This window comes from Apteryx rowi, unplaced genomic scaffold (assembly GCF_003343035.1).
Source record: "Apteryx rowi isolate R43461 unplaced genomic scaffold, aptRow1 scaffold_1130, whole genome shotgun sequence".
NCBI lineage: Eukaryota > Metazoa > Chordata > Aves > Apterygiformes > Apterygidae > Apteryx > Apteryx rowi.
In genome coordinates this window covers 68042-140130 of record NW_020447343.1, presented here as the reverse complement: position 1 = coordinate 140130, position 72089 = coordinate 68042, and the positions used below count along the sequence as shown (strand labels likewise).

Sequence of the window (72089 nt, the reverse complement as noted above, 5' to 3'; positions counted from 1 at the left end):
CTTTAACACTAGTTTCCTAATTTCAGACTTTTTTTTTGTGATGAGTACCACTCAGTTGTAATAGTCCTGTAAACAGCACTCCGCTAACTAAGCTGTCCTACACAAATTAATATTGGAGTGGGCATATGAGAAAATTATTTGGTGGGAGGGTTGGTTCCAAACACTTTGTTAAAGGAGATTGCTACAGCCCATTTGCAGCAAGCGGATGAGAAGGGTGGCATACATACAGTCATGTAATAGTTATATAGCTAAACAGTTATGGGTATTATATAGTGTGTATATATGTATACGTGTATTATTGATAAGGGATTATAGTTTAAGGGGATGTTAAATAGTAAATCATCTTTATTCAGAGATTATTTTGTATGCTGTGACTATCTGTTATTTGGGGAGCTATAGTATTTGATACATTCTATACTGAGATGATTAAGGATGTGTTTTTAAAAGCTTTTTTTTTTTTTTTTTTTAAACCTGAAGTCATGTGAAATTCTAGCACTCATTGCTAAAATGTCAGCACTTTTTTCTCCGTTTTACTTTTCAGTCTGAGCAGCCTGAGTGATCCAATCAGGCTACAGCAACAGAAGCACACGATTAAATGAGTAATTGCAGCATTAGTAACGACTAGCCAAAAGCTATGACAAACTACTCGCAAGAACTCCACAGGGCACAGTTTACTTGTCAAATAGTTTAGCATTTATTTAAAGTTAAGAAATAGGTTCTGATTAACTGGGAATGATTTGCAAAAAAGCAAGTGAATTAGGCAATTTATTTAGTGATGAACCATGTGATTGCTCCACAGCTGAAAGGCTGCAACGGGATTGTTGCTTCTTCTCTTATACAGGGTATACCTCATACCTTCTCCTTTGCTTCGTAAACAGCTAAGGCAAGATGATATTTAAGCCTGCTTCTATGGAATAGAGGGATGACCTTTTACATTAACTAACAATGTAGTGCCTTAAATCATAATAAGGATTTTGCCTTGGATTAGTAACTATGTTTCACAAAAGGTAAAGTCTATAAAGACAAAATGCGATGTACCTTGACCTTCTGACTTCTCTGATACCTACACATCACAGGCAGCCTAGGATTTTACTTTGTGTTAGTTAAGTTAGCACAAAAATACCTTTTCACTTATTTTATGAATGTATAAAAGTGGATGAAAGATTATTTTTTGGCTTGCTTCATCAGCTGTCTTTTGTGTTTGGTGTCAATCTGACTGTATTCACTTGAATAAGTATGTATCCTAACCTAGTCTTTTATCATTACATTAGCCATTTAATATATTCACTGAAGAATGAAATTCTGAAACTATGAGAAGATAAATATCATTAAATATTTTTGATCAGAATTTTAAATATAATTTCACATGTAATAAGTAAAGTATAGATACAGGAAAAAATAGTTAACAGTCAAATTAAGATAATTCTAAGAATACCTACAGGATTCAGGTCGCCACTCCAAGCCCCTAAACATTTCCACCTTACAACTGAGTCAGTTTTAGAGATCTTTGCTATAGTTAATTTGACTATGTAGGAGTATAGCTTTTTTTTTTCCCCCCACTCATTAAATGAGTTCTAAGTATGTGCTAATATTAATTCTAATCAGGAGTGCTTAATAGATATGAATACATATTTATAAGGTCAGCAATAGGCCAAAGAGGAATGCAAATTGTAGTTTTTACATCACATATGTATGACATATTATGGTTACTTAGCTGTGAAGTAAGGACATGCATTTTAAAAAGAAATATTTTACTTTATTCTGCTAACACTTTAAATCAATAGTTAAACACATGGAACTTGCAGTCACTTTTCCAGTCTCTCATTTCAGCCAAAGATAATGTAGAAGTATCCTCCCCATTCTTATGAAGGTTAGTAAGAAATCTCATGTTGGCGTAGCCATCTTCAAAGAGTTAGAAAGAAGATAGTAAATGCTGATTCTCCAAATTCAGTAGACATTTGCACTGTGGGGAGAGGGAAGGAGGAAGAGCGCAAGTAGAGGGCAAGTGCTTAGCTATGCTGAGGTAAAACTGGGCTTTACTTTTGTCTTCAGTATCATTTGTTTGTTTTACTGTAATAGAAATTTGAGCAAAATCTGGTCCCTGATTCTTTAAGGGCACCGGCTTTGTAATGTCTGTATTGCTGATAACCTGTTCTGTCCTTTTATGGACAAGCACATAATCAGTGATTTCCAACCAGTAATTATACTGTCTGGTACAATTTGAGCTGACTTCAATTACCTTCTGTTTACACTTTTAAAATGTGGTAATTGTTGCATGTGGCTAACCCTACTACCAACCTGTCCCACCTGCTGCTTCTGCCTACATATTACGAAGCTTATGAGTGAGCTCTCTTCCAAGCAACAACTAGAGTTAAACAGCCCTTCACAGCCCCAGTGAAACAGCATAATGCAATAAAATAATTTTACACATTTATTTCATCCTTGATATAAGAATTTTATGGCACTTCGTAAGATTTAATTAAATCCCACTAAGAGCATCTACAGTGAAATTATTTGCTTACAGTTGCACAGGAAGGGGGTGGCAGAATTTGTAACAGGACTCACATCTGGCTGCAGGTCAGAAGCTCCTTTTGAAAGGTCACCAAAGCCATAGTCTCATGACAAGTTCTGCTTACTGAAGCCCAAGCGGGCTTTTGTGATAAAAAGCCCTAATGCAAACAAAGCAATAAAACCTCACTCAAACCAAAGAAAATCAAAACCTGTTTTTCATTATAATTACACAATGCAACAAAATCACTCATCCCATCCATGACCTGTTATTTTCATTTCTGAAGTCTTCTCAGCAGGCTTCCCAAGGGAACAAAAATGCACCTTAAAAAATGAGGCAGTTGAAATACTCTCATGGTTGTCATTCTTTACAAAGGTCTTTTGTTTTYCACTCTCCTTGCCCTGAGTTAGAGAACTTCCTTTGGCTTGTTCCTGCTGACTTGAATTCATTTCACACTTTTCCTTCCTATGCTGCCTTCTCCTTGTAGATTGTACTGAATCAGCCCTTTTCCTCCTCTGATCACCAGCCTTCCTCCCTTATTGACTGCACTCTCACACATTTTCATACCATTCCAGCATATGCGTTGAGCAAGTCTGTGGCAGATGAATGGCACGGACTCGGGAGGGTTTGTGTCCTGAGACATTTATTGTTTATTTCTGAGCATATTTAAAAAGTTAGCTGCTTCAGTGGTTTCACAGACACACTTTGCTAAGCCAATCATCATRCAGATTATGTCACAGGKAGCCAATCATTGCACCGATCACGCAYGCAGYSGTCAYGCCTTGTACYYTGCTACTTGTTTAGAAAGGCTGTCTTGCCCTTAACCTTGGTTCCCACTGGCTTCTGCTAGTTTATCTGTACTTTCTCAGGATGTATCATTCCCACCTGCACTGGTGTCCTTGGGTATGTTTGTCTGAGGCTCCTGTTGCTTGCTACTTGCAACTTTCCACCAGTTTAACCCTGTCATGACCCTCCACACAAGTCTATCAGTGCCATTTTCCCAACAATGTGTTCACTTCGTGTCTGTCACATTTTGGTAATTCTCACAATATTTCAGACTTTTTCATTATTATTATATCTGTTATGGTGATCTGTGTTCAGTGATCTTTAATGTTACTGGAATTTAACGGAATTGTTTTGGGGTGCCACGAACTGCACCCATAAAAGACGGGGAACTTAATCGATAAAAGTTGCATGTATTCTGACTGCTCCACTGACTGGCCGTTCCCCCATCTCTCTCCCTCTCCTTGGGCCTCCCTATTCCCCGAGACACAACAACATTGAAATTAGGACAATTAATAACCCTATAATGGCCTCTAAGGGTTCAAGTGAAAGGAAGAGTTGCACATCTCTCACTTGAAATCAAAAGCTAGAAATGATGAAGCTTAGTGAGGAAGGCAAGTCGAAAGCCGAGACAGGCCAAAAGCTAGGCCTCTTGCGCCCAACAGCTAGCCAAGCTGTGAATGCAAAGGAAAAGGTCTTGAAGGAAATTAAAAGTGCTACTCCAGGGAACACATGAATGGTAAGGGAGCAAAACAGCCTTATTGCTGATATGGAGAAAGTTTTAGTGGTCCAAATAGAAGATCCAACCAGTCACAAAATTCCCTTAAGCCAAAGCCTCATCCAGAGCAAGGTCCTAACTCTCTTCAATTCTATGAGGACTGAGAGAGGCGAGGGAGCTGCAGAAGTAAAGTTTGAAGCTAGCAGAGGTTGGTTCATGAGGTTTAAGGAAAGAAGCYGTCTCCATAACAAAAAAGTGCAAGGTGAAGCAGCAAGTGCTGATGTAAAAGCTGCAGCAAGTTATCCAGAAGATCTAGCTAAGATCATTGATGAAGGTGGCTACACTAAACGACAGATTTTTCAATGTAGATGAAACAGCCTTGTATTGGAAGAAGATGCCATCTAGGACTTTCATAGCTAGAGAGAAGTCCATGCCTGGCTTCAAAGCACAGGCTGACTCTTGTTAGGGGCTAATGCAGCTGGTGACTTTAAGTCAATGCTCATTTACCATGCTGAAAATCCTAGGGCCTTTAAGAGTTATGTTCAATCTACTCTGCCTGTGCTCTATAAATGGAACAACAAAGCCTGGATGACAGCACATCTGTTTACAGCACGGTTTACTGAATATTTTAAGCCCACTGTTGAGCTCTACAGCTCAGGGAAAAAAAGATTCCTTTCAAAATATTACTGCTCATTGGCAATGCACCTGGCCACCCAAGAGCTCTGATGGAGATGTACAACGAGATTCATGTTGTTTTCATGCCTGCTAACACAACATCCATTCTGCAGCCCATGGATCAAGGACTAATTTCAACTTTCAAGTCTTATTATTTAAGAAATACATTTTGTAAGGCTAGAGCTGCCATAGATAGTGATTCCTCTGATGGATCTGGGCAAAGCAAATTGAAAACCTCCTGGAAAGGATTCACCATCCTAGATGCCATTAAGAACATCCGTGATTCATGGGAGGAGGTCAAAATATCAATACTAACAGGAGTTTGGAAGAAGTTGATTCCAACCCGCAGGGATGACTTGGAGGGGTTCAAGACTTCAGTGGAGAAGGGAACTGCAGATGTGATAGAAGTAGCAAGAGAAGTAGAATTAGAAGTGGAGCCTGAAGATGTGACTGAATTGCTGCAACCTCATAACAAAACTTGAACGGGTGAGAAGTTACTTCTTATGGATGAGCAAAGAAAGTGGTTTCTTGAGATGGAATCTACTCCTGGTGAAGATGCTGTGAACATTGTTGAAATGACAACAAACAATTCTGGATATTACATAAACTTAGTTGATAAAGCAACGGCAAGGTTTGAGGACTGACTCCAGTTTTGAAAGAAGTTCTATTGTGGGTAAAATGCTATCAAACAGCATCGCATGCTACAGAGAAATTCTTCATGAAAGGAAGAGTCAATTGATGTGGCAAACTTCATTGCTGTCTTATTCTAAGAAGTTGCCACAGCCAGCCCAACCTTCAGCAACCACCATCCTGATCAGTCAGCAGCCATCAACATGGAGGCAAGACCCTCCATCAGCAAAAAGACTATGACTTGCTGAAGGCTCAGATGATGGTTAGCATTTTTTAGCAATAAAGTATTTTTTAATTAAGGTACGTTCATTGGTTTTTTTAAGACATAATGCTATTGCACATTAATAGACTACAGTATAGTGTAAACAGAACTTTTATATGAATTTTTTGGTTTTCCAGTGCATGTGACTAGCTTTGAGATATTTGCTTTATTGGGGGGGTCCGGATCCAAACCAGCAATATCTCCAAGATATTCCTGTATGTCTACAGAGGGGGAAACACCCTTGCTGCTTGCTGCTAAAACCACCTCAGAAACACAGGTAGAAACACAAGCACTCTCACAAAGATCCAACAGCTAGGGCTCTCCTGCAGCACATCTAAATAGCCCCAACTGACGTTCCTGAGCAGGGATGGAAACAATGTATTTCCACTTCCAGGAACATTCACTATATTCCAGATACCAAACATGGGCACTGTAAGTGCACTCACTTCTCTCATACATATGTTGCAAAAGAAGCACTTTTAAGCAGATCAACCATTTAAGCTGATTGCTTAGCAGATTACTAGGCAGAGCTCTTGAGAACAGAAAGAAAATGTCAACTCTAGTAAACTGGTAAGAGTTAGAAAAAAGATTACCGCATTACTTACTTAACACAAAAACATGCAGGAGCCCCAGGGGCTTTTAAGAATGCAATGGGATGCTCTGGTATCCTTGTGGAAGTCTAAACCTTTGGGGAGTGCAGAGGTTTGACACAGCTGAGTCCATTCCACACACACTTATACAATACCAGTGCTTCCCATTTCTAGATCACTCCCCAGCTCTTTCTCTAGATATATTGCAGGTCCAACATTCACCATAGTACCCTCTCCCCCACTACACTCTGACTCTCCTACAGCCAGGAGTTTTTCTCCCTTGATTATAAATCTCAGTTAACGCACCCAAAAAAGAATACCACTTTGCAAAGGTGCAGGCTATTCAACAACAGCTACTGTAGTGCTTAAACTGAGCAGTCTTCAATTGCATTAAGTTTTTTAACCTGTGGAGAGAGAATGAAATGCAACAGAAGAGGAAATCATTCTCCTACCTTGTGTTCTGATCTCCCTTGAGCCAGAACTCCCCTGCATTTTTATCTGCCTCTGCAACTTCAATTTCATTATTTTTACAGGGGCAACACTCAAAAGAATTAGATCATTCATCAAGACTCAATTTTTATATCACCTCTACAATCAAAACTCCAATTATTCTGCATCTAACATAGTAAACTTGAGAACAGAGCTCCTATCAGATGGCAATCACCCTATGACCTCACCAACTTCAATGGCCATAAATGCRCCAATATACCTTAATGGCCCTGATCAGCCTCACCTGGGGCTTCCACCCACACCCTCTGCCCAGGGGTCCAGATGCTCCATTTGCCTGGGCCACAGCACAGGTATGCCTGCCTTCAGTTCATCTTCTGGACATCTTCTCAGACCTATGCTATGGGTAGCTTGTCTTTGGCAACATCTCCTGGATGGGCCTTGGACCTACATTATAGCCTCATCTTCAGTCCTGCCTCCTGGATGGTCTTTGAGCCTACATCATAGTCTTGTCTCCAGACCTGTCTTCACAGTGTGTCCTGCTGCTCCTGACTGGACTCTCTGGGTAGATCCTGGACCTGCTTTGTTATCTTGCCTTGCCTGGAACTCTCCAAGGAATCTGTCATCAGCACCCTGCTCTGCCCACTCTGTTTAGATACTGCACCCTGTTTGGTGAGGACACTGCTGTGGTCACCCTCATCTCCTGGCTCACCTTCTCTTGTGGAGCAGCCTTGCTCTGTCAGAACAGTTGATCTAGGCAGTGCCTGGCCATCTTCTTTTAAGCTCTGCCAGACTAAAAAAATTTATTACCCCCAGGTGCTGGTGACAGGCCCTCTGTTATATATTATCTTCCTTACCTCAAAAATCATTTGGCTCAGGTGCTCATGTGAGCACACTCTACCACCTGATGACCCAAATTATCTTAAGAAATTTCACCCTTTTGTGCATGTGTGTGCCTGTGTGCTAGGGGTTACTGAATCTGGTAGCCTGAACAAGTGAAGGCTACTGCAGCTGTATGTCCCCAGGTCCAGCCAATAGCTAGGCTGAGCATGTATTCCCAGTCAGCACACATGCACAGAACCAGCCACACAGATCAACACAGACAGAAAACATGGCACTCATGCAAAGAGCACCAACAGCCTCAACCTCTCTGATTGATTAGGGTATGTGACAAGACAGGAAAGGGAGAGTTGGATACCAGCATAGAGAGAGACTCAAGGTTCATGAGGGGTTAAACAGGGTAAATTCAATGAAGGACTTGCACTCCAAACTGTGCAGGGAGCCCTGGGAACCGTGCAGGGGGGTCACCGATGGGAGGCTGCTGGATGCACAGGTTGGATGCCCAGGCAGGATTCAACTCATTGTGTCCTAAGGACCCCTTAAATCTACTAGAACTATTTCCTTATCTCAGCTGTGCTAACCTTGAGTAGCTGCTGTCTGGGAAGCAGCTAGACATTGTGGACAAAACAGAATATGCATCATGTCCAGCCTTGACAGGAATCAGTGCATAGAGAGCGCACTCTGGGGCTGCTATCATGTACTCTGCCAGTCACTGACTCCTTCCACGGGTGTTGTCACTACAGTGTGAAAGCATGTGGATCTCTCTGATGGCTGGTCTTGGACACTCAGGCCTATCCCATAGCTGGCTCCTGGATCCAGCCAGTCTTTCCAGTTGGTGGCATTTGGGCATGCAAACCTCTGAGGCCTGCAGCCCCACTCCAGTTGTTGGTACTCAGACCGCCACACCACACATACTCACTATGAATATCTCTAGTAACTAGCCTTAAAACACACAGCCTATCCAGTAGCTGGACCCTTGATCTCTTGGTCTCTCAGGTGCCTCACACATGGAGATGCACACATGCAAATGGGTCTCTCTGGCAGCTGGGCCAGACCTATAGCCTTACCAATAGCCAACCCCCAGCCCTCACAGTCTCTCCTGCAGCTGGCTTGGCCCTCCTGGTCCCTCCAGTAGCCAGCTCTCAGACAGCTCTGGTCTCTGCAGTATCCAGCCCACACTTTTGGCTGCTCCAGTGCTTGGCTCCCAAGCCTCTTATCCTATCAGCCAGCTAAGCCAGCTCCATGTTTGTTAGCAATTACACATTGACATATGCACACACACACACAGTATGCACACACTCTGGTCTCTTCAGCTGCTGGCACTCCAGAGGCATGGTCCTCTAYGACCCATGGCCCCTTCCCCAGTTGCTGCCACTTAGACATCTCACACCCTCCTGTCTCTCCAATTGCTGGCACCACAGACACAGAGGCCCCTAGGGCCCATGGTCCCCACTCCACTTGCTGCCACTTAAACCTCCACACACACACATATGCACACAGAAAGAGAGCCCCCTCACCCAGGAAAGTAGGTAAAAATGAAGTTTAATAAGACAACAGGAGAGACTGCAGAGACCAGGCTCGGGGCGTGGCCAGAAAAGTGTACTGACCAGCAATCTGTTTACACATGACTGGACCTTTTTATCCCCATATCCTTCTGTTTTCCCATGCTTGTTCCTCCCCAAACCACCGTGATCCTTCCCTATCCACACCTTTGGTTCCTCCCCTAAATATGCTGTAATAAGTCTTGTACAAAACAAAGATGCTCTTACCCAGCATTATCCCATAATGAGTCCCCTACCACTGTAACCCCCCTCAGTCTGGAAAGCGATCCAGAGAGCTGCTCCCATTGACTCACATAGGTGGGTTTCCCATGTGGACAATGGGCTGAGCGCTCTCCCCTGACGCCTGGGAGTAGCTGGATCAAGGTGCTCTGTTTCTGTGCTTACGTTATTGGGGTTCCTCTGTGCTCCTTTGTACTCATGGAGATGAGCCTTTAATCATGTAACCTAACATTTCATAGTAAAACTTTTCAAAATCCAGGCCTCTTCCTTCATATCCAATTAAGAGAGCTATTAACAACAGAAACATACAGAAGARCCAAGTAGCAAGCAGTTTTGCTGGTGTAACCCACAGATTGGCAGATGCAACAATAATGAACAAGGGAGGGCAGAAACAACTTATAGAGAAGGTTGTCAAGGCCAGCCTAGTCCAGCTGTACCTGAGATGGCATGTGCCATATGCTTGGTTTTGACAAACAGGTTGCGAAGTGACCAGATCGACAATTTTACCAGCAGAGCTGAGGCTCAGTGGCAGCAGTTGGGAGCTATAACCTCTGTAGCCAGCAGAGGTTGTATGGTCATAGCCTACACTCACAGAGCTCACAACTGATTTTCTCTCATGTAAGAAAGTTGTAACAAAATCATAACCTCTAATCAGATGTATTCAGCTGTCCAGTGAATGTGAGGCGGGGTATGTTCACACATATGCCAGTCATTTTATTATTCGTATCAGAACAAAGAGGAAGTATCATGCTCTTTTTATATTTTCCTCACAGGATATTTATTGTTAATCAGTAATTACTTTTCAGCTCTCAAATGAAAACACAAGAGAAAGAAATTATCGTCTGATAAAACATGGTCCTCCTGGTTTCAGAAAATGCTCCTGGCTGATTTCATATTCTCCTTTATTCATGTCTTGCTGTAAAAAATTTTTGTGAGGCACTCACCCAACCTAGAATTCAATCATTTAAGGCTGGCATAGATTACTTCTAGAAGCAAAACAGTGAAGGGTTCGGTTTTTTAGAGAATGGGGGTGGCATCTGAATGGTAACCTAAATGTAAATATTAAAACATTTTATCCTACAAACCTGAACCTCCATTACTACACAAAACCTAGCATACAGTAATATTTGCATTTAGTTTGATTCTTCAGAAACATCCCATGAATTATTTGATACTGTATCTCTGGTCTGAGTTCAAAAAAATCATCCCTGGCAAAACCCATTTTCACTTTGGAGTATTTATACTGTACTATACTATATACACACACACACTGTAACCACAATCCACCAGTACTTCAGGTGATGAACATGTCTTTGTCTCTGCTATGACCTCTACCAGTTCTCCTCCTGCCTGCTCCAGCAGTTGCCATCTTGACTTTTCCTGTCCAATACAATGGATGTAGTCTGTAGAAGTCAAAGAGCTCGAAGACTGATGATTAAAAATACACTCCAAACTTTTGAGTTATCAACAGATAAACAATGCTGTGAGCCAGCAAACTTTTGAAGTGACCAAGGCTTTTGACCTCAGACAAATTGCAAAAGCAAGTTTTCTTTGACGTAAGTATCAAAGTATCTTACTTAGATATATTGATAAATAAAGTAAATATCTATCTAAAGCTCAGGGTCTCCTTTCAGTATTTAGCATTTCATTCTGGTGCCTTACCTTATGCAGTGTATGAAGGTTATGCTGCAGACTTCCATTCTGAAAAGCATAGGTGTCTGATCCTTCACAATCAAGAACAGCTTACTGAGAAATTGGCAAAGACCTAGCTTAATAATAGCAAAAGCTTTAGAGGCAACACTGATTTTGAGACTTACTGCTTTCTGGCCCTGGCTCTGTATTGCAGCCTGAGGCGGGCCATTGCCCCCTTGTTATACAAAGCTCACTTGGGGAGAACAATGGTTTGAAGTCTGATCAGTTCTTTGATTAATTCACCTTGCAGTCCCACAAATGACTTGTGGCAACAGAAAGGGCATCCTGCAAGTGTAGAGAAGGGAAAGGGCAGTCATTCCATATGCCAGTATGGTAGCTGAAGTTCTTTAATAATCTACATAAAATTACATTTAATACATTTAACAGCCAAGAGAAACACATCCTTAAAGAGCAGGGAGGAGGCATCACCACATAGAAAAACAGTCCAAACCACAAATATCTAGCTTGGGTGAACAGATCTTCCTAATTGGACTTTATCAAGACTTTGATCTCAGTTATCTGACAAGCTTCCTTAGTGGTTCTGGGAAATTCAGAGTTAATTTTGTTTACAGCTACATTTGGCACGATGAAATATACAGCACGGAACAGCACAGAAATTCCGATCAAAAGCTCCTAGTATTTCAGGCTTTGCAAAGATGAAGAACCAAATTTTCTCCTGATAAGAACAAGATAATTTCAAACATCAAAAGTGGTTTTGTATGATTTTTATTAAGGTAGTATTTACAAAATGTTGTAAATTCATAACATTTGTTCAGCTTGCACATATTAATGGTACAAAAAACCCCAGGTACGTCAGTACTGAATTATAAAATTTTCATTTTAAAATTACTGAAAAGCACACCTTATCCAGTATTTTCTTATCCAAGTAAACATAAATATGAAATTAAAAATGAGTATATTTTCTTTGTGTTTCAATAAAGAAAAGGGATCATAAAACATTCATCTTTTTTTGATGCAGGGTAAAATTCTCATAGTGAGCATTTTAATGCAACTACAAAGTATTGTTATTCTGAAATTAAGGGGCTCTACAATGATTAAAAAAAAGAAAATTTTAAAGTATGGGGAAACCTAAGACACTTCTACAGATTATTAGGGTTGAGATGGGAAACATAACCACCACGGTTCATGAAGTTCTGTCACCACTGAAATAAAATATTCCTCCTTGAGAATGTTGAAGTTAACACAGAAACAGAATCGGTACATATTCTACTAGTCATGAAATGTTTCATGACTGCTGCTGTGATACTGGAAAAATGATCACTTTTTATTTATTATTATTATTATTATTWTTTTTTTTTTTTACAAAACAAGTTTTCTATCACATAATCTGTTGTTTTTCAGTCAAAATTCACACACAACTAGGAAAAAAAAAGTTTTTGGTACATTGCTAACAACATGATATATTAGGCCGGCCTTTTTTGTTTTTTTAATCCAATGTGTATGATATTAAACAGCAATCCTCATACAAAAGAGGACAAAATTGAGGTTTTTGCCATGGACAAAAACTTTATAAAAATGTTATACAGTTAAAATACAAAATATCTATAGTACATGTCAGATTAGTTAGTAGTAGTATTTGAGGTTTCTGGAGACTGAAGAAATTCATAGGGATCATGAACCATGTCTTGTTGCTCTCCAACACTCAGATGAGGGGGGCTTCCTGTAGAAAACGAAAGAAAAAAAAAAAAAGCCCTTTAAAAGTATAGAAAAATACTGGCAAGAGAATATGTATACACACACACACATATTATATATATATATAAATATATATATAAAAACAGCATGATTATTTAGTATGTTCTTTCCAGTCTTTTTGAGCAACACAGACATTTAAACAATACTTAAACAGTTAGGAGATTCGTGAAAAAGAAGCCACAAGATTCCTTAGTAATTTAGATCCTTTTTCAAAAGTAGTCAGTATTTTACTCTGAATTGAAAAAATGATAAAAAAAAATCTAACTGAATATTATCCAAACATTATCTCCTACCTTCTCAGAAATGGTACCAAATTATGAAGTGGTGTGTTACCCTATCATCCTGTCTTATGACTGAATCTCTGTTTTACAGTCGACAAATGGAAGGCTATTGCAGAATCCCATCTGTTACTTGGTGCATATAACTATGCTGAAGTAAAATAAACATGATCTCCTCCTTAGCAGCATAAAATACAAAGGCATATTGTAGTTTGCCAAATATCAATTTACTTCACAATTACATCAATCACACTTAATCTGAAGTAACTAGAATTAGTGTTTTTATTTCCACAGATGAAAAGTAAGTCTTCTTAGTTGCCTTTATCAGTCATATTTAAAAATTAAAAAGAGAGCCTGCAGTCTGCACACTGTTTAATCAGAGTAGTTTCATGTAAAAATTTATATAAGTTAAAAGGTAAGTTTCCAGGTAATTTCAGTTACAGCAGAAATATTGCAATTTCTGTGACACAACTCTACCAAGATGATGCTGGTCTCTTTCAGAGGTATTGGAGAGGGAACTCAGATTGGATGATGGCCGGGATCCCACTCTCTCAGCTTGAGCCTCATGGAGGTCTTGCAGCAGCTTAGTTGTTTCATCCAAATGTAAATGGTTATCTTCATGATCAAGCTCCTTCTTCACCTTTCCTAAGGGCCATGAGTTATCAACCAAAAACAGTAATTAGCACATGTGAATTGAGTCATGAATTACCAAGTCACAATAAATAAATTCTAGAATAAACTATCACAAGTGTTGCCTATTACACAAAAGAGCTGAATCTTGTACTTTCCTTTTGCATTTCTAAAAGGCATCAGCTTCAGATCTGTTTTCAGTTTCAGGAAATGCAAGTTGAAATGCATTTGGAGAAACAGAGATGCAGGAGAGAGCCATGGGAAAGGTTGAAACTGAATTGATTTTCTTTAAGTTTCCCAGTATTTAAAAACTACATGAGCTTAATTTGTCTTGCTGATCTGTCAAGCTGCAGACAAGAAATAAGTTTAGCTTGCAGTAAGAGAGAGGAAGTTAGTAGAACAGTTATCTAACCTAAAATATAGTTAAAATAGAACACATCATCTAGGGAGGCTGAGACATCCCCATCACAGAAGGTTTTAAGAACAGCATCTTTTCCAACTGTACTCAATTTACAGTAAGCCAAAGAAAGTTGAGAACTTTAAATCAACTGGAAGTATGTGTCATATGTTGTTCTTTCATCTGAAGAGTTAAAAAAATAGGAAAATAGGGGAAAAAATAAACTCTTTCACTTCTTTTTGGATTGTCTTCAGTACAGAGCTTGCCAACTTTGTAAGAATTATGATGAGAAATAGGATATGTCATAATCTCTCTCCAGAACCCAAGTATTCTGAAAATACAATTATTTCTAGAAAGACCACTCACAGGTCTTAAAGGAAAAATATGAGTAGCTTTCAGTGGAGCAAAAAAATTCATAGCAAGAATGATAATTCCTAACATTATCTATGAAACAAATGTATATTCATTATTAATACAGATATATATTCATTTAAGTATTTATTGAACTGCAATAAAATTAGTGTGTGACGGCATAATCACAGTTTACAGTTGCTTTTTGAAGACTACTACATCCATAGGAAAAATCTGTACAAATATTTAAGCTTTCTGTCACCTTGCTTATGTTTTTCAATAGATGGTTTGGCATTTTTCAGATACTGAATTAAAGGCATCTTTAACCATGATCAAAAGTTAATTTTGTGATGACATTTTTGAAGACATTTGATCAGTTCAGCAGCCTGCAAAAATGGGAACATTATTATTTTTATTTATTTAAAGAAGAATGCCTATAAACAATGTATATTTGAAACAACCCAAAACTGCCTCCTTTTCTGAAGATAGTCTTTCCAGTACCTGAAAAAAAAAATTTTTTTTTTGATTGTTGTTTTGGGACATTTGAAGTGGTGCTATAATTGAGCTTGATATACTTACTACTTACTTCCCAATAGTTATTTCAAAAGACAGTATATAAAGCAATAAGAGTTCTGAGCCACAGCTCCACATTGATTCCTAAACTTACTATGAATACATAAAAAAAAAAAAGTTTCAAATTCATGATGTGTAAATACTTTGTTTTCTCAAGTAAGACAGAAGAAGTTAGCTTGGCTAGCACAGGGGTGTTTCAAAGGAAAAATGGACCAAGGTTCCATTTCCCTTGTACCAGCCACAGACTTTTATTTACATTGACTTTAGAATTATTACCACTGAGTACTCGTTCTTAGCAAGTCCAGCTGTTACTCTAAGTGTTACAACTAAACCGTAATTGATGGCTTGAATATTTAATTACTTACCTAATGAACTTAACATGGATATATCAAGAGATACATCTGAATATGGTTTCATAGAGAGAAAGTCCAAGTCAGAAGCATTATTGTCTCCAGCAGATTCGCCAACCTAATTAAAATACAAGAAATAGGAAGACTTAAGACCAACAATAGTGACAAGTTATCACAGTAACTAACAGTTCAAGGTAAATGCATGGATCCACACTCTCAAAAGTGTGCAGCACCAACACTTGAGACTGGAACTTCCCAAGCCAAGCTTGGCCAACCTGCAGCTCACAGGCAGTTCAAACATGGTTCCAGGACATACTGTACCATTAGAATGACAAAAGGTCCAGGAAGGGATCTGCAGGGTAGTCTGCAACTTTCACCTAGATCATCCAGGACTGCTGAAACCAACATTATCAAATCCTCTGGAACTCAGTTACATGCCCAGTTCATCCCTGTCCCACCACAGAAGGCCAGGGGAAGAATTATCAGTGTCCCTCCCATGAACCACTCCCAGAACTCCTTTTCCCTCACCTTCCCAATGTTAACAGTGGATGTATTGAAAGTTTCAGCATATAATTCATAAAGCCAGTAAGACAGATCTCCCTATTCTAGACAGCATCACCTGGAGATGGACTCTAGAAAGTATATCTCTACCCTTTTAGATAATGAAATGCAGGCTGCACTTACAACCACCTCATTCTTCCAAATTCACTGCAATACTTCTATGCAATGGCAAAAAAGTAGGAAATCAAACTACAAGCTATTAACTTTCAAAACACATTCTATCAGAATTCCAGCAGCAGAAATAGGACAACCAGGTATTTTTATTTTATATTTCAAAAAAATAACTTAGTACTTGCATGAATTACCTTGACTGGTCACCTTCTAAAGAAATACAAACCTTCTCACAAAACATGTATGAAATATTTATAAAAGTGTAATTTTACTGGCATCTACAATGTAGTAGTCAGAATTTTTATGTGAATTACCATGGAATCCTGACATGCATATCCTCTGCTATCACAAACAATTTGCGAGATAACACTTGTACACTTAAAGGAAGATTTGCTGATTAGTAGCTGTAGAAGGGAAGAATGTGTATTTCATTTACCCCTATTTTCTAAGACATTTTCTAGACATGTGGAAAAATTGGTAGATACCTTTTTTTTCTTCACTTTTACAGCAGGATAGACCTCAAATATTTATCACCAGCAGATCAACAATCTTTCAGATTCCTAACTGTTCTTTCCACCTCTGAGATTTAGCTTATGCATGCTGAATTAAACCAGAGAATACAGAACAACAGGACAAACAAAACCACTAACTAAAACAGAATTAACGTTAGAGAATACATTTTAAATACTGAAAACTTATTCTAGACACTGAAATTTTAATCTTCTACCTCAGAACATGCATATCCATGCACTGAAACAAAATGAATGTATGCAACACTCCTATTTTCTACACACAAACCATTTTACCATTATCTGTTTGGAAGAATCCGGACAGGTATTCCGCAACTTGTGTTCTTCCTTTATGAGAACTGGCAGAACCTAAGGTACCAAATCATACGTTAGTTATTGGCACTTTACAGCTTGGACTAACATTTATTAAGAATACTCTTAATTTGTGTAATTGACTACTTCACAGTGATCAGATTTTAGGCCACCATGGAACGCTAGTCTGTTTGAAGTTAGCATAGGTCTTTTAAAATAAATAAATAGAAAAAAAAATTAAGACTAGCTCTTCTGTAACGGATCACCATATATGTTCACATAAACAATTAATTTAGAACTAGCCAGGCTAGCAGCTTTTTTAAAAACAACAACAAAAAAAACCTATATAAACTCTATCAATCTTTTCCTGTAAACAACAGGAATTAAATAAATTCCACATTAAATAAAATTGGGAATTTGAATGTTGGAAGCCCAGAGAACATCATGTTCTCTAAAATAAGACACTTTTTCCAGTAATAAAAGACTGAATATCAGCATAACTTACTTTAACTTCATCCAGTGGTTTTACTGGAATGTTTCGCCTCTGGGAAGAAATAATACTACCAATTACTTTTTTCAACTTAAGCAAAAGGTCTCTTTTGTACAGTATCAACTATATTCAAGCTTCTCACATAAACTGAAGCTAAAGACATCTAATGTTTTTCACATATCTGTAATGCAATTACAATGTAAAGCGTACTGTTTTGAAGTATTTTACTATTATCCATTTTAACTAATGTTTGAATTCCCTTACACTATTTCTTCTGCCCATGAACTTTATGTTCAAGTGCAATATCTTAGTCATTAATACAGCAACTTCTGATATCCATTTAAAGTTGCACTTGCAGAGACATTCTTTCTTGTTCAAACGTAACAGCATAAAACACCCGAGCATAAAACACCATGGCACATCACTAGTGAAACACATTCAGCTGCATAAGATCTGTACACATTCACATACGCCACAACTGAACAGTCTAAGTGTAAATAGCCATTGACCATTTGAAAGATGTTCTTATTTGAAACAAGATTCATACAACAAGGCAGCAAAAGTGTTAAGGCGTGTGTTTTATTTTTAAGCTAAGTTATGTATATTGCATACACGTTTTTACATATAGAAGAGTATTTAAAAATATTATTTTAGACTTTTTAAACTAACCCTTTACATTTTTCTTCCTTCTAAGGATCATGTTTCATATACAAATTGTTTCCAGTAGAGACAATGCAAAAATACCCAGAAAAGTCTTGAGGGTCTTCAATATTTTTCATTCTGTTGTCTCCTTTCCCCCATACACTGCCCACTCTGATTTCTAAGACTGCAGAGGTTAGCATAATCTCATTCCCACCACATCAGGAAGTCGGAGCACTTTTCCCTCTCCTCTATTCCCACCTTTTTTTCTTTCTTCTAGAATCACTCATAACATCACCAGTTTAAACAACAGGCAATTATGTGAAACTAACAGTGGTTTTCAGAGCGCAGATAACATGAAACAAGGTTTTGCAATTTTTAATAGTCTATTTTGTCCTGGGAATGTGAACACTGTTACCCGCTAGTATTTTATACATTTCTGGGGAAAACTCTTCTCCAGTCTTAATATGAATCTCTCAGAAAAATTGTTTTTGGAAATGAGTTAAACTTTTTCCTTTAAACACATCACATGAATTTAAGAGCTAGCATCATTGGGTATAGGTACCAATAAAGTGATATTATTCTATTCTCTAATACTATTTCAATGCCCCAAATAATAAATCCTTCCACAAAGAACGTATTTTACATTTTAACAAAGAAAAATCTAACATAAGCATTGCAATCTAACTCAGAAGCAGATACTTAGGTCATTGCTTGATACTGAGTGACAGAGCTGCTCATGCAGCCCTCAATTGGTTGGTCCCACCCCTATGTTGCACCCCCCTGCCTCTTCCTTTCTGCAGTCACATGGTGAACCAGATTGGAGAGTTGATCCAGCTGGGGAAAAAACAAAACATTAAAGAAAAAAAAAAGAAAAGAAAAAAACGAAAAAAATAGAAAGGTTACTTCTCAGTTGATTAATTCCGTTTCTAATTTGGTTCACCACATGGCTGCACGAACAGCTAAGCCTACACAACAGATGAAGGCAAGAAGGGGGAGGGCTGGGGGTAGGGATGACTTAAACTGACACTGGAAAACAAAGCATCTCAAACTATTTTAAAAAACAGAGCAAGGTCCATCCTTGTTTTGATGAACTTGTGACATTTCAGTGCATCAGGGACCCACCTGCTTTAGCTGATAAATAGTTTTGGAATGATCTCCACTAGTGATCTGGTCCAGAAGATCATCTACTATTTTCTTGCTGTAATTTCCAGCATCCTTCACAAATTCTTGTAAGCTAGTAGGAATAAAGATATTAGCAATACAAGAAAAGAAAAGAGCTACTTTCATTTAAAAAAAAAAGAAAAAGAAAAAGAAGAAAAACACACCTTATATTATGGTTTTCTCCTTGTTCTAATTCTAATTCATCTTTAGAAAAAAGAATTAAGACCTTCAAGATTTTTTTCATTTATTTATTTTTATTAAACAAAAAAAATTAAGCTTCATAGTAAGTTATTTTTAAAGTAAATTTTAGAAAAATCAGGATTGGGGGCTCTTAGTTCTAAGTTTATTCCAAATTGCTTTTCATAAGATTGCTCTGAGAGGTTAGTGCTAAAGGAGTAAATCTTTCTTCAATAAAAGCCCTCCCAATAAGGAAGCACTTACCTTAAGGCACATTGTATCCCAGTTTCATCGCCATACGCTGAGTATAGCAGTTCCATTTCATCTGATTTCAGGTCGTGAAATATAGAGTTGTTTTGCATGGAAAGTGCTGTGCTTGCACTTGTAAGAAAGGTTACTAGACAGAATAAAGAGATGACAAATGATTAGCACAAGTGTAAAATCACTGGAAAAGGAAATATTTTTGGAAGCAGGTATGTAAAGTTTCACTGGTCTGTTATTTTATTCTGGTCCCTTCCCACCCTGCCTCCCCCCCCCCCCCAAATTGAATTCAAGAGCAATACTTCAAAGACACTTCCAAAATCCAGAACTGCGTAATTATTTCAAGTGTATAAACAAATGTACTTATGCTGTCAGCAAATAAAGAACTAAGCTAACCAACAGATTTCTGCTTTTTGTGTGTGGCTAATTCACTGTTTGCCATTCAGTTCCCGGAGAGCAGACAGAGACTGAAATCAAAGCTTATTCAGCAACTGAAACACAGAATCCATATTTAGCCAGGAAATTTAAAAACAACACTTCAGCAGGTTAAGGCATTAAGTCCTAAATAACAGTAGGTTAGAAACTACTAAGCAGTTCAAAACTATTAAAACTACAGTAGCAACAAAAAAAAGGCAAGTTTAAATAAAATGGCACTACAGCTTGTGAAAACAATGTCATCTGATACAAGAATCCAAATGACCAAGAGGTTTGTTCTCCACCCTGAAGAAGGTAGTTGCTCTGCAAAACTTATTTTCTGCCACAGCAAATAAGGGCGATTCATTAAAAAGCTTCTACTGAGGATATAACATTACAGCAAAACATTAATCAATGAACTCCTAATCTTGTTACATTTAATAACCCAAACAAGTCAATTTAATTAAAACCACATTCTGCTGTGAATTGAAATAATTAAATATTTTCAAACAACATTGGGATACAGGTATAATCTGAATTTGTTTTATGTATGGAATTTACTCAAGCACTTAATTAATGCATAAGTTAAAACACATTCTTCTCTGGCATTTACCTTTGTTTCTTCGTTCATCTTTAAAGCCCAATGTAGTGAAGCCAGGTAATAATTTGCTTGACAGTGAACTGAGATCCACTGGGTGAGTCTCTTCCTCTGTGATAATTTGAATTAAAATATAATAGTCATTTAAAAAAAATGTATTTCATGTTTAAGATTTATTCATGGTGACTATTGGATGTTGCTCCTTTTACAAAGTCCTAGTTACCATAAAAGCTAAATGTCTTTTAAGCTGTATAGCTGTATAAAGTACAGGTAGAGTAATTCACATTCTCCACTTAAATTTCAAGTACATGTTATAACTAACTTTCCATATCTTAACTACAAAATCTATGGCTTATTTATTTCCTTTCTAACAAATATAGCATCATCTGAATTTTTTCCACTAGCTAATTCAAAAATATTTAACATCTAAGTATTATGAAAGCAATAAAAGCAGTTTCTTATGCCGACTACTGAGCAGTTTGGCTATAGAAACACAACCACAACAAAAAGAAATTTGTTAAGGTAAGTAAATTACCATTATGGCTGCAGCAATATTTCTTTTTTCTAAAGTACTGAAGAACTGCTTAATTAAAATGTCTCATAACATTTGGAATATGCTTTTATATGGAAAAAAATATAATTCTGTACTTAGGACACTTCCCGTGGATCTGTTACAGAATCTAATGGTAATTATACTCAGTTACTAAACTATAGAAAGCAAATACATAACTAGAATCTTACTAGGATAGGAAAAAAGTCTACAACAAAAATTCTAATTATAGTGTTAGCTGCAAATCCAGTATAACTAGTATTAACTAAAGACAAACAAAGCAAAAAGATTCTGGAGCACAGAAACATCAAGAACCAGTATAGTACTTTACTGAACACAGCAAAAGCTTGTTCTGCTCTCGTTACCATCACTGTCTAAATTTTCATAGTGGCACGATTTCAGAATTTTTAAATCACATTCATTTCATTTGTTCAGAAATAGGTAATTGTATGAAGGCATCCAAAATGCTCAATTTCATTGTCAAAACTATTGACTACAAACTTAGATAATAAATGAAAAAGAATTTAGACAACAGCTGAGATACAGGTTTCTATCTCCGAAATGAAATCAACAGAAGTTTGACTAGTCAAAAGGGTCCATGCCTTCATCAATCCCAGTAACAGATAACCTGTGAATGAATTCCAATCTCAAAAGCTGTAGAGGAGGAAGTGCAAAATCAACATGTCATACAGCAGCATAAACACTATGTAATTTCATTTATTGCAAACTTTCCAGGACTTCTGCATTTTGAGCTCAAGATTAAAAAGAGTAGAAAGGATAAGGTAAATAACATGTAGTAGTAAAACAAGCAAAACCGCACAGAATAGATTAAGGAACCACAGGAAAACAATTAAGCAAAACTTGTAAACCAGAAAATTAGCTGATAATTTAAATTAGGAAATGCATATACAAAGTTACCTTTCCCCTTTCTTTTTATAATTGTATATTGCACATTTAGCAAGACAACAGCACTTTCATTCACTTTTTGTCTATCAGATTTTAAGATTCTAGGTAACTTGAAGTAAAAGCTGTCTTCCAACTTCTCTGTAAAGTTGTAGCAAAATATAAGTGCTTATAAATAGATATCATTTTACCTTCATATTGTTAGTTTCAGTAAAACAAAGCATCTGCAGAAGAGAGTGAAAACTTGAAAGGTCAAGAGAAACATTCTGGAGCTACTAAATCTATCTGTCACTACAAACTGTTGGGGAATACAAACTTTTTTTTTCTTCTTAAAAACAAAACAAAACAACCCCACTCATCTATACTACACAGGATCTGTATATACATTTAAGCCTTCAAAATCTGCTAGACCACACACCATTTGAAATGTTTCTTTAAAAGACTGAGACATTTACCTTCTGCTTCTGGATCAGATGGGTTGACTACACTGAATAATAGAGTTCCATCTCCATTCTTTTTCAGATAACCAATCTGTAAACAGAAACAGAAAGATAGAGAAGCACTTTCATAATTCACAACAGTCCAAACTCAAAAGAAAGAGATGCTTGCTTACACAGACAACTTTAAAAAGTATTTTTAGATAAATTCAGGTCCTGCATTCCTATATTCATTTTTTAAACACAGAGAATCTAGGATCTCAAGTATTTAGCATCTCCCAGCAAATGCTTAAAACCAGAAGACTTTTTGAGCAACAGCTTCTCTGTCATATGTACGACTCCACCTCCATCCTCCTAAGTCAGATCTAAAATTTGCACCCAAGATAAAAACAATTCCAATGAACTCCTATGGTGTTCTAGACTTATGCACTTCCTTTAGAAGCAGAACCATAACTCCCATCTGCAATCTATCTCACTGCTTACTTTCAAGTCTAGACTGAACTCCTTGTTTTCAAATCTCACCCACGACTTTCTCTAATTAGAAGTATTTTTGTGAACATACTATCAGATTCTTAAAGAGGAAGAAGTGCTGTGACAGAGTGATCAGACCACATGTATGTACTGGTAAAAAGACAACCGAAGATCTGGAAGACAACAGAACACAAGAGTCTCTAAGGACAGAGCCACAAACTGTTGCCACAAAAAAGCTGATATTAGAAACTGACTACATATGAAGCATGCAAAACATTCTCTCTTCTCAGTACAGATGAGAGGTACACTCTCCCTAAAGAAAGATAAATAAATACAGTCAAATGAATTGACCAGTAAATCTCTCCCCCATTTTTTCTTCCTCTTGAGAGTTTAACACCGTCTCCATATATAAGGCCAAAGTTAATGGTAGCATATAATTAGAATAAAGAGGTGACAAACATTTGAAAGAGGGATAAACAGGAATGATACCTTCAGGGGACACAAAAGTTAACAATAGGTGAACTTTTAAGAATGCACCAGTGTCACCAAGATCCAGCGGGTTCTGTAGGTCTAGGTGTTTAACATATTACACATTAATGTATTAACATGTAGAACATTCTGCTGCTTTCTCACACACTGATGACTTACTCTCCTCAAAACACCAGTATTTGAAAGTACACAGCTGTATATAGGCATCAGTAAAGCTGGCAAGTAGCAGAAGACTGCTGTTCCTGCAAAAGGTTTTTAAAAAGCCACTCTTGCTCTGGAGTTTTCCAAAGAGCCTTGGTTCCTAGCAAGTCTTCTACTTACCCAGGAAGCAGAAATATCTTGAAAGAGCTAAGCCTTCTTCTATCATTCTTTGAGGCTTTATTTTCTAATCCAGCTGAACCCAAGACACTTGGATTTGAAGACACAGCTGCTACCACTAATGTTTCAAGGCAAATGTTTCTTCTGCAACAGCAGTTAAAAACTAGGTGGAAAATTGAGAATGCAGCAACATCCTGAACCTTTTTTGACTGAGGTGGTCACTAGACTGTGACAGAATAGAAATGAAACCAATGTTTAATGGTGGTGATAAGCTTCCACATGATGCAAAGGAAATAGAGTAACATGCATCTCAGCATATGCCTGCTGCAGCATTCATTCCAACCCTAGCATTAACTAACATAGGAAACCATAATCATTACATAGCTAAGAAAAATCCAGCCCATAAACAGGGCATGCTGAGGAAACTGTATCAACAGTATTGCTGAGCTTTTCCTCCTCACTCCTGCAATACCACAAAATCAAAGGTATGGAATGTATGCACCAGAATCACGTTCAAGATCATCTAACCTGTGGTTAGTGCCCTCCAAAACTCTTAATACAGAGTGCTATCTGCTCCTACTTACTGAAGAATCTTTGTATTTTGTACTCACACAAGAATGTGTTATATCTGACACCTACTGCTGGCTGGTACAAAACTAAAAGGGGTTCAGAATGAGGAGGATATGAACTTTTCACTGAAAACAGTAAGTTAAGGAACTCTAAGTGCTGACTTCTTTGGGGGAGGGGGGAGGAATCATAATAACCCTTCAACCTATGCTGAAGTTTGCTTTCCTTCTGAAGTTGCAACAATAAGAGAGTGTGATGCTATTTTAATCACTTTTAATCCTAAAGGTTGCAATTAAGGAAGCCAGAGCAAAGCCTGAGCAACATTTCACTAGTTTTCTGCAGGTGAATTTCTAAATATGTTTAATATAACATTTGTATACCACCCTAAAATGGGCTTCAATGGGAACTAAACGATAGACAGTAGTCACCTTCATATTCCATGCGGAGCACAAATTACCCTTCCTAGATGCAACATTTCTCAGATAATGAACACTTAAGCCTGTTTCATATGATGAAACAAACAGTATTCAATAGTCAGACACAACACAGAATTGTGAACTTGATCAGGCAGTGGACCTTGCTGTTGGGTAGATATCGATTGATCCTATCCCGAACTTCATCTGCCGCATGTTCCACTAGTGCCAGGACATGTTCTTCAGCAGTGCTATCTGTCAGGCTGCATGCATTTCCCTCAGGTTCAAATATGCAGCTAAAGAAAGAAAAGAGTAGTAGTTTTAGAAATCAAAAGACAAAACAAAACAAAGCACTGAATTCTCAGGTTTCTAACTAAATAAAACAATCAGTCCTCTCATTCCTCTCTCAGGAGGACACCTCAGGCACTGGCTATTTTCTTCCATTTGCTTAGCTAAGAATTTCTCTCCGTATAGAGATTCAGATCTGATGCACAAGAAATTTTGCTATTAAAGACAATAAAAAAAATCACAGGGTCATGCTATTATGAGAAAAGTGTCTTAAAAGATTTTTGTTCCATTTAAGAAAATATGCACGCAACTGAAAACTCTGGAACAACTGGCTCTATCACATTCTACACCACACAATGAGCAAGAATTGAGTGAATGTTCAGAAGGGTGCAGCATCCTGCATGAAATTTTCAAAAATGGCTTAGATAAAGGTGTCTATGTGATCAAGTCACTTCTTAAAGCATAACAGAGGTCCACACTGCTTTAATACTTCTTGAAAATGTCAACTGCAGCTCTTCCTCAGTTTTGAAATGTGAATTATGGAGGCAAAAATATCTGCCATTAGGACCAATTGTCCCCTCCAAATTCTTATTGTACATCAAAAAGAATAATAACTCTCCTACTGAAGCCAAAATTCGTGTTTTTAAAACGTCAAGTTAATTAGAAAGACAAAATAATTAAAAGTACTAAAATTACATAAACAGTGAAGAGAACAGGAAAGTAAAAGCTGTTTCAAAATTGATCCCCAAACAACTGGGTATCAGGATAGAATTAAAGGTCAGTAATTCTTTGCTGTCTGATTGTACAGTAAGTTAGATCTTAAAGACAGGAGCAGTAATACATTGCTTGCAGCCTCAATTCTTTGCTCTGTTAACTACCTGTATTTGAAGATGAGTACATAAAAGGTGGCAAAGTACCAAGTTACTTCTGTAAAGGAGATTACTTAAGAATTAATCATAAAGGAAAACCTACTGTTCTGGGCACCATATAAACCACATTAAAGTATCTTTTCAAAAAGAATCTGTATCAAGTCTGAAGTCCCATTAACAAAAAGGTACTTTCAACTAATTCTATATACAATCCATTAAACAAAGAACAAATTACACTTTGATAATTGCCAGTAAAACAGTGGCAGCTATGTTTCTGAATGCTGACATCAGAGTAGATCCAGTCAAAAAAAATTACTCAAAGTTTGAAATTTTTTTTAAAAAAATACATGTTAGCATCTCTTACTTCCACAAAACAACTCCTTCAAAATATTACTTATTCCATCAGCCACAGGATTATCAGAATCCTTGACATGTAAAAAACACATCATGTTCTAATCAGCCACATGATGTGGCTGATTAGAACTCTAAAGTTTATTTATTTTTAAACACAAATGAAGGAGTATAAATTTGAAACAAGAAATCAGGTTTTACTCTGCTTACTGTGGATTTTTAAAGACAGAAGCTTGCAGGATATATTTACATGGCCAAATTATTTAAAACATGACCGGTGATGCCCTGTTGCAGTTTGAATTTTTATAAAGTGTGTCTATTAAAATCCAGTTGATATAATGCTCTACAATTTAAATTCAACATTTAGGATATCTATGTAAAGACAACATTCACTGAATAGGATAGTTTCCTTGTAAATCATAGTTTCTGCTACTATTTTCTTCTATTGCTGCTGTAAAAAAAAAGCAAAAAACAAAAAAACCCCACTCTATAAAATAAATTAAAAAAGGAATCATTTTCACTTTCCAAAATTAAGTTTTAGCTATCACAACATGATTTTGTGACAAGAGGGTGCATATTGCTAGAAGACAGCCATTAAACTAACAATCCGTTACAAAGAAATTTAGTAAGATTTCACTGGGAAGGTATCATCTGCTCTAAAAAGAAACTCCCTTATCTCTGTATCCTGCCAGATAAGACTTCAGTTAGAGAAAAATCATTTACTAATTTGGGCTACTTTCCCTCCAGCAAAGGTCCTGTTCAGATTTTGATACAGCCAAGCAATTCATTAAAAAAATGGAATACACAATGATTTTCCATTAAGTCTGACATTAACCACAACTTCAAAATCAAAAATATGATAATTATGATAAAACATATTTGTGGTTATGTTAAAAATGAAAGAATATTTAAAATCAAAGTAACTACTTATTATTTTATACAGGTATAGAGAAGAAAAAAAAAGTATGTATATGTCAACAGTAAGTTTAAAAGAACATGCAGTCATTCCTTGAATCATTTGTTTCAAGTTGGGAATCACTAGATTGTTAAATTCCTAAAAAAGTCACATCGCCATTTATTCTGTGGTAAGAAAAAAGGCCACAAGGAGGTTGAGTTTTTTTTTCTTCCCTTCAGTTCTTTGCTGCTGTCTGATAATGGAAAAGGTGCAACAAACCAGCAAGCATGTCCATTAAAACCTTTACCTAATAACTTCTTTATTTTGCTTTTTGGATTTCTTGGTAGTCTCTGCTTGTACAGGAACAACTTCAGGGACAGGTTCCTCAACTGCTGTGTCTTCATCACCCAAAAGAGCTGCCTGCTGAGAAAAATCCATGTCCTGCATAAACGACATGCTGCGCTTCAAAGCTAACAGCCGTTCCTAGAATCAGAAAGGACAGAGCGGCAGGGACTTAACCTTTCCCTCATAGCCAAGATGCTATGATAATGGGATGGGATGGGAATGGCCATGGCCTTATTTTGTTCCTAATGCCTCATTTCCAATGGCGATGCAACATGATTTGGTCATGGTAGCACAGCATCAGAATTTCTGCAGCCCGACTATCAAGAGAGAAACAAACAAAAAAACCTGCATACGCAAAGACAGCCGCCTATTTTAGACAAGACTTACCACAATAGAACTGCAATACAAACACACACACACACACATGCATGCAGTAGCTCACAAAAATAACTGTTTCACAGAGTAACAACTTTACATGAGTAAGAAGTGTATATTTGCGTAACCCCTGAAACCTATTATCTTCTCTCCCCCATCCCCTTTAAAAAAAAGACCAGCTCTTTTATTAATGTAATAAATAAAACTTGGTTCTGAAGTGAGATCTTGTTTTCAAAGTTTCAGCCAGAAGCAGTGTTTTACAGTTGGGTTTTATGTATCTGGACCTTAATTGCTTCCACTGAAGCCAGTGGAAGAAGCTCACGAAGACTTCAGTGGTGCAGATCAGTTTGAGAAATAAAGGGGCAGTTATAATGACAAATGCTATCAAGCCCTTAAATATAGCAGCACTAAAGGGCACTGCCATAGTTAATGACTGATGAAACAACGTTTATCGTTGTTATTAATTACATTTCTTTTAAATCTGACCCCCCAAAACCCCCTACTTTTCTGATTTTTGTTTTTAATAGGTCTCTTACTTTGCTCATCATCTTAAAGCCTGTGTGCAGTATCTTCTTGGCTAGCTTGTAGTAAACAGTATCTGGTCTGTTGTACGTCATTGCATTATCACACATCAGTTTAAAATCTGCCTGTAAAATACAAAACAAAAGAACTGGTAAAATTTCAAACTCCTTTGTTAAGTGACTAGTAGATACCATTCCATCAACACAGCTCTGAAAAACATTAACGACAATATTTTAACAGCACTAATAAAGGGTCACAGAGCAAATGCAAGCCAAAAAGTAAAACTGACTTGTAAAGGTTTGAGCCCTTTTTGCTTCTTCATAATGCTCAGTTTTGCTTTGAATTTTTTTCTTTGTATATAAATTGAATTTTTTTTCTTTGTATATAAACATTTTCCTGAATACCAAATGTAATATTTCCTCCTTCTGCAAAAGGACCGAATGGAAGAAGTGGAGAAATCAACTGAAGGTTTTTTTCCCATCTTTTAAATTGAAAGACATTGAAGGAATGCAAAAGACATTAAAAAGATACAAAGCCTCCTACATATAATTTTAGTTGTAGCAATTTGATCACTTCTTCAATCACTTGCACTCAAAAAAGGAAGGAAAAAAGGTAGAAAACATCAAAAAGTAAGAAACAGCCTTCCAAACCTTCCTTGCATGCAACAAAGAGCAAAAAAGCCATGCCTGATTTTGTCCTTTCCTTTAAATGGTCTCCTTTCATATCTACTAATTTCAAATAATTTTTATTGATGCAAGTTGCCAAAATAAAGCTACAAGACACTGCACTGTACACTGAACCAAAAATTTTGTTGCAGATTGCGAAAGTATTTTTTAGAATGCCTTTATTCTAGTCAGTGTAAATGTGTTTGGTTTTTAATTTCCTGTTTTCATACAGGAATGTCAGAGCAGTGCTCTCCTAGTCATCTAGCAGTTTAGCAGTTGCCATCAGGCCCATAATAAGCAAACAGATGGACAGAGTTAACATTTGCTAGGATGTGACTTCCTATGGCATTTAAGTCATCTGCTTTCACTTAAGGAGAACACAACAAAAACTGGGAAAGTGGTGTTGAGAAGCACCAAACTATGAGCAAAGAAGCCCAGGGAAGCTACATATCTACTGATGGCCTTTGAGGCGCTGCAGAGAAGGATAGAGAAATCTCCTACTTGCTCAACTTTGAAGTAGTCCCTTTTTGTTGGCAGCAAAACTGATAGGTTTTTTTGCAGTGATTTCCCCCTTCTGAACACAGCACAAGGTTCTTACGGGATTCACCTTAAAATTACCAGGTCGTGACTAGCCTCAGCTAATTTTAATAGGTATATCAGATGAAAAGATCAACCCTCTGAGCTGGACTTGTTTTAGGGGTCAAACACTTGTAAGTTTCATTTCCATATTACAAGATTACAAAGGCATGAGCACAGTGAGGGACATTTATACCCCTAGAAGAAAGTCCAGCCTCTTTGTCAGTATAAGATGGTCAGACTTTTAGCAACTACTTATTGCTCCTTGAAGTATCAGAAGAAACCAAGTCCTTTGGACAAACACAGTCTGTTAATCTTAAAATACTGCGATTTTCATTTTTCTGGGTTGCTCCCCCCAACTTCTAATCATTATCTCAACCTTGCCTGTGTCTACATATAGCCACTGACCTGACATTTAAGCTTGCTTTTGAAGTTGCCTAATAAGACAATCCAAAAGCCAACAGAATTTAAATAAACCAAAGTTTCTGACAGTAATGCTATGTGAATGCTACATTTACTATTTCCTGTAAAATTTCATACCTTTTTTGAAAAATAAAAGAGATTTAACAAAAGAGACTAATCCTTGTCAAAGCACCTATAGTAAATATAAGCCATTCCTTGCTCACCTTGCTGGACCTTTCAAAGGAAGAAATAAACCACTGAGGAGCAAGCCAACACTCTCTGCCAAGTCTATTGTTACATCAACAAAACCCTAGAAAACAATAATACTGAAGGCAGCTATCAGAACTACATGAATCTCTTTAAAAAAAAAAAAAAAAAAAAAAAAAAAAAAAAAAAAAGCACACACACACACACAAAAATCCCTTCCTTACAGGATCGGGCAATACCAGATTTCTTACTGCACTGTCTGTAAAACCACAAAACACTCAATACAGTATTAAAGCAGGGCCAAGACCCAAAATAGCTAAGGCCAATTGCCAAGTAACGTTTTGCCAAAAGACCATTCCAAACAAAGTTACATGGAAAACAGGATAATCTAAGAAACAGTAACTACACTGTAAAACACAACTAATTTTTTTACTCATACAAAAGTGCTTGAATATTTCCACAGTTTTCTTGCAGATGTGCCAAAATTGCCTTTTAATCAACCTAATCAAGCTTAGATTAAAAAAAAAAAAAAAAAAACTTATGGAGATCCAGGTCCCTTAAAAAAGCTTAAGTGCCTGTGATATTCTCACTCATGTGTTTTATGTCTAGCAGCATGAATTTCATAGTAGAACTTTAGAGCAGATTCTTATTTTCCACAATAATTTGGGTAATTCTACTAGAATAAGAGATTGACAAATATAAAGCTTCTAGAGTGAAAAATAAAGCAAGAAACCCATCCTAACAGGCAAAATGCACAGTGGTGTTGAGTTCTCAACAAATGCACATTAGAAGCCTTTCTTACATGAATTATTTTAAAGTTAAAATTAATCTTAGGTTTACTACAAAAGCGTTCCGAAGTAACAAAATCTCTATCAATTCACCTTGAATTCAGTGACTGATTTGTATTCATTTGCTGTAATTTTTTCCTTCATAGTACCAAAATCCATGGGGTGCTTTATGATCATGGAATATCCAGGAGCAATGGCATCCGTGACTGGAAAAGCAAAAAATCCATGAGGATCTTTCCTAAAAATAAATTAAAAAAATACATTTAGATTTATGTTCAGAACTAAAATCTTCACTGTTTTATAGTATATTAATAGCATAAAATGTATAGTCCTAGTTGGAAAAAAAAACAACCACAAAAAACATTTTCACAAAACAGAAAAATATTTGAAAAATTTCCTAAAACAAGAGAGAATTTTGATTAAGAATATGCAGACTTTTTGAAGACAGATTCAACAAGGTCTTGAAATTATTGTCTTGTATGCCTTCTGTAACTCTATTTACACTCCAAAGGGGTCTTTCAGCTTCTCTGAGTAATAACCTCTTCCAATCTTCTGGTTCATTAGGGTTTTGTCCTCTTGCAAGTTTATTTATTAATATTTATTAATATTATTATTTAAACTATGCAAGTTTAAGATTTTAGAATTAGTTCCAAATTCAGCTTATTGCTACAGAATAAGGAAAATGAAATGTTTCAGTAATTTTTCAAAAAAATAAGCTACAGGGTTAATGTCTTATGGAAGACAATAAAATAAAAATCCAGATTAGTGGATTAGCATGTGAGCAGGTATAAACTTGACTTGGCATCTGACATAGGATACATAAGACAAAAATTCACGAGAACTGTTTCACCTTTTAAGCCAATAAAATTCATAGGTTTTTTTTTTAAGTTCCTAAAGTCATTAATATTTAATAAATATGTAACAGCAAACCTCTTTCCCCCTCCAACCCTCCACAAAAAAAGTTAGAATTGCAAAGCTGGTAATAATTTTCCTCAACTAGTCTTTAAAAACTACAAGATCTGATGTGGTTGCAAAGGTTACCATCCGTATTATAATTAGTCTTTATGTATTATTTTCAAACATAAAAGCAGATTAAGAAGTTCTAAACACATATACACTAGACACTGTCCATACAGCTGTCGATCCAACATGTTCAAATACCTTTGAAGCTGGCGAAGGAAGTGTTCTAGTAATTGTTGGATGGGTGTGCTCTCATTTTCAGCTGTAATTTGAGATGGAAAAAATAGGTAAAGTGCAATGATATAGAAATATCTATCTATAATATCAATACCAAAGGGAAAATTATAACTTGTACTGATCTGAAGGTCAATGAGATATGGATTTTAATGACAACAGAAGCACATCAGGTAAATCTCTTTTGAAACATACAGTAACTACTTCTTCCCCCTTATTACTTACCTAGTTTTAATCACATTAAATTAAAAATTGGTATACATTAAATCAGATGTAATACTAAGCCTATAATTTGTTGTAATCTATTCTAACAGGAAAAGTGAGACTTGGCTGCTCAAATACTGCAGCTGGGAGATCCTCATTCGTGCAATCAGTGCAATTATAATAATTCATTTACCCTAACAATCCAGGCCATTAGTTTCCCTGAGATTCAGATTAATCTTTTCAATCAAAAATAAGAATAACGTATAGATGCAGATTTGCTAGAGAAACAAGTGCAGATTAAGATTTTACTTACTGTACAGATTAATGTATGTAGTGTTTATTGTTTAATTACCTGTTTCACGCATACAGGTACTTCAGAAAGACTGCCTTTGATGTGAAGGTTGAAAAAATGAACAAGAAATAACCTAAAATCTAGAATTAAAACTCAAACTCCTCATCATGACAATGAGGAGATATTCCCTTCTCAGCTAAAACAGGCAAGATAAATACTTTCAAACCTGTTGTTTTTATAAGCAGATGGAAAATAGAAATCTTGTCAATTTGGATATCATTTTTAGTTTAACAAGTTTTCAGTGGTCCGTTATATCCAGAGACATAAAATCTGCAACCAGAACATTTCAGTTACCTCTATTAGGCCACCTTGACGGACACAGTCCTCAATTTAGTATATAGTCATAATTAGAAAATTCCTCAACAAATGACTTGCCCGGTCAATGAACAGAGTTTTGAAGACAATACAGGTAATCTTCCTAAAGACCCAACTTTTTGCTATTAAGTTACATTTCAAGCACAAAGTATTTGAAAATTTTTCTAAGTAAAAGTTTCCATTGAAAAATTTTAAGAGTTAGCTATCAACAACGGTTGCATGTAGCAAAAGCATGGCAAAATCCAAAGGGATAAGTATGCAGAACTTACTATACACAATTGATAGGTATGTTGGCTGATGATGATAGTTAAAGATTTGTAAAACAAAACTGTGCGGACTACAGTCTTTAGAGACACCCTATCACAATTTACTGCCACTTTGTGATGAAAATAGAGATACTCAAATTAAAACTCCATATAGGTTATAAAAATAGACCATGCCAACAGTTGAGCACTCTCCACAGATTTTTTCCCTTGAGCTGAAAAAAACTCTTTGTTTCAGACATTCTGACCATGGTTTTGTACAAGACAGAGGAAATGTTAAGGATGAGGAATTAGGGAACACCACGCACAACGATACTTTTACATTAGTTTTATTCTGACAAGTAACTGGGGCCAGAGACAGACGTCCTTGGTATGTTCAATCAATCTCGTCAGTATTAATTACGATCTAATGCACATGTAAAAAGCAGCCATATAGGCCTGATGAAAATAAAAACAGATTTTAAAAATGCATTTTAAAAACGCATTTTAACTTTTATAATTGGCATAGCTGTTCTAGATTTAAACAAGCAACCATAAGCAAGCATAACATCTAAAGAAGTAATATTTCAAAGCAGCACATGAAAACGTGCACTAAAACCCACAAGCACCAAGAGGAATACCGATTTTCAGACAGAGGTTCCAATATTCAGAACTTTCTCCTTAAATCTCTTAATATCAGAAAATTCTCATAAAAGTCTTGCACTCTAGTACCTTAACAAGAAGATTACTAAGTTTGTTGTAGGTGCTTTTAAGAATATCCAAGACAATTTTAATTTTTCCACATTCCTCACCTGGCTGAGTTCTGCATGCTCGGACAGGACGGTCTGGAGGAGGCTCAACCTCCACTTTTTTTCCAGGATCAAAGTCATCAGTCTCTCCTTCAGTGTCACACTGCTCTTTTTCCCTTTTCCTCTTTTTCTCTTCCTAGCACAACAGGAAGAGGACAAATTTTTAAAAAAATGTGCTTGGAATGTACAATTCTACATACAAAAAAATAAGCGATTATCTGTTTGGAATACTCAAGCTATATCCAAGCCACAATATATAACAACATGGTTTAAACAATAGCGCATGCATTTTCACTGTCTCTATTTTTTTTCCCCATCTTATTACAACTAATTCCATTCATTTTTGGCCTTTTTGTCTTTCATGTGCTACTGTTCTGTGATTAGATGCTCTACCTCTACTGAAAAGAATGTTTTACTGTGTAGACATTTATATGAAACACTGCATAATTATAAGCTATAATGGTGAGCAAACAAAGAATTTACTACCCAGTAAAGAACAATCTGCTGCTCTCATTTGATCAACAGGCTTCTGTTGTCTGGTGCATTAAACAGGAATGAATAAAGTATGTGATGATTCAGGAAGCCCACACAAGAGCCATGAAGAACACTCTGTAACAGCGATGACAATTAATGATATCTTCCTGATATCTTCCTGAACTTCAAACCTAAGACAGCCTTGAGTCATTCCTATAATCTTACAGTAATTATTCATGTTTGTACAGCATAGCACACTTTCATTAACCGTGTTTAGATCATAGTTTTGCTACTAATCTACCCATTAGGTTCTTTTGTGTACACTAATAACGAAGTTCTGAAAAAAGCCACCAATTTAGCATAAAAAAAAAAAATCGCCAGTCTTTGCTAAAAGGCACTTCTTTTGTCTTAACAGCAATTACTTTGCCACATTTCAACACTCAGCTATACTCTAACTGAAACATTTGAAAACGTTTGTGCAAAGAACATTTTCCACTCTCTGTCCTGTTTTCCAAGAGCTTCTAAATGATCCTACAAAATGTATCACTTTCAAGCAAACCAAGCCTGAAAAAGAAATCAATGTGAAATGATAGCCACACACACATACAAAGCAGTGCTGGAAAGCTGTCAGATATTATACTGATGCAAGTAACAAAACTACATAGCAGAAGAGAATTAAAAAGGTAAAGTCAAAGAAACATTAACAAACAAAAGAAGTATTATTAAAATGAAACTTTATAGGCAACCATATTGTCAGAGCCTTCTCTCAGATTTCATTCTAACTTCTAAACTTTCAACACAGATGGCTAAAGTGACCTCATCATTTGCTATTAAAAAAGCCACAAAGCCCAACATCTGACTTATTCTAAACATCAGCCAAYAAAACTACTGTATCACAGTACTTAACAGATTAGACTTCAGAAAACTGTTTTGAGTAAAAATACCAGTTTCAATATCATATAACTTGGCACACTTCAGGAACAGAAATGCATTGGAAATACCCACCTCAAAGGGTGGCAAAACATGTTCCTAATCTGGCTGAAACATAAAATATCATATTTAAGAAACCAGAAGTATTCATAACTACAGACAAGACAAACTGACAGGAGAAACAGCTCTTACAAGAAATAAGCATTATTCAACAAATCATATGAAGCTCACTTTTACATGGGAGAAATACACCAACACACACACGGTTTTCTACATTTTTGAAGTGCTGTCTCCAAACAATGAGTTTCCTGCAATACTTTAATTTAAAAAATGGTTTCTTGTTCTCTGCACCAGAATTTAGATCTGATAAGCAAGCATGAAAATGACTAGTACCTCTGAATTCTAAAAATCACAGCTTACCTTTCTCTTTCTTCTCTCCTCATCATCAAGATGCTTTTCTTTTTCCTTCTCTGATTTTTTTTTCTTTTTTTTTTTCTTTTCTTTATGCCGTTCTCGCTCATGATCTGATCTATCATCATAGTAACTAGAATCATGCCCCGATCCAGAAAGTTCAGTTACTTCACTTCCTCCAACTTTAAGCACCAGCTTTAAAGGTTTTTCCAAGGGTTTGTCTACATAACCTGAATTAAGACAAGGTGAATTATTTCATAAATACACACAGAAGTGACAGAGCACAGTATTTAAACCATTGTTAGTGATGCTTCTTCTAGAAATGCTATTAAAAAGAATCTGCTGCACTTGTAAAATGTATGCAATGTTTTGGGAAAGAAAAATAATAGCAAAGGCTAATACATCCAAAATAAGAAACAGCTGGTCGCACCTTTACAATCATGATTTTCAGAAACCTATAATACATAAGGAACTAACTCCTCAGCATTCCATAAAAAAATCATAGATGCTGCTGCTAGACTAGCATCCTACTATAACACACAAATAGGAGGGTTTGTAAAACTTAAAGTAGCCAAAGCTGACCCCGTAGGAAAAAAAAAAAAAAAAAATCAAGCAAACGTAATTCTTATGCTGAAAACCAATGCTACAGCAACTATTCACTAGAGCTTTTTTCCCTTATCAATGTTTGGAATCAATGCTCAAAGCATTTATTCTTTCACTGCTAAATGGTCAACCTTTATTTTTTTTCCAGGTAAACAAGCCTTTCCACGGTTTACAACCCTCTAACAAACTACATTACTTTACTGCCATGCGAATCCTAAGTATCTCTAAAAAACGTTCCTCACGGTCACGCAGCAAGTCAGAGCTCTGTCAGAATGAGCTAAAAACAATAGTCTCTCCATCCGCGCAGCAGGAATTCTTCAGTTTAACAACCGCTGCGCGAACCGTTAAGACTCCCGCTTTCAAAACCACACCACGCAGCAATACCTCAACCGCCCCCGAGCTTTCTCTCTGCTCAAAGACCCTCCCCCGAGCCGCGTCTGCACGGAGACAGCAACCCTGCCTGTCACACCGCGATCGCCACCTGTCGCGCCGCGTCTGCGGCCCCATCGCCGAGGGGGCGCTGCTCCTCCCCAGCCTTTAACACCACAACCCCCGCCCAGCCCCGCCGGGCGCCGGCCGCTCCCGGGGCGCCCCGCGGCCACAGCCCACAGAGGGACCCCGGGCGCCGCGCCGCCCTGTGTCAGCCCCGGGCTCTTACCGCCGTAGGTGGAGGCGGAGGCCGAGCGCCATTCCGCCTTCTCCGCCTTGTGCTTCTTGTGCTTCTTCCCCATGACGGGGCTCACCCGCAGCCTCCACCGCCTCCCGGCGGCCCCACCCGGAAGCGCTCGGAGCGGAAGGCACCTCCCCCGCTCACGGCGGAAGATCCGGGTCGCAGAGCGGAGCGGAGGCTCCCTGCTGCAGCCCGCGCTTTTACGAAAAGGCCGCAAGGAGGCTGCCTGGCCGCCGCGCGACCCCGCGGGCTCGTGTCCCGCGGCCCCGAGGTGAGCCCAGCCCAGCCCTGCCTTGCCCTCTCCCCCGCCCTGCTGCGGAGACCTTGGACAGGGGGGAGGGGAACCGCCGCAGCCCTCGAGACGGAAGGGAAGGGGGCGCCGGTGGCCGTTGGACGCCGGCGGCAGGGCATGGCAGGGCAGGGCGGGGCACGGCACGGCACGGCACGGCACGGTACAGTGTTTCTTTCGCGGAAAGAGGGGGAGCGGCAAAGTGGAGGCGCTGCCGTCTCGGGCCGTGTGCGGGCGCAGCGGTTGGGAGTTCCTGAGCGGGGCGGGGAAGCGCAGGTGCTGCTCTCGGCCCTGTAACGGTCGCTTTCCTCCTAGGAGCGAGGAGAATGGATGAAGCCGCCGGGGACTTGAAGCAAGCTCTCCCTATCGTGTGCGATAACATTCAAATACATGTGGAAGTTCATCAGAAATCAAACAGGTCTCTTCTGCCCTGTGGTTGCCCACGGGTGAATTTTTAATTTGAGCTGTAAAAAATACTAGTGGCTTTTCCAAAATCCAAAGTTCTGATTTTGAAGAATGGAAAAGGTGGGTGTGGGTGTGTAAAAACAGGAAAGGAAGCCTTTTAATGGAATAATAAAGGTTGGAAGGGACCTCTGAAGGCTGTCTGGTCCCAACCCACTGCTCAAAGTAGGGCCAATAAGACTGGGTTATTCAGGGTCTTGGCCAGTCTTGTCCTCAGATCCCAAAGCCTCTGGGCAATGGATCCAGTGTTTGACCCACCTTACCATGAAGACATTTTCCCCATTGCCTGAACAGAATTTACTTGCTGTAGTTTGTGTCTGTTGCCTGTTGTCCTTGTGCTGCATGTCTCCAAGAGTTTTGCTCTGCCTTCTTTATCCCCTCCCGTTGGATTCCCCTCAGTTGTCCCTTCCTAAGGTTGAATGAGCTCATTTCTCTCAGCTGCTCTCTGTGCATCATGTGATCCAGTCTCATAATCATGTTGGCAGTTGTCTGCTGGACTTGCTCCAGTATGTCAGTGTCTTTCTTGTATGGCAGAGCTGGGCACAGTATTCCAGATGTGGCCTCGCAAAGGCTAACTTTCCCTAATGTGGTGGCTGCACTTTTGCTAGGACAGGCTAATATATCATTGGCCTCCTTTATGGCAGGGGCACACTGCTGACCCATGTTCACCTTGCTATCCACGAGGATTACCAGACTGTTTTTTGCAAAGCTGCATACTGTCCAGTTGGACCCCAGCCTTTACTGTTGTGTGGGTAACAGATGCAAAATTTTACATTTTCTTTTGCTGAACTTCATGAGATTCCTGTCAGCCTTTATCTCCATCCTGCAGAGGTCTCTCTGAATGTCAGCCCTGCTTTCCAGTGTGTTGACAGCACTCCCCTCTTTGCCGTCATCCATAAACTTGCTGCAGGTGCATTTCATCCCATTGTCTAGGTTGTTAATGAAGACATAAAAACAGTGTCAGTCCCAGTACTGACCCCAGAGTGATGCCAATAGTAAGCAGCTGCTAGCTGGACTTTGTACTGCTAATTACAACCCTCTGTGCTGGAGAGTCTGGCCAATTTTCCAGCCCGTTTGTTATCTGTTTCTCCAGTCCTTGTCTTACCAGTTTGGCTATCAGGATGCTATGGTAGAGTGTGTCAAAGGCCTTGCTGAAGTCAAGGTATACAACATCCCCTGCTCTCTTTTTGTCAGGCTTGAAAAGGCAAGATACAGCAATGGGGACACATCACTGACATGGCAAAATTAATTTAAGGCCTTTTAGAAATCTTATATGGTATTCTTTCTCCTGTAGTTTTTGTCTCTTATACTGAAGTTCTTATAGCCTGTTCCCATCCTGAGGTACCAGTTGCCCTCAAGAGTGAAAGAGTAACTGAGCTTCTAGGCTAAGTGTACTAACTTCAGCCTAGTAGTTTAGTTTTTCCAACCCTAGTGAAACACAGCCAGATTGCATAACTGATTTCCATTCTTGAAAGCTTCTGGTGTTGTCATGCCCAGTACCCTGATCTGATAGCAAGCAGATCAAATAGTGTTCTCTGGCCTGTGCACATATTAAAAACAGGTATCAAAGTTGTTGCTTTTCCCAACAATCTTAAGTAATTTATTTATTTAGTTAGTAGAAGCTGTTTTCCATGTAGGGTTAGTGTATTAAATAAAGCTCTCTGTTAGTTCATAGTATAAATGCCAGTGCCACAAATAATGCTGTTTCTTTCTTATTAGCACGGCAAAGAAAGAAGATATCAGGATGAGCATCTTAAAGCTGTTGAACAGACATAACATTGTGTTTGGTGATTACAAGTGGACAGAGTTTGATGATGGTTTCCTCAACAGCAATGTGCACTCTGTGTCAGTTGTGGATACAGAGCTGAAACTGAAAGAAAGACAGGTATTCACAGTCAGTAATGTACAGCCTTGTACGTATGCATGTGGGCCAGTGGTATGTAGACTAGTCGTGATAGTCTAAGCAAGACAAGATTCATAGGAAGATGTAATATCTTTTACTAGACCGACTGGTATAACCAGGAGAATGTGGCCAAACTTCTGGGCCCACAGCTGTTCTTAAGGTCTGAAATATAAGTAGTAGGCTTTGAAGCTGAATGTCAACTGAGTACTGTAATTTTTTCTTTTTATAATTAGTTTTGAAATGAGAAATATGATGTATTAAAAGTCTGTTTTCTGTGTCCTTTTTAGCCCATTGACTTAAGCAAAAGTAGTCTTTCTCTTCATATTTTCCATTTGAATGAGGAAGGACCAAGCTCTGAAAATTTAGAAGAAGAGAATGAGGATATTATTGCAGCTAACCACTGGGTGCTACCTGCAGGTACCTTTCTGATGTTTCTGGAAGGTCCAGAGCATTTATAATAAAAGAAAAACTTGGAAGGGCTAAGAGTTGTAAGAGTGTTTTATAGGATTACCTGTTAAAGATATTATTTGCATATACTATATAGCTTTGTCCTTTTTGGATAGAATCAATATACTGGGATTTTTTTTTAATGCAGCTTTATGTTTTTGACTGAACTACCACAGATGATTCCACAAAATTTCAAGTATTTCTGTAATACAAGATAGTGGGTGAAGATAAGTGCTCTCGTGGAATAAAGCCTGAAAATGCGTAGTCAAAATCATAAACATACAAATTTCTAACCCTACAAGCTGTATTGCAAACTTTTATGGAGACCAACAAGAAGCTCACTTTAAACATTCATTTTCCAGAGCCCACTGTTGGCTTCCAGCCCCAAGAGAGTGCTGCTCTTATATTTTCGAACAGAAGCATGTGACCTGTCAACAGTTGAGTCTATGCAAGAGCTGTAATGAAAACACAACAGAGCAGGCAAAGGAACTGGAAATGACTTGTTAACTTGATCCTTTATGGGTCCTTGATTCTTGCATCTTCTTGCCTTTTCTTTTTTTTTTCTGTGAATATTGCTGTTTGAAGTAATTCTAATTTGCTATCTGAACAGCAGCATTAAAACCTAGATAGTCTGGGGAAAAATCAAATTAAATAAATAAAACAACATTATTAAACAAATAATGCTATTCTGGCTTTTTCTGGAGGACTAAATATAATTACCATAAAACTCTTCATAAAGTTACATAGTGTCAACCTATTGCAATGAAACTCAAAGTAAGCATTTTAAAAATGTATAAAAATATACATTCTTTATAAATATATATATATATAGTTGCTATTGTCAACAATTCAAGTTATATCTTGCTTACAGTAAACTTGCAGAATACTTTGATTGCTTTTCTCTGATCTCTAGAGAAAACAGCAATTTGCCTAGAGAGACACTTCCTCACTGTGAAACTAAGCTTTTTTTTCTGGAAAGGAACAAACAAAAAAGATTTAAACTTCTCAAAGCATCTTCTGAAAATAAGACCATCCTCTGCAATAGAGCCTGGTCTGCCTGGTTGCTATCATGTGCTTGGGGAAGTTGGATTATGCGGTAGAAGCACAGAAGCAAGCTTCGGATCAAGGAGATGGTGATTCTGTGATGTTTCTTGCTCTTTCCACATTGTGGAAATATCCATTATATTTCTTTTGGGGAAGAATTCAGTCTGGTATCTTGATGTTACTCCCATGTGGTTTAGCATTCTTTACCACAGTATTTCTGCTTTCAGCAGATGAAAGCAAGAAAAAGCTTAAAAAGATTGAAATCCAAATCACAGCTTTGCTTAATTTTTAGCATTATTCAGCAACATGCTTTTTTCCCTTCCTCTCTACATGTTGACACTAATTTAAAAGAAAAAATAAAGCTGAACAATTAAAATTGGGCTTAGAAAACCCTCTGAACTTTTCATAATTCTTTATCTTGGGGACATGTAGCTCATTTCCCTGTTCAAGGTGGTGGTGGGGAGTGATTTCAACAGGCAGAATTAAATACTAATATTTTTCCATTCATGTTAAGGGTTATTGAAGGCTGAAGATGATTAACCTCTGTTCACAATTATTTGAGAAATAAATGTTGCGAAGCTGCTGAATTTATGCCTGTTTAAAAAGTAGTGTTTGCTTTTTGAGAAAAATAATCCATGTATTTTCATTGTTCAAAAATATCTGTTCTTCATCCTTTAGCTGAGAATAGTTTGAAAAGTGCTTGGTGCTGTAGTGCTAGATGGCAGGTTACTGGACTGATTTACCCTAAATAGAAGTATAATGTATTGTTTTTCCAGCTGAATTCCATGGCCTTTGGGAAAGTCTTATATATGACATTGAAGTAAAATCACACGTAAGTTGAAAATTAATAACAATTTAAATTGCTCAAGGAGAAGTAAGAGTTGATATATAGCCTGTCTTAAGTTGTTGCATCTCATGGAGAACGTATTTGGAAATAACTAGCTCGAGAAAGAATTCTGATGTCTGTTTATTACGCTTTTGTATTTTGAAAGCAGTAATTTCTAATGATTGTAGTTCCTCATTATTTTGGAAAGTTTTATGTTCCTATTAAAATTCCTGTATATTTTTTGACAGTTGCTTACTTCTGATATATACGTAAGAGAAAAAGCCAAAATTGACATATTAAAATTAAACATCACATTTCAGACATCTGTGAGTATGTACTACTGTGATGTCTGCTTTGCGAGAAATTCCAGTTTTGCTCTTAACAGTTTCACTGATGCCCATGCCAAATTATAATGAATTTTCTTTATTTGCATTGTCTTATCTTTGAGAAACTAGAAGTTTAACAGCTGGAGGTACTGTTTTGTTAGGAACTTGCAACTTCTCAGGAGATTTACTTTTGCTTTACTGCTCTAGACATATTCATCAGCCTGCTTTGAGGAAAAAAATGAATACTCTCTAGATCTGTATAGAAATTTACTTTATGAAAAGATCTCACCTTGTTTTAAGGCTGACTAACTGCATGTTTTTCTAGAAGGGAAGAAGAAAATTGCTGGAAAAATTAACTCCAAAGAGGCTTGGAAAGATGCATGCAACATTATTTGTAATAAGTTCTTTATTTCTCCATTGCGAAGTCCCAAAAGGGCTGTTATGTTTTGATATTGGTGTGGGTTTTTAAAGGTAACCAATTTAGTGGCTTGCAACTGCTAAGAGGAGCGTGTTGCTCCTGGCTGTACTACCAGCGCTTCCCTTCAGTTGACACTCTTGTTACCCTGACCTTGCAGTGAACTGAGGGAACTGAATCACTAAAAATATCCGCCTCACTGTGTGATAGGCTAATTGCCAGCCGATTTTGTCCCAGGAATTGGTTCACCATGACCTCAGCTGATGGTCATATAACAGAAGTGATGGGTGCAGCTAGGTGGAAGGGAGCAGAAGTTGGACTGGGTGTTTCTGGCAGCAACTAGTCAATTGATTGGTTTAGCAATAAAGTCAGTCTGCACTGTTATTCTTCATTCAAATGCACATCGAAGGATTTGACTATACTGCCCTCCCAATTTTTTGATTTCTTAGCAGCTGGTAAGGTGTCCAGAAGCAAACAGTTCTACAGGGTCATTTTCTTGTTTGAAGATTCTGTGCATTCATCAAAGGCTGTGGTGGTAATTTAGAATTTATCAAACTGTAATACTATAATCTGAAACTAAGGAATTGTGGTAAGAGTAAAAACCACAAGTGATTCAATTCACAGTTGCTCTTATGACAGCACTCATTAGGATGTTTATATTGCTTGTTAAAAAAAAAAAAGTTTCTATTCAAAGTATTTGAGCATAAATAACCAGGTGAATTCATTAGCTTGGTTATAATAGGACAGATAAAGTATTTTCACTTAAATCTGTATAAGCATGATTTCTATCACAAAACAAAACATTCAGGTCCCTATACATCTTCATTATACGTAAGGTAGACCATCAATAAACAAGCTAAGTTTTGTCTAGCTTTACAGAACTGTTTTCTAATTCATCTGTGAAATGACAGAACTCTTAAAATTAGACTTACTGATGTATTGAATAACTGAGCCAAACACTCTTGATAGTAAGCATATGTTGATAGAAAGAGCACTGGTGGCTTTTAATCATTAAAACTGAAACTACTTCTGTGAAAGTAATTGTGATGAAGTGTCCATTCTTTAAACCATGGAACTGGCTGGATGTGGCTGGATTCTGCAGACTGAAATGTTTGCTGCTAAGTTTCAAAGTAATATCAGTCAGTGTCAAAGTAATATTGATAAACATGCTGGATAAAGTTTGTTTTTTGCTGTTCCCTAACTGCTACATCCTATGGCATGAGATATTGCAGAATGTTAGGACTGTTTTATTGTCCTATTAATGCAAATAGGTCAAAAACATATTCCCGGTAACATCAACAGAAAACAATATGGTATCAGGTGTTATTATTGGTAAAAATAAGTATAGTTTCAAGCCTCAGGTTCGTTTTGTTGAAGAAAGYCTATTACTTGCTAATTCTGGATAACTAAAATCAAATAACATTATTTTTGGAAGTAAGCATTCAGGGAAAGTACATGCAACTTTTCTTAATTGGAAACATAACAAATCTATGAAGAGCTTAGAGTAGCTGATACAAATGCTTCAGTAAAATAAAATGTGACTGGAAATGCTTAGTTTGGTGGGTTGACAACAACAGACAACAGATGTATAGCCAGGTAACAGTTAAACAGTAAGCAGAGTTTGAGTCTTTGACTCTTGTTCTTGGACAGCTTGTGGTTTAAACCCTCTGACCATTAGTTTTTTGTTTCTTATCCTTTTTAAAACTGGGACAGTGGAAAATGGAAAATAATTTCACTTCCTTAAAGCATTTAATGTATTCATGTAAAAGTTATGGAACTCCACTGGTGCCCAGTACGTGCCATTCTTTTTCCTGAGGGCAGGAACAAAATGAGATTTCCAAGATTTGTAGAAAGAAATTTGGTTTAGGATTAAAACCTGGATAAGCCCTGAGCACAGTTTTCATTGTTAGAGTATTCAGTAGAGATAATTAGGGATTGCTTCCATTTGTTAAATTGTATTTGCTGATATGTCTTTAATCTTTTTTCCTCCTTTTCGATTAGCTACTTGATTATGTGACGACAACATTACTATTTTCTGACAGAAATGTTGACAGCAACCTGATATCATGGAACAGAGTTGTTTTGCTGCATGGTAAAAATCATTTATCTTAAAACAAGTAGATTCATTGGCCATCTATTTATGCTTTCCTTCTGAAAAACTTGTATTGTGCTTCTGTGTAGTGAAATTAAATAGATGTTCCTGTGTTATAGCAGCAGTGCTTGGGAAGTATTCTCTCTATAGTACAAATTCAGATGAAACATAACATCAGAGTCAAGTCATGTTTAATATTAGCATTTACTGTGTTCGCAGGAATTTAAGTTACAAAATTTATAATGCAGTGACAACAGTTAATTGTTTTAATTTCCATTTGTAAGTGATATTATGACTTTTTTTGTACAAAATGCAAAAAATAATGCTGATACTGAGGACATTAAGAACTGTATTTTAGTTACAACTCTACTGCAGTATTAAAAATTTCATTAGTTATGGCTGCTTTATGAAAGCCTTTCTGTAACCTGGCAATAGATACACTACATTTTGTGTTGTATTATCAAGTATAAAAGTAGTATCCTCACTAATCGAGTTATTATGAAGCCATAATTTTCAACCAGTCTTTGCTTACTTTGGAAGTTATGCCATAAACTAGATTGACATTCAGCTGAATCCATTTTCTTGCAGTTTGCAGCTTGCTATTGATTAATTACAATTTTATAGTTGAGACTACTATTCAACAATAAAAGTTCATAGTGGAAATTTTTGTTACGGGTGATGATTTCAGTAAAATTATAATGAGAATACTTAATGCATCCAGTTCGTGGAACAATTTAAAATTAAGATTTTCATCCTTGATTTATTTGTCAGTTCAGAAGATGCAGGATTCTTTTGCCTGGAAAGCTATTTATTTTAAACTATTAACAATATATCTACAGCAGATGTATTTAATTTTAGCAGTAAACTCTCAAAGTTCCAAAAATTAAGATTACTGAAAAAGTTGTTAATACTGGGAAATCTGTAACTGTACGATAATGCAAAATATTACATTTATGCTATAATGGCAGTATTAACTTTGAACAAAAGTACTGTCATCTTGTTGCTGTTACCAGTTTGCTTGGCATCTGCACATCAACTTCTATACATTCATACTCTTTGTTTAACTATTTGTGTACTGGTCTTTTTGGAGAGAATYTGGATGGCCCTTCCATAGGGCCTCAAGCCATATCCAAAAGCTAAGATAGAGGTTTCTGGAAAAGTGTCAGCTGAGCAAACTGGGCATAGTATATTTCTGTTTGCATATTAGAAGAATTTGTTTCAGGAAGATGAAATTTAAACATAGCACTGATTTTGAGAATGCATGAATCCTGCTAGGGTAAACCACTTTGCTCCTGTGGCTGTTGAGTGTTTTGACTTTATGGTGTTTGCATACAGACTGTTACACTAACCAATACTTAATAACTGAAAACGATACAAATTCAAAGCTGAAGATAAAGCACAGCTCTAGGGTTGTTGCGGAGACTTGGTCGAAGTAAGCAATCTTCTCAAAGTAGCCCTGGTGATAAGCTGTGTTCACAATCTATCTGCTGTGTTTTTATTCTATAATTATTGCTGTAATGAAATTCTGTAGTTAAAAAGATGCTACCTGGCATTAACAATCTGACACAGGTGCTATGTAATGTGTGGATTTGATTGTGTGGATTTGATTTGAATCTAGGCCCTCCAGGAACTGGTAAAACTTCTCTCTGTAAAGCATTGGCCCAGAAGCTGACAATTCGACTGTCACACAGGTGAGATATGTATAGATATAGATATTTTTTTCCCCTCTGAGATTTTTACTGTAGTTTGCTATTTTTAAATATCTTTGGGCTCTGAAAAGATGGTAGTGCCAAGTAGTAATCACTAAGTGCTAACATTCATATAGTATTTGTATTTGTAGTATATCTGGCGAACAATAAAATTGATGCAGTATGAAAGAAACTGGATGGGGGTATTTTAAAGTGTGTAGATATTTGTGACTAGGAATGTGAATATATTACCACTTGAATTTGTTTTACTTGTTTGTGTCGCACTGCACATCAGTGAAGACTAAAAGGTGAAGGACTGTACACTATCAAGCCTGCTACTTGTATTTTCATATTTGAGAAAGCCTGTATTTTTAGTAGGTAGTGATTTTTGAACCAGTTTGTTTTGTAGTTGAATTGACCGAATGCTACAGTTGGCAGAGGTCAGTTTGTATATCAGACAAGTAATAGAATTAAGGTGCTATGAAATTTAAGGTTAACAAATTTATATTAAAAACTTGTATAAAACTTAATATAAAATGCTAGATGCAACTAGTATAATGCTTAATTATTGCAGTGATATGACTTCTGCCAAGCTAAGTTTATGATCAGCATGGGCTATATAATGTTTGGCTGAGATATTTTGTCCTGAGGACATCCATACAGAGTTAAGTAATTGTGGTAAATGAGCTTTATGTTTTTATACATATTTTTACTTGCTATATTGAACAAAATCTTACATGAACAGAAGAATGAGGCCATTAACATGGTAACTGATACATAACTATACATAAACAGTAACCAAAGTTATTCTGATGAAGGAATTCTGATAGCAATTTAAAGTGAAACATTCTAGTGAGACAGGTTTCTGTAATTTAAAATTAAACTCAAAATAGCCATGATGTTTATTAAAAGTAATTGATTTAAAGTACTAATTAACAATATCCAGTGTTGAAATGGAGGGAATGAGACTTAAAGAAGTCAATGGTATCACTGACTTTTTTACAATATTACAGGGTTGATACTTCTTTTTCCTTTCATACTTTAGGTATAGGTATGGACAGTTAATTGAGATAAACAGCCATAGCCTTTTCTCCAAATGGTTTTCTGAGGTATGTATTTGTCGCGGTCCGCGGGAGTAGCGGGAAAGAATCAGACGCAGTCACAGAATGCAGATTCAATTCCAACTTTATTCAGCAATTTGCCCATCTTATATATGTTTGTGCGGTCGTGGCATGCAGGCACGCGGCGCCTTGGCCACTTTGATTGGTTATAGTTTGGACCAATAGTAACAGTTAGGTCTGGGCTCTTCCCCTTCTTCACTAGGCCCCTTCATTGTCTCTAGGCAGGCTGCTTCTTATCTTCAAGGTTGGCTACTCCTGCTGTCCGTGTAACTTCTTTATCTCTCTAGCTTGAACCGGCTCTGGGGCCCCCTTTTACTCATCTAAGTAAAAGTTCACAGCAAGCTCACAGCCTAAGGCCTAAGGCTTCAGCAAATTTAGCTACTAATGCTAAGCAAGTTATGCTAAGCAATTAATTCTAAGCAGCTTCAGTTCAATATTCTCTAACAGTCCTCCCTTTGTTTCTATTAAGCATCCCTGCTAATATGTTAAGCATTCATACGGATTATTATTCTGAAGCACTGCAAGAGCCCCAACATGTATTGATGTAACTTATTTAGTAGTCTTTGTGTATTGTTATGAATTAGCAGTATTTCTGATGAGCTAGGTTCATAAAATAGGTGTATGCACCAAAGGTTATTCAGAGTACTTAAGGTGTTTAGGAACACTTAAATAGAAGCTGTATTAGAGACTAACTCTAAAAAACAGATATATACAGCTGTAAATGTGGTAAGGCTTGGAATGTTATGTGATAAGGAAATATGTTAAACATATACATATGGTCTCTTTCCAGAGTGGCAAGCTTGTAACCAAGATGTTCCAGAAGATTCAAGAGTTAATTGACGACAAAGATGCTCTTGTATTTGTACTGATTGATGAGGTATAATTGTAATGGTATTGATATATGTTAAATTTGGCAGAAATTAAATTGGATAAGTAAAGTATGACAATCCCTATTCTTAAAGAACAATGAAAATATGTTTAGACTTTTTTGTAAATTATTTAACTTTGCACAGAAGTGTAGAGGAGGGAGGTTTAATCTCAGCTACTGCAGATTTGAGAGATTTGGGAAGAACACAGTATGTTGTTTTCTTTCTTTTTTTTTTTTTTTTTTTTGAGGCCAAAATCCAGATAAAATGAAATGAAACCTTTCTTGGTGGCAGTTCCCTTGTTGCTGTGTGTTAACAAGTGGAGTATTGTTTTAAACTTCAAAGTAGCCTGGATTTGTATTATAATTATGCTCTTACACATGTTGTAAAGCTCAGAAAAGCATTAGTTTGATTTCAGTTTGTCTATATTGTCTTGACAGACTTGCATACATGAGCAACTTATGTACCTTATTTGCCTTATGATATTGAATCTACACATTCCTGTGGGAATGCTTGTTCTAAATTCGGTTCATTAGTTATCCTATGCTCAACTTTCTTACGAAAATTGAATTAAAATGGAAAATGGCATCCATTCTGCTATCTAAACAAGGACTTTGCTCACCGTACCTTTTGCTTTCATAACACTTCTTTCTCTCAAAAAAAGGCTTTCTCTCTCCCCATAAGTTCCTATTTAACAGAAGATTTTGAAGATTAAGCTTTAAATACCAGACTCTTGAGGATCTGAAGATGTATTGTCTGGAATATTTGTTTGCTGCTAGCTCTCTAAATGAGCATTTCTTTTTTCTTTGAAGGTGGAAAGTCTCACAGCAGCCCGCAGTGCCTTTCAGGCAGGTACAGAGCCTTCAGATGCTATTCGTGTGGTGAATGCTGTACTGACACAAATAGATCAGATTAAAAGGTAAACTCATATTATTGCAGCAGCAAAAGGTACCTGACAACTTCATGATTCCTAATAAAAGTTAATTCTCTCTTGGAATACTAATCCAAAAATATTGCCTAATGAACTATTCTTTTTTTAATGGTTCTAATTTAGAAAAGAAATAGGAGTAGTCTGGTGAAATATTTTGCATGGAACTGAGTGAACAATCAAATCTACAGATACAGCATGGATGGTCATGAGATCTGCTTTGGAGAGACAAGAGTCATCTCAGTGAAGAATTCATTCATGATAACAGCTTCTGGATGTCAGTCTAAAGCAGACTTGCACAATCCATGCTGTTGCTGCTGCAAGCAGTGTTTGGTCTACTTTGCATGATGGACATGCAAGTGCCACTTTTTGTTCTTGCCCATTCCCTCCCCCTTTTTGTGTCATACTTTGGCTATGCTCACAGAAAAAGGGTGCCCTGGTATTTGGCCATGTTAGGCTACTGATTAGAGGTAAGTGCCTGATTCATCCGTAAAAGTTTGGAGGTTTCATCTAGAAATAGCTGTGGTTGAGAATGCTCTTTCAGTATTTTTTTTGAGCAAGATGCTACATGCCTTTTGAGCTTGCTCAAATGTCAACGATTGTAGAAAGTGTCATGTTAGTGATTAAGCTAGGCACTTTCTACTGAATTGAAGTTGAAAATGTGTAGATTAAAGATTCAAATTTAGAAATCTCTTTTTGAATTCTTATTTATGGCAGACACCATGATTCAAAAACAAGAATTCTAACTTAGGCTTTCTCCACACTAGATAGTTAATGTATGTCACTTCTAAGGCAGAGTTAGAGAAACTATGGACACTTGAGAAATTGCCAAAAGAAAAGACTATGCATTAAAATAAAATAGTCATAACTGGCCAAGATCTTCAGATAATTTAATATAATTGCTAGCTGATGAGAGTGGCATGACTGCTTGTTGCATGAAATGGCTTGAATCGTAAGAAAGAAGTTATCAGTTTCCCAGTCCCAGGAAGAGATAATTCTTTTGCATGTGACTTAAAAATCTGCTTTTATCTTGAAGGTATCCCAATGTAGTTATCCTGACTACTTCAAATATTACGGAGAAAATTGACATGGCCTTTGTAGACAGAGCTGACATAAAGCAATATGTTGGACCTCCATCTGCTGCAGCAATATTCAGAATATATCTTTCTTGCTTGGAAGAACTGATGAAGGTAACATTTTGAAAGCAGGACTGTAAAACATCCTTTCTAAATAAATTTGGCATTTTTATTATACTTCCCAAATAACAAAAATACACAAATTTTAACCCTTCTCTATATTTCCACTCTAACTGTAGAATTTGGTTTTGAATATACTTTTAAAGTTTTCATACAATGTGTGTAACTCTTCTTTCTAGTGTCAAATAATATATCCTCGACAGCAGCTCTTAACACTCAGAGAGTTGGAGATGATTGGCTTCGTGGAAAATAATGTGTCAAGGTTAAGCCTTGTGTTAAAAGAAATCTCAAGGTAAGATTTTTTTGAAACTCTGCATGATATATGGTTGATACAGTTGGGGTTGTGGAATTATGTCTGAAAGCAATTGAATATAATAATAGCCATAGTTTTGAAACATCTCAATTTTTTTGTTGTTGGGATTAGTGCGAAACCTTTCATGGAACAGTGAATAGAAGCAAGCAGGATTTGCAAACATTTCTCAGTCTCAAATCTGGCCCAGTGTCTGATACTGCTTCTGGCTTTCGAAGTCCTCTTGTCAAATTCCTGGTTGAATTTGCAAGATACCTGAGATTTCAGCGGATATTGTGAATTATAATGCAGTTTAGCAGAAATAGCACTGGCCTTAATTCCTGCTAAGAAGATGTCTCAGAATGCCTTGTGATCCACCAAGTAGTCAGTTTTTAGCAGGCAAAAATAAATAGAGGTGAAGGGGAAAGGATCGATGAATTTGAAGTGTAAGTGGAGAGTGTCATGTTTTGCTGAGAATGCTAGTACAGCAAATAATCTTTCACTGTAGCATAAAGATTCTTGAAACAATAGAAATGATGTTTACAATATCAGGCAATATTTCTTTCCAAAGTTCTGGTCCCTGCAGAACAAAATGGCACCTTAGTAAAACAGTGTAACATTCAGAACACATACACACTTTCCTGACTTTCTGCTCCTAAAATACTAGCTCTCAACCAGTGGAGTACAAGCAAATAAGTTCTGCTAGGCATATGGGTTTGGGCTCTACACTACATAAAGAGTACATTCTGCACTTCAAAACAAATTTAACAAGTCAGCAAGTGGTATAAGTAGTAATGTCTTTCTAAGCGTGAATGGAAGGTTATGTCTGTACCATGCTCTTTCAATGTAGACATTCCCCTAGTTTCATGAGATGTGGCACAGTGATGTGCAGTGCAACACATAAGCTTTGGCAGGCAAATGTAACTATGCTATTTCTGTACCCGTGCTAGCTTGTTTCTTCAAACCATATGCCCTTTTACTTTTTGCTTCTGAGTACGTGTGAAGAGAACTCTAGTCTATTAGCAGCCTCAGGGTTACATATGCTCATAACGAAATAGATCACCAAAGCATGCTTTCATATATGCTATTCGCAGAAGATGATATGCATCATAATTAAAACTGACACCAGCAAATGAATCAGTAAGATGTGTGTGTAGTTTTTATTGTAATTTAGTAGTTGTGGAACTGTATTAAGAATAGATGTTATTAGTCTGACATGCTACACGAGTAGAATAAGAATGGGTAGCATGGGTGGGATGTCTTTTTTTCCTTTCTGCCCGCCTGCCTGCCTGTCCATCTTTCCCTTTTGTTCAGTAGAAGAGACTGAAGTTTTCTGTTCGCCTAACTTCTTGCTTCTGCCAAAAATGCTGCAAGTGAGGTGTTTAATACTAGATATTATGATTGGAGTTAATTTAGAGGAACTTATGGGAGAAGCACAGAAAAAGTCGTCTTTATCAGTGAATATTTAGCATTTAAGCAGCACTTGTCTCTGTTTTACTGTAGAAGAAGTGAAGGTCTTAGTGGCCGGGTCCTAAGGAAACTTCCGTTCCTAGCACATGCACTTTACATTCAAGTAAGTTAATTCTATTCTATTCATTTTGGTTTGATTTTTGAGATAGATAGGAAGACATTTGGACAAAAGCCCTGAATCATTTTAAATCTAAATTGTACTGTTTCTGCTGCTGCTTTCTGGACTGAAACAATTTTGTGCTGCCTATAATTTAAAATGAGGTTGAAAAAGACTAATAGGATTGACCTGTCCAACAACATTCTACTTAATTATATATTGTAACAGAACATTGATATCAGTTCTCTGATGCTTTCTTGCTGAAAGTCCTCCCCCACTTTTAAAGTAATAATTGGTTTAAACTTTCATTGAAGCAAATACACAGTATTATTGATTGACTCAAGAGTTTGCATGGCTTGACTTTGATTTTTACTATGCTAACTTGTATAAAATAGAGCTGCAATTTAATGTTTTGTAGCATTTTGAAAATATTGTAAAGTGGAAGTCAAATACTTCTCTTTTCAATACTGCGCATAGAATATGAAATGTTATGCGTGCCTGTTGCTGTAGTGTCTAACAAAATGTTCTCTTATTTTCAGTCCCCCAGTGTTACAATGACCACATTTCTTCAAGCTCTTTCACTTGTAGTGGACAAGCAATTTGAAGAAAGAAAGAAACTTGCAAACTGTGTGTGACATTCTACTGTTTTATAGTTGTCTGTATTGTTGCCACTGAAATGTACATATTTTTGAATGCAAAATGTGCACCTTTTATACATTTGTAAAATAGATTGTCAACACCTGAAAAAACCTGGAAGGCCTGATCTAATTTTTGAAAACAGTGACTAATAAACAAAATTAAGAAAGTTTGTAGCACGCTTCTGAAAAGCTTTATTTCAAATCCCAATAAGATGCTTAGAAACTGACATTTAAAAAAAAAAAATTTCTACACCTTTTGCAATTAAACTAAAAATGGGCATATTTCTGTTCCTTGTTTCTTAATCACTAACTTTCTATCCATGCATCAGTTTTTATACTTTCAGTTTCTTTTCCATTTTTAAAGGCAATAGAAATTCAATCTGGCTCTGATACTTATGCAATAAATGCACTACTGTTATTACCTCTTCTGAAATTAACAAGTGTGAAACTGGGTAAGAATCAAAGTGCTCAGTGATTGCCCAGGCCTTTCATACTGGCGCTTCTTTATGCTGAAAGGTAATCTCAAGTATTACATTTTAATTACATCATCTTAGAAAGTTTAAGATCAAGAGATATTACTTAATTTTATTTTGGAATACTACTTTTCTATGTTGATGCAAGGATGGACAGTGGACCATGTACTCTCGCTGAAAAACAAGTACATTGTGCAAGGTTCTTTAAAATGGGTGAAATCCCCCCCCCTTTTTTTTTTTAATACAAAATTGAAGTTGCAAATAATCTCTGGGGAAAAATATTTTGTAGTGCAAAAGCCAGGAAATCTATGTATTTGGGTTCTACAGGGACAAAGTCAACTCTTATCTGATAATTACATATGCTATCTAATAACACTCAATTTTTGTTTTTTTCTTTTGCATTTACAAGCATTTCACCTGCAATCAGCAGAAACAGTGAAATGTAGAAGAGTTTACAGACCAGAAGTTTACTTTTCTTAAGTGAAGTTTAAAATAGTGAGATTTTTGAAGCTGACTATATCCAGTTAATGCATACCTTCTGCGTATTTTGTTATTTCCTTGTCATTTTGTTTTTCCTGTTTGATTAATCGATGTTATACATTCTTTAGATGGAAGATTGTCATGAATATTGATGAACACTAAAAACTGTGCATTATACAATTGCACTGAACTTGTCAGCAAGAATCACTAATCAATTTTTATTATGGCATTTATATTTTTGTAAAGAGTCTCTGTGTTAAGCCTGTCTTATGTGTCTGTTACATTAGTTTGAGATATAACTTGTTAAATGTTATTCCCCATCCATCCATCTTCAAGAAAAGGAAGGRAAAAAAAACAGGTTGTACCAAAATCAATCATTTGGAGTTGAGTACTGTAATATCCAATGTATTGCTTGTTTTGGAAATACTGGTGCATGCAAGAAACCTCCGTAAAAGTCAAGTGTAGGAGGATTGCTCAACAGCAAAATTTTGTACAAACTCTAGTCCATACATGACTTGTGCCTTTTAAAGTTTGGAGACTTAGAGATGTACTTTAAAATGACTGTACCTTCAATACAGGTATATGGTATGTGTGTGTATCTTGATGATCCAAATAATAGGTATTTTGGAGTACTTCCAGCATAATACAAAAGCATGGGTCTATCTTCTGGTATTAATTTCAGAATTTTAGAGGAAGTGGTTTTTTTTTTTTTTTTTTTTTTTTTTTTTTTTTTTTTTTTTTTNAAGAACTACAGAGGCTATACAAATGGCAAGTTCCTGCCTATATTTCACCAGAGGAGGTATATGCACTCCCTCTGCTTGAAAAGCAGACCTTAATAGCACTGCTGGTTTGCTCTGTGTGTAGACTCTTAACTATTCTCACTCATTATATCAAAGCTATAAGAACTGTGAAGACCAGCAGCTTTTTTTCTTTTTTTTTCTTTATTCCTTAATCTGAGATGATGCCAGTTTCCCCACCCATGTGGTTTACCCTTTTTCTCAGATTTTATAGACAGTTTTAGTTTTAGGATGTTTTCTTGCATTTAGTAGATAGGAATACTTAGAATAGGACACACTAGTGGAAAACTATTCTAAGAAGCATAACTTAGAGACCATTTTCTAGTATGTGTGCTCTCACTAGTATTGTGATTGTGCAATGGCTGGCAGTGGTTTAATCTTTTGTTAAAATCCTAGATAATAACTAATTCAGTTGAGTGATTTTAAGTAATTCCAGAAAGAAAAATCACACAATGAGGCAGGCTTGCGTTTTCCTTACTTCTCAGTTATATGACAAGTGCTCCCTGCACTGACGCTCCAAAGAATAGAAATTATGGATCTGTTTTTTTTCTTGAGGACCATTGTAGTTCAACTCAGTTTTAAATTCTAAAGGCTTTGAATCCACATCTTTGAAGAAAATCATCCTGAAGTGGGTTGTATGTCATTTTAGTGGGAACTATTTTCCACTTTTGTTGAACCCCCCCCAAAGAGTACAAAGTAAATGAGCCTCAACAGAGAACATAAAATGGGGATCCTTACTGCAACCTAGGGGTCAGGCCATTCAGCTGGAAGAGTTGCATGGGAAATTCTAGACTGAATTGTTTTTATCTGGTGTTTAATGACTGTCTAATTTGAATACACACACTTTCTGCAGAACAGAGACAGATATTAGCCCACATGGGATCTTATTTAGCCTTTCTGTGAAAACAGATAATACAGTTTTATTTTGTTGAAGGCAGTGCTTAGATTCTCTTAGAGATATGCAAGACTGTAATGCAATGCTGTAATGCAACATAACACCTTAGAATCCCTCCAGCCAGCCTTAGGGAAGGGATAGTCTAATGTATAAAATGTTTCCCCAAATTCTTATAGACGGACACAAAAATTGCTTTAATAAAAAGAAGCCATTAAAGAATTTGATCCAAAGATGACAACCAGTGAAATTTTCCGCACTATGATGGGTAGGGCAGAAGTTATTTTGTACTGTAGTTTCACCATCTTGTCCACTGGGTGGATCTCTGGGATCTAGGTTACTATAAGTGTAGATGGTGAAATTTTGAGCCTGGTGAACGCAAAGACTTTCAGCATAGCATATTAAAGCGTTTGGAATGCCTGGAGTTTTAACAGAGGTAAATATTACTAAAAATAGCAATGTAAAATAATTTTTCACTTGCAAAAAGTGAAAGTAGACCCTTTGCCAAGCTAAGCACTGTTTATCTCCTGAGATATTTCTGTGACTAACATTTCTCCAAGCAGCCAAAAATGTTCATTTCTGACCCAGCTCCTACAAAATGCTTTGCAAAATTAGGTGGGGGAGAGAGGGAAGACTTTTATTACTCAATTTGTCCTTGACAGATTTTTCAAAGACTGATTTTTTTCCTAAAATAACTTTTTTAAAAATGGCTCAAACTGAGCTTTGTCTAAAACTTTAGACCTTTGGAAATAAGTAATTCATTTCAAGCTCACTGAAGAGGAGAAATGTAACAGCTAAATTCTGAAAAGCTTTATATGAAAGATGGGATCTATATGAATTGTACCAAATTCAGTTTGTGGTCCTGGTCTCTGCATCATAAGAAGGATATAGAGGATGTAGAAAATGTCCAGGGAAGAACAGCTACCATATTTAAAGGGATAGTACAGTCACTTTATAGGGACAGGAAAAAAAAGGGGCTGATTTGGAGAGAAAGCTGACTTGGGTTTACAAAACTGTGAATGTAGTAGGTAAGATGAATGCAGGACTGTAAATCATCAAATCCTGCAGTGCTAAAAAAGGGAGGCATTTGTTGAAACTCATAGAAGATCAGTTTAAAACTGATTTTTAAGAAGTACTTTTTTACATAGTAAACTTCTGGAATTTGTTGCCCCATGAGGCTGCGGAGGCAGACAGTATCAGAAAGTTTGAAAGGGATTTAAACAAATTGATAGTCAACAGGTCCAAAAAGAAACTAAAAAGAATAGACAGGCATGTACCCTCTAATATTCCTAGTCTGTTTGCCATCCATGGCAAAGTGGAACTGTTCTGTGCAGTGTTGGTCATTGCTAGGGTATCCTAGATCATTAGGGTCACTAAATTATTCTTAATGGGAAAATATGCATTCAGATTGCTGCATAAGCTCCAGAACTTTCTCACATTCCAAATATTTTTCCATTCCAGCTGTGCAGGAAAATCTCAGCCAAAGTTGTCTGGATGTCAGAAGGATCCCTTTTGCTCTGTGGGAAACAAGCATGCTTTCACTAGAAAATTTTCTTCTCTAATCATAAAGAATCATACTGTAGCAGGCATTGATGTAGATTTTTCAAGGTAACTAAATTTAAGCATTGAGCTGGATTATGTTTTTGCTTTTGTAGTGAGTTATGTAAAATATAAATATGAATATAAAAATGTATATAAAATTTAAAATGTATATAAAATGCATGTATTAGAGTTAGCAAAATATTGTTAATAGATACATAAAATGTGCATGTGGCTATCTGAAAGTTTTGAGGAATTAATCAGAAGTCCCTGTAATACCAAAGGCTTGGGCTAGTGTCCTCATACATTCAGAAGGATATTAGAAATGGAGTATTTTATCAATTTCTTTTGCAAGTACTGTTAGGAGGTCTGTTTTGGCATTATTTGGATCTCATTGGGAGAATTTAGCTTTAGTACAGCAATTCTGCACCTTCAGGATGTATGGCTTCAAATAAAACCTGTTTTGATGACGGTACGTTGCTAAATTTTGTGATTATTCTTCCATGACTCAAATAGCATGTACCATCTTTTCAAACAAACATGCACAAATATTTCCCAGGATAAAACGGATGAAGTTTTTGCTGTGCTATATTTGGAAAAGATGGCCATTCAATATCTTCCCAGATAATTTTTTTTGTTTTTGTTTTTTTAGTTAACCACAAGATCTAGTATTTGGAAAGTACAGAAGATAATTTTTTTCTTCCTGTTTGTGGCCTTGAAAGCCTACTGCAATTGTATGCTGCCCAGAGTAAAAGCCCCCATTTTACAGTATGCTAATGCAATTTGTAGTACATAGCAACAACAAATTACTGTTATTAAAAAAAAATAGAAAATTTTATAGTGCCTTTCTGAGCTGCTTTTGGGGAAGGCAGAGAAGGGGCTATGATACCAGAAGGAACAATCCTCCCTTAAACTCTCACATATGTCTGAGAAGCATGCAGGCTCCTGTCTGCAGGTGGCTCTGTGAAAATTAGTTAATATTCCTGTCTTTCGTTGAACACATCCAAGTGCTGAAGAAGAATTCATGGTATTAATCCACATTCTGCAGCTCTGATATTGACCAGCACTTCTCATGGGCGCAGTCTCATGGATTTCAGTGACAGTATTTGCATAAGGGACTGATTGCAGTTTTCAGTGGTTCTTTTGATTGTACCTGCTGAAGAAGTAAAACCTCCCTTTTTAACATTGGTTCAGATGTTYATGAATTAAGCATTTTAGCAGCACTATAAGTAGGCTTAACACATAAATTTCTTTACTGAAAGCATGAAATCTGTTCATTTTGCCCAGTAAAATCTTTCAAGTCATCCTCTTTCCAGAAATTCTGCTTGTTTTGTTTAGGTCATCCTAAATTGTCGTTTTTCAAGTCTCTGTCTGTGTGCCCTGGCAACAAACATCTAGTTCATATGCTATACATGTGCAATTAGTGAATACTTTTTTTTTTTTAAGAGGAAAGTGAGATAATATACTTAAAAGAGGTAGGTTTTATAGTGTACTTAAATAAGTTAGAGAGATATACTTAGCCAATATAGAACTGATATCACAGCATTCAGGATTCTCCTCACCTAAAGTTAGATGTTGATTTTGAAGAAGTGAACCGTATCTCCAGATATCATATGAAGATATGAGCTACTCATCTTGACTTCCATTGTAGTTAGTGGAGAGAAATGGGCCCTTCTAAGGTGAGGTGCATCTTTCCCTAAGTTAGACTTCAAAAATAGACCAGATGAATTGTATTCTAGAAGAGGTTCTCTCACCACTTAATGTAGAACATTGTCTGAAATGCTTCAGTACTGTGAACATCTGCACCATAGGCATCCATGTTTGGACAAATAAGTCCTGCTCTATTTGACTACATGTCTACTAATAACCAATACTTGAGTAAATCCATATTAGTCCAATAACTGTTCAAATACAAAAAAAACAAAACCAGCTTATAGGTATCTGTTACTTCAGACTATTCTACTGTTAAATGCTAAAAAGAATCAGGTACTTGATTTTGATATTTTGGACTTCTACCAGGAGAGAGAAAAGGTGGATATTTTTGAAGGCTCTAAGGAAAAATAAAATTGTTTTTCAATTTTAACAGGGCTTATAGCTGGATTTGGATCATGGCTCCTGTCATGACCTCTCTCTCAGAATCCTGGCAGTCTTTTAACATTGTTGCATTTGAAAAAAGTGGAAAGATTTACATGACCATGACTGTCATTTTAGATTCTCTGCCAGCAATTGTTGAGTACACTATTGTGGGTGAGTAACAGACATGCCTCCTCCTCCCACCAGCCTCTGAAGCAGGTTAGGCATAGTAGCTGAAATTACCCCAGAGGGTGGTGCAGTGGGACACCAGGCTGCTTTGAAGAGATTGCAGCTCTGAGGCGTGTTCCCATGAGCCTTTGCATCACTACACTTTTCCAAAAATAATAGGTTGCTCTCAAGTTTATGAGTAAGCTTGCTGCCTTCCATTAGCCGACCATCACTCATTAAAAGCAACAGGGGCCCTCTGTGTCTGTAAATGATTTTGTATATGCTGTAGGGGACAACACAGCAGTGCACAAGCAATCCAGGAGGTTCCTGGAGATCATCAATGACAACTTCCTGATACAGGTGATAGAGGAGCTAATGAGGAGAGGTGCTTTGCTGGACTTCGTACTTACAAACAAGGAAGGGCTGGTTGGAAAGGTGAAGGTTGGAGCAGGTGATGAGCCAGTTGAGAGTTTGTGGGTAATGATTAGAGGAAAGCACAACATGGATGATATTACAGTGGGCATCCACTATGGATTGCTTGATCAAGAAGACAAATTAGGTGAACCTTATTCAGACAGCTGGAAGAAGCCTGATGATTGCAGGCCTTGGTACTCATGGGGGACTTTAAACACCCAGATGTCTGCTGGAAGTGCAATATGACTGGGTGCAAGCAATCCAGGAAATTTCTATAGCATGTTGAAGACAATTTTGTGATGCTAGTAGTCAACTAACTGACTAGATGACACGTTCTGCTGGACCTGTTACATACAAACAAGGAAGAACTGGCTGAGGATATGAAGGTCAAGGGCAGCCTTGGCTGCAATGACCTTGAGACTACAGAGATTAAAATCCTGAGAGAAATGAGCAAGCAAAATAGTAGAATTGCAACCCTGGACTTCAAGGGAGCAGGTCTCAGCTTTTTCAGGAATCTGCTTGGCCCCTGGAGGGCAAAGGGCCCAGAAGAGCTGGTTGATTTTTCAAGACCAACCTCCTCAAAGCCCAAGAATAGTCCATTCCAATGTGCAGGGTGTCAAGCAAGTATGGCAGAAGGCCAGCATGGATGGACAGTGAATTCCTTACTAAGCTCAAAAGCAAAAAGGAAGCACACAGAAGGTAGAAGCAGGCTACCTGAAAGGAATATAAAGACACTGCTCAAGGATAGAGGGGTGGAGTTAGGAAAGCTAAAGCTCTGCTAGATTTGAAACTACTTGGAGACAAAAAGAAGGGTTTCTATAAGTAGCAGCAGAAGGAGTGCTGAGGAAAATGTGGATCCACTGTTCAGCGGGGCAGAGGACCTAGTGACCAAGGACACAGAAAAGGCTGAGTTATTCAGTGTCTTTTTTGCCTTGGTTTTCACTGATCAGATCTGCCTTCAGGCCTCCCAGGTCCCTGAGCCTACTAACAGACTATGGGGGAGTGAAATACTTCCCACTGTAGAGAAAGATAGTGTTAGGTATCACTTAAGCAAACTGGATTCACACAAGTCCATAAGACTGGATGAGATGCAGCCAGATGTGCTGAAGAAGCTTCCCAATGACATTGCGAGGCTGTTTTCTATCATTTTTGAAAGGAGGTGGCAGTCATGTAAGTCTCCAGTGGCTGGAAAAAAGACAAACACCAAGACCATCTTCAAAAGGGCAAGCAAAAAGATCCAGGGAACTACAAGCCAGACAGCTTCATCTCAGTCCCCAGGAAGATTAAGAAGCACATTTCTCTGGAACCATGTCAGGACACGTCAGGGCACATTAAGGAGAAGAACATGGCTGGGAGCAACCAGCATAAATTTACCAAGAACAAATGATGCTTGACCAACCTGATAGTTTTCTACAATGAGATAACTGACTTGGTGGATGAGGGGACAGCAGTGGATGTTTACCTTGATTTTAGCAAGGCCTGTAACACGCTCTTCTGTAGTATCTTGTTAACCAAACTGTTGAGATATAGACTGGATAAATGGACAATAAGGTAGGTGAAAAATTGCCTGGACCTCAGGTTCAGAATGTTGTAATCAGCAGTACAAAGTCCAAGTGGCTTCCAGTTACTAGCAGCATCACTCAGGGATCAGTTTGGGGACTGATACTGTTTTTACATCTTCAATATGATTTGAACAATGAGATGGAATGTACCCTCTGCAAGTTCACAAACAATAGTGAAGTGAGGAGGGCAGAGCTACCATTCAGGGGGACCTCTGCAGGCTGGAGATAAGGGCTGCCAGGAATGAAAGGAAAATATAAAGTCCTGCATCTGGACTGGAATAACCCCATGCAACAGTACAGGCTGGGGTCCATTTGGATGGAAAGCAACTTTGCAGAAAAGTTGCAGAAAAGTGTCCTGGTGGACAACCAGTTGAGCATGAGTCAGCAGTGCCCATGCCACAAAGAAGGCCAACCATATATTAGGCTATACTAGTGAAAGTACAGCCATCACATCAGGGAAAGAGATTCTTTCCCTCTGTTAGCCATTTGTGAGACCACATCTGAAGTATTGTGTCCAGTTATGGGCTTCACTGTACGAGAAAAACATTGACATACTGGAGTGAGTCCAGCAGATGGCTGTCAACACGTTTGTGAGACTGGTCATGTGACTCACAAGGAGATGCTGAGAGAAATGAGTTTGTTCAACCTTATGAAGAGACAGCTGAGGGGAATCTGATTGTTTTCAGTTATCTAAYTGGAGGGTATAGAGGAGGCAGACCAAGACCCTTCTCATAGATGCACTGTGATAAACCAAGAGGCAATGGATACAAGTTGAAGCACAGGACATTCTGATTAGATATTAGGAAAAGCATTTTCACCATGAGGGTGGTCATACAGGAACAGTTTGCCCAGACAGGTGGAATAACCATTCTTGGAGATGTTCAAAACTAAAGGCCCTGAGCAAACAGATCTAAATGACCCCACCTTGAGTAAGAGGTTTGACTAGAGATGTCCAGAGCTCCCTTTCAAACTAAACGATTTTATTATTTTATTGGTTTAATACTGGCTTATGCAAGAGAGACTATTTAATCAGAGACCTGCTTGACTAAATGTCTGTGAGGCACCCAGCAGACATTAGAACTATTAATACATGCTATTAATATAGCAGGTATTGTTGTACACATAGGAGGCTCCTTGCATCCTTTGGTTTCCACATATTAGCCTTGTTACACTTTGCTCTCACCCTCCCTATATCTGTCATTTACTGCATTTAGGTGTTAACTTTTCCACAGTGAACATTAAAACCATGGTCCAAAGACCATTGTGATATCCACTTTTAGTAAAAACATTTTTCTGGTTTTCATATTGAAGGCTTAGAGCTTATTGGTAAATAGTCTGAATAAATATAATACTTCTGGGGGTTCTCAGAGCTTCACATGCCTCTTTTCTACAGATTCTGCACTAGCTAATGTTTCTTTCTGCTCCTTGTTTTGTAGAAGCAAAACTTAATGCTCTGGGCATATTTCAATGCTTCCTAGCATCAGAGATGCTTTTAACAGATATTTTCATTTAGGAAATGGCCATTATTTGTTAAGAAGATTAAAATGTTCTTCACTGTTACTGAAAGCAGCCTGCTCAGTTGCTGAAATGTCTAAATGACTGAACTTTGGTAAAATGAAGACTTTTCCTGCCTCAGAGGAATGAGCAGAGAATTTGGATTCCAAGCTTTCAATGGAAATGACAGATAATCACCTGAATTCATTATTGCTTATCTCTGCAAAGCTCTAATGAAAACTGTACAATGAAAGAAGACAGCTTCACTCAGTTTTTTATTTGGAGTAAGCAAGGTGTAAAATGTTCAGCACTTACTTGATTGGTAAGTGATATGCATTAGGAACAAAAGGCATGAGTCACTAAATTTTTGTGTTGCTCCAACATCACTTATCAGTGTTTGAGCTGCATTTAGGCTGCACAGTATATGCATATGGGGATATATGATGCAAGTTTTTGAAAAGAGCCCTTTCACCATCTCCATGATATTGCTTATTTTCTAAGTCGCACAAAAGAAAAGTAGAATAGCTTCTTTTCCCATATGCCTGTCAAAGTATGCAGCGGCAGAGTTTTAATACATTACATCCAAAGTTGAAAAAAAAGTATGTTTCTATGGAAAGGCACTAAGTTGAGTAGTAACTGACACAGAAAGCTGATTTAGATTCTCCTGATAACAAGAACAAAAAAGTCATAGGAACATTGGTTGGACATGATCTTTGGAGGTCATCTTTAACCATCATCTTTCTCCTTTTCTGAAGTGAATGCCATTGAAAAATGGAACATATTTTGAAAACATCAAAAAATGTTAGAAATAAAATGATCAAAAGGGCTCTTTTTTCTACACCCTCATCTCGTCTCCCAAACAAGAGGTACATAAATGTGGCTGAAATGAAATCTTTAACAACTGAAAATGGTTATTTCTTGAGCATTCTAGGGAGATACTTGCTCAGCCCTAGAAATTATGCAAAGCATACATCAGGGTTGATAAAGAAAAACTATATGGCAGTGCATCAGAAGTTGTACAACATTATAGGAAGTGGCAGAACTGATTTAAAAAAATCTGCACAAATGCCTATTCCTTTGTATAAATAAATACTGAGATTACTGATAAAAACCAGGAATTTGCTTATACAGGTGGCTAGTTAGGCAAATAATAATCTATTTACACAAGTATATATATGAGTTCCTCAGTGGTAATCATACCCTGCAAATTACATGAGTGACTGTAAAACATATTTCAATGACAGAGACCATGGAGCTAACCTGTTTGAGTAAAAACTCATTGACTTAAACTTCAGATAATTATAATTATTATCCTTTCTCAATAAAAGCATTTGGAAACTTGTCAGAAAAACAGTGTGACAGCAGCCTGGAGTCTTAAGGGGATGATGTTATTACTCTGAGAGTATTGTGTGGGAGGTTTAACATTTGTTCTGCTTTCCTCTTTTCTCTCAGGAATATAAAATTCAAATATTGGGCTGGTGCCATGGGAACTAGAACAGTGTTTGCTTCTCTGAAAGACCTGTTTTCAGTGTTAATCTGCTGCCAGTTATTGTTCTAACATTCAATTCTTATTTGTAGACCAAATATTAAACATAATGCAGAGTGACACTTCTGAAACTGAATGTCAAGTTATGTCAGGTTTCCACACTCAGCTAAATCATTGAACCTTTGTAAAGTGCAACCTAGCTGTAAATGGAATAAAAGATTTGTGTTGACTGATAGCATATTCCACAAGAAAAGAATGAATCAGGTGCAGTTAACCTAAAGTTGTTACACAGAAATCTAGATTTCATTATCTGTATCAAGAGTCATTCCTCTATCAAGAAACTAACTCTGAATAGGTTTCACACACACACACAGAAATCAGAAGCAGAATTGACAAACTCTGCTAATGCTATGTTTGTGGAAACGAGATGACATGAGCAACCATCTTTGAACTGGGAAAAAAAAAAAAAGTAGTTTTCCTACCTTTCTCTGAGGAGCATATTAGAAGGTAGCTGAACTTGGTAGGCCTAATGACCCCATGGGATTCCTCCTGTCCTGTACTCTCCTGACAGATAGAAATCTGCTGCTCTTCCATGTTGCCAGGTCCAGCCAGTAGTGAGGCTGAGCACGTATTCCCAATAAACATACACACACGATATTCCCAATAAACACACCCACAGGTGACCACACAGATCAAGACAGATGGAAACAGTGCCCTTTACCAGCACCCATGTAAACACACACAGCACTCGCACAAGCATGGTCCAGTCCTGTTCATCTGTGGCAGATGAGGATCAAACTTCACTAGTGGGACATGCACACACACACTGAAGGTCTCTCCAGTAGCTGATCTTAGACACTTAGTTATGTAATGGCTGGCCCCTAGATCCTGGTGTCCTCCAGTATCTTATCATGATACACACATGCACACACGATATAGCTGGCCCTCAACAATGAAGTGTGTTCAGTAGCTGTTCAGTAGCTGTTCCCCAGACTCTGGTCTCCTCTAGTCACTGGCCCCCGGGCCTTCAGGCTCCTCAGGCTCATGGCCTCTCTCCAGTCACTTGTACTCAAACTTTTCCTCCTACTCACCAGATGATCTGGCTTGAATTTTGTTAGCATTCACACACACAGGCTCAGCACACCCACACAGAAGATTGCTAGGGACAGAATTCAATAAGATGTCAGGAGAGACTCCAGTGATGGCTCAGTCAGGCAAGCATAATGACGAGCCACCTGTTTACACACAACTGACCTCTTTTATCCCCTTTTCCCCCCTATTCCCCTACACTTGCTCCTTCCCAATGCACCTTGATCCCTCCCTTTCCCCACTTTTGACCCTTCCCCTTGAACATCCCCTTGAAAATAAGTTTCACCCAGTCCTAAAATTCTCTTGCCCCTGTACCCCATATTAAGCCATATAGCCCTTTGGGCAATAATCTCCTTTAGTCTGCAAGACATTCATTCTGGGGGAGAGTTGCTTTCCTTTACTCACCTTAATGGGTTTCACACAAGAGAGAATGGTTTAATTATTGCCCCGCAATGGTCTTAGAGAGTAGCTGATTCAGGGTGTGCTGTTTTCTGTGATTAGGTTCTAGGATTTCTCCACCTGTCACTGTTCCTCTGATCCTCACTGGCTCTTTATGTGCACTGTGATTACTCTTTAATCTGATAACCTAACAGAGTATTTTTAGGTTCTGATCTCCTAGCCACTTATCTCAAAAAAGTAAGGAAGGAGCAAAGTGCAACAAAACACTAGTATTAGAAAACATGTATGATCAGGACTTTCCAAACTTAACTTGTTTGAGTACCACTGGCAGCATGCTGCTCTGTGTTGGGAGGAAACAGGTGTCCATCCCTTCCCCTCACACTCTTTTATCGCACTTCCTTACCACTGCCAAATTAAGGAGCAGTGCTTCCCCAATCTTCCTAATACTCTTTACTCCAGTCTAACTGGGACCTGAAAATTGTGCCCCTAGCTACTTTGGTCTCACTAATAAGGAATCAACACCCATCGTCTCACTGTTTCAAAGTACCTGCCTATGTAGAGGTATCACTGTGTGCCTCAGATAAGAGTCAAGAGGCAAGCAGACAGGTAGACAGGACTGCTACTCTGTACTTCTTCGAAGTCACTCACAAATCACAGTTTGGGAATTTAAGACTGTTTATGGTTTAGTGAGTTCTCTGTTCTTTGTGAGAAACAGCAATTATTTTAGCTCCATAATGTTAACAAATCACTTATTCTTTGTGTGTATCAGTTTCTCCACCTGAAACAAAGAGAATGTCGCCTATCCCTATCTGCTAGTACGTGGCGGTGCCCATGAATCTAGGTCCACTTTCAGTATAAGCTCTAGCTCAGACTACTTTGCAACAGACTGAGCTTCCAGAACTCACCAGATCCTGGTAGCAGCAAGAGCTGGGCTGCTCTTCAAGGAGACATGAGCTGGGAGCAGAGGGGGATCACAGTACACAGGCAGTGTGTCACTGTCATGAAAGGAGTGATGCACTTCACTCGTAAGAGGGAAGCAGCACTACGTTTATTGCAGTAAGACAGCGACTTAACAAAGTTCAATCGTAAATAAGAACGATTTAACGAGGTTCGATTGGCAAGGTTCACTCAGTTATTTACTGCATGAAGGATAGGGTCAGGTGCGTGYGCAACGGAGACCCTCCCGTTGAGTCACGAGGTTCAGACTGGACCCCCTTGCTTTCTAAACTCCTTCGGAGAGGAGTCTAGGTGCGGCTGGATCCAGTCCTAGTCTCCGACTTGGTCAACGGTTCATGTCTAAGGGATTATGTGCGCAATTAATCAGAGATATAACTCAACAAAGTTTTGCAAAGTTTGCAAAAGTTCAGCATGCTATTAATCACTTACCGAGGATCTGTCGCGGGTAAGGAATCTCTCAACCTCGAGGAGTAACCTTGAGAGGCGWCCCTGCTCAAGGGGAGGTTCTACAGTGTAGCCTGCTGCCGTGCAGGAGAGCTCAATGGGCTCTGGGCTGCCCCCTATTTATGGGGGGGGGGGGTGATGATTGACTCATAGTCATATTTGCATACTAGACGGGCCTTAGTTGGTGCATGCTCAACTAGCCCCTACATACATGCTGTTTACAGGGAGGTCAGGTTGAGGGGGAGAGAGCACATCAGTGGGGGGGAAAAGGAGCACACCGTCACAGTCACCAGCCAGGGTTCAATTCCACAGGATCTACACATGGTGAGTAGAGCAGGGTGCTGAAAAGAGAGTCTATTGACAGTCCCAGACAGGGCAAAGTAATCGGATCCAGGGTCCATCCAGGGGGGCAGTCAAAAGCAAAAGAAGACAGGGCCAAAGGCAGGACAGATGACAAGGGTGCAACACCTACCCAAGGGACTCATCCAAGAGACAAGCTACCTACAGGGTAGGTCTGAATTTCATCCAAGAGACAAGACTTGAAACAGATACATCTACCACATAGCTCAGACAAGGACTGAAACTCCTGGCCTGAGCTTTAATGGTGCTCCTGTAAGGGCAGAGAGTGTGAGTGGAGGCCCTAGGTGAGGCTGTTCAGAGCCATTAAGGCCTACTGATGCACTCAGGGTCCTGAACCCCCTTACAATCAAACAGGATAATGAAATCCCAAATGTACATCCGATGGTCGTTCATGCTCTGCAGTTTGAAAAAAAACTTGGATGAATGTAGGATTGCCTGCAAACTTGTTTTGCAGCTGTTAGAATAGTCCAAATACTTTAACTCTTGTCTAATTTAAAACCTTCTCCGCATGCTTGACTGGATTTTGGAACCTTCTGAATGGAATTAATAGAATTCATAACTGTGAGATGAGCCAGGTTTCATTATTCTGGAGATGCCTGAAGCATTCACTTTACAGGAAAGATAGCTCTTCAACTTGTAAATAATACTTCTTGCTTTTGTTAGCCTTTTTTCTTCTTCTACATTTTCAGTCAGTTGTTGTTTATCTTGAATTCAAAACTTGTAACAGCATGATTTTTTGTATATATGGATGTGCTGTTACTTTCCCGTTATTATCCACATCTGTTAAATGTGAGACAGGAATACTCAACAAGAATTTACTGAACATAAGTTGAATTTTATAAAATTTGAAAATCATTTGAGGCACAAAAATAACAAGGTAGGATGAATGTGGAGGCTTAGTGTGGATGTTTGTGCAGGGCTTATTGCATACTTTTTTCAGGCAGATTTGTTCAACGCTAATTATTAATGAGATTCACAAAAAGAAAACAAGTAACCGTGAACTGTTAAGGCCAGATCAATCCTGTCTTTAGAATATTCTATTCCTGGCCTTGCTACTGCCTTAGATAGCTTTGAACAAATTATTTAGGCTTTATTTACAGTATATTGAGGCAGCACTCCTGTGGGTGCCCTTGAGATCAGACTTTGTGTGTGTGTGTAATGTCAAGGCTCTGGAACACATCTGGGGCATTACAGAAGCAGCTCTGTGCAGTGGGGATGGTACATTAAGGAGAAGAACTTGGCTTCACCATTCTAGGATCTATGTTAGGCTTGCCAGAAGACCCAAATCTGTCTAGCAACCAGTGATATCAGAGCTAATCACAGCATGACTTCTTGGCCAACATCCTGTTCACACCCCTGCCTGACAGCATTGTGTTCCTTTGAGAGTTTCTATACATGAACCCAAGTGAAGTCTTTTTGGGCAGGCACCTGCCATCCTCTCTCATGCAAGCCAGTGGAAGCTAGCCTCACCTGCTTAGGGTTTTTTTAACGAGTATACTGGAATTATGAATGCACAGGTATTCAAGTAGGAGGAAAAACAAAAGTTGTCCTTAGGTGGAGTTTTCTTTAAGTGGATTCCCAGCCTTTCCAGCTAGTACTTCCACATCCCCAGATTTTAACTAACAAGATCAATACACTGCAAATGGGCAAGGTCTGACATGAGCTGTGCAGAGCTGTCTCATCTTTGGACCATTCATTTTCTAGTCTGGTGTGTATGCTCATGTCAGAATCACAGTTTTGAGCATCATACCTCATGGTAGTGTGCCTAGCTTCCCCATCACCATCCCTACTACCCCTGTCATGTGCCATCCACCTGGCTTCTCCTTCCATCTGCTGATGCCTGTTACAGTCCAGCCTCCACACATCACCGTCTRGTTTCTGTGATTGTCTCCTTTCAAATACGCAGAGTACTCTCTCCAGAAAAGATCAGTCTCTCTCTGCTTGTGGGATGGGCTTTACAAGGACAGTGCCTTGATCCAAACAGGAATCTTCTGAGGACCATATAGGAGAAGGCAGGCTTGGCATTAGTTTCATGCTGAAATGATTCTCGTTACTCATAACTCATGACTGCATGTCAAGAGTCTGTGTGAATGGGCCCTTACAATCCCCACACACACACCCCGTCCAAAGAGTCCTTGTGGAATCACAGACTCACTGAAGAGTTTAGATTGGAGAGGATGTCTGGATGCCATCTAGTCCAACCCCTTGCTGAAGGCAGGGCCAACCTAGATCAGGTTGCTTGTGGCCTTGTCCAGTTAAGTTTTGACTGCCTCCAGGGAAGAGCATTTCTGAAGCAATCATCAGCCTCACTGTCTGCTGCATTTTCTCACTTTCATGCATAAAGATAAGCAGTCCTGTGCTAGGTTCTCCCAGCTGACATGGAAACATCCTGGTCCCACCAAAGCTGAAGATGGCAAGATTTCAAACAGCCGACACACAGGAGTGAGGCTCAAGGCTCTGCCTGTATCCAGATTATGTGCTCATGAAGGAAATTAGAAGAAGCATTCTGTGATTACCTCCCTGAAGGAAAAAACAATTTTTTTCCCTCTTATATCAATCACAGATGGAAGAAAAGCTTCCTCTCTTCCATATTGTCTCTGTGCTACTTGAGCTGCAAGCTGCTAGGCGGTTTCTGGCTACCTGTGCCTTTTTTATCATCCTGACTGCATTTCATAATGAAAAGTCCTTGCCTCAAAGAAATCTTATTTATTTTGCTTTTATTTTTACAGTCACCTCCTTTTTTGGAACTCATGGAAAGAGAAGAGTTTTTCTCGGGGGTAAGACTGGAAAGTGGAAGGAAAAAGCTTACCTGTCTTTAAACTCACATTAAAATGTCCTCCCCTTCTTTATGTGATGAAAATACATACTTGGCTATTGCTTCTTTCAAGATGAAGTATGACTCTAACAATGAGTTAGACATACTTTTTTCCCTATATTAAAACTTTGCCTGACTGCAGTATGACAGCAGTAAGGAGCAGGGGTATTGCTTTCAGCTTAATTGCCATCTTTATTGATAATAGTGAGCATATTCAACAGCATCAGTCTCGAGGATTTCCATATGACTTGCAAAAAATTACAAGTGGACTTGTGCTTACGTTCCTTTAGAATATAAAGATGGCTAATGAGCTAAGAAACAATATGTATTTTTACTGTTGTGGTTTATCTAAGAAATTCAGGTCTTGAAAACATACCACACCACTGAGAAGTGACATAATACTTGGAAGCTCTGTCAGAACCTCAGCTATATGATACTGCTTCTGTACTTCCACAGGAGGAGCTAATCTATAAAAATCACTTTTCTTTTAGCCCAGTTGCCTGTGGTTTTGTCACTGAATTTCTTGACTGAAATGACTCTGACTCATGGGCCTAGATTTTTCTGGTCACAAACACCTGTGAACAAAACTTTAATAGTATTCAGAATACACAGGTACTTGTGTATATATATATATATATGTATATATATAATATATATTTAGTATCAGCTCATCTTTATTTATTATATAATATCATATAATATATAATTATTGCAATAAATGCTGCATTGTAAGTATATTATACATAGATACTGTACATAATTTGTACATGGGTAACATATATTGAACAAGGAAATAAAACTGTGCTACTCTATGCACTTTTGCCATATTTGGTGCAGCCACAAATGCAATGTTTATGCAAAGGATTGAGTGGTTACATTCTCATTTTGGTAAGTAGCTTCATATACCCATAATATTCATAAGAAGGGAATGTGAGATGTTAGTCCTCRTGAAAAAAACCCTCTGCTTATCTCCAGGCAAGCAGCTCTCATGCACTGCTTTGCTACCATGCCTCAGTCTGAACTGGGGGAGAACAGCTGCTGATAGGAGCAGGCCCATCTGCTGTGACCTATTTGATTTCTTAGTGATCTTTCCTCTTTTTGTCATAAACTGCACACTGGGATAGTGAGCTTAAGATGTGGAGATGTGACCAGCCAAATTCATCTCTTTTATGATGAGCAAAAAGCATTAGTCTGGAACAATTTGTAATTCTGACTAAAACAAAATGGGAGTTGTACTAAGGTTTAAAAGGTAACCATATCTGAAGATAACTGACAATGTTCTTAAACATTTGGCCCCAGGGAATGCTCAGGCTACCTCTTTGAGAAGAAGACCTGTCTTCTGGAGAGGTGAAGTTTGACCTTTAGAAAGTTTCCTCAGGCTTCTCACGTCTTATATTCTCTGTACAGATAGACACATTCCTGAGACTGATACTGCTTTTATTCAGGCAAGCTCTCAC

General features: G+C 37.8%; 2 protein-coding genes across 10 annotated transcripts; one reads left to right on the top strand and one right to left on the bottom strand.

Moving 5' to 3' along the window:
* Positions 1–11637: 11637 nt before the first annotated feature.
* Positions 11638–37245, bottom strand: BRD9 (bromodomain containing 9). Of its 5 annotated transcripts, none has more exons than XM_026078758.1 (17): positions 37082–37245; positions 35830–36050; positions 34009–34141; positions 32051–32111; positions 30983–31127; positions 28266–28376; positions 27317–27492; positions 24770–24902; positions 22367–22442; positions 20474–20569; positions 19450–19582; positions 18970–19081; positions 17221–17259; positions 16701–16772; positions 15238–15340; positions 13399–13566; positions 11638–12608 (listed from the first exon to the last, which is right to left on the bottom strand). In XM_026078758.1, exons 1-17 carry the CDS (start codon positions 37152–37154, stop codon positions 12508–12510), a joined length of 1953 nt encoding a protein of 650 aa, XP_025934543.1. In that variant the 5' UTR covers positions 37155–37245; the 3' UTR covers positions 11638–12507. The 5 variants fall into 5 exon arrangements, with proteins under 5 accessions (XP_025934543.1, XP_025934563.1, XP_025934573.1 ...); XM_026078778.1 differs by having other exon boundaries at positions 27317–27432; XM_026078788.1 differs by having other exon boundaries at positions 27317–27429.
* Positions 37246–37259: 14 nt separating this feature from the next.
* Positions 37260–53364, top strand: TRIP13 (thyroid hormone receptor interactor 13). Of its 5 annotated transcripts, none has more exons than XM_026078822.1 (14): positions 37260–37364; positions 37698–37800; positions 39564–39729; positions 40035–40164; positions 42015–42070; positions 44807–44897; positions 46516–46588; positions 47631–47694; positions 48497–48583; positions 49385–49491; positions 50537–50690; positions 50876–50988; positions 52489–52558; positions 53092–53364. In XM_026078822.1, the coding sequence occupies exons 2-14, from the start codon at positions 37709–37711 to the stop codon at positions 53185–53187; spliced, it is 1299 nt and encodes a 432-aa protein (XP_025934607.1). In that variant the 5' UTR covers positions 37260–37364; positions 37698–37708; the 3' UTR covers positions 53188–53364. The 5 variants fall into 5 exon arrangements, with proteins under 5 accessions (XP_025934607.1, XP_025934617.1, XP_025934596.1 ...); XM_026078832.1 differs by lacking the exon at positions 37260–37364 and adding an exon at positions 37401–37545 and having other exon boundaries at positions 52466–52558; positions 53092–53180; XM_026078811.1 differs by lacking the exon at positions 37260–37364 and adding an exon at positions 37407–37545.
* The last annotated feature ends 18725 nt before the right edge of the window (positions 53365–72089 follow it).

Excerpts from the sequence above, each read along its gene's own strand:
- BRD9 (XM_026078758.1), bottom strand. The coding sequence starts at position 37,154 with ATGGGGAAGAAGCACAAGAAGCACAAGGCGGAGAAGGCGGAATGGCGC. Across the intron at positions 31,128-32,050 it reads TTCCTTCGCCAGCTTCAAAG|GAAAGATCCTCATGGATTTT; the intron begins GTATTTGAACAT and ends ATTTATTTTTAG. Across the intron at positions 20,570-22,366 it reads ATCTGATCCAGAAGCAGAAG|AGGAAGAGACTCACCCAGTG; the intron begins GTAAATGTCTCA and ends AAATTATCACAG.
- TRIP13 (XM_026078811.1), top strand. The coding sequence starts at position 37,503 with ATGGCAGGGCAGGGCGGGGCACGGCACGGCACGGCACGGCACG. Across the intron at positions 46,589-47,630 it reads ACAATTCGACTGTCACACAG|GTATAGGTATGGACAGTTAA; the intron begins GTGAGATATGTA and ends TTCATACTTTAG. Across the intron at positions 48,584-49,384 it reads TATTTGTACTGATTGATGAG|GTGGAAAGTCTCACAGCAGC; the intron begins GTATAATTGTAA and ends TTTTCTTTGAAG.